This window comes from Chionomys nivalis, chromosome 19, assembly GCF_950005125.1.
Source record: "Chionomys nivalis chromosome 19, mChiNiv1.1, whole genome shotgun sequence".
NCBI lineage: Eukaryota > Metazoa > Chordata > Mammalia > Rodentia > Cricetidae > Chionomys > Chionomys nivalis.
This window is the reverse complement of record NC_080104.1, coordinates 35393183-35465271: the sequence shown is the minus strand read 5'-3', so window position 1 is coordinate 35465271 and position 72089 is coordinate 35393183. Positions and strand designations below refer to the sequence as shown.

General features: G+C 43.5%; 1 protein-coding gene across 1 annotated transcript; it reads right to left on the bottom strand.

Moving 5' to 3' along the window:
- Positions 1 to 29337: 29337 nt before the first annotated feature.
- Tmem182 (transmembrane protein 182) lies at positions 29338 to 67213 on the bottom strand. Its single transcript, XM_057751263.1, has 5 exons — positions 66927 to 67213; positions 66623 to 66722; positions 65069 to 65167; positions 41002 to 41139; positions 29338 to 31404 (listed from the first exon to the last, which is right to left on the bottom strand). The coding sequence occupies exons 1-5, from the start codon at positions 67056 to 67058 to the stop codon at positions 31184 to 31186; spliced, it is 690 nt and encodes a 229-aa protein (XP_057607246.1). The 5' UTR covers positions 67059 to 67213; the 3' UTR covers positions 29338 to 31183.
- Positions 67214 to 72089: the final 4876 nt, after the last annotated feature.

The following is a 72089-nucleotide window of genomic DNA, read 5'->3' as shown; positions in this document are numbered from 1 at the left end:
TGCACCCCAGCCTCCAGCTTCCTCCTGCAGTTGGCGAGTGCTGGAATCTCCGGTGTTTGAGCCTTACCTTCTAGTCCCTTAGTGAAAATCCCATTATCTCAAACAGCTGTGTGTCAAGGAAAGACATGAATTCTGTGCTACAACAAATGGATGTGATGTGTGTTTTCCTGAGTAGCCTTAGGCAAAAACCATTTTATCTCCCTTTCTTCATTTATAATACAAAGACTTTACTTCCTGCCGAAAGGGAAGGTCGTCTACTTCAGGGTGGGGAAAGTTTGAAGAAGGAGCAAATCTCCACAGAACAGAGTGAAATTTATAATTACAAAGCATATACACGTGTTTAATACAGGAAACATAAGCAACCAGAGCCCCCCACCAAAAAAAAAGTTGTGCAAAGGTGACATTCAAATATTAATTGAAATTGACCATTTTCAGATAAACAGATAAAGGGAACCAAAAAAAGGATGGTCACGTACGTACCTACCGCGTAAACCTTGAAATTGATTTCGGAAGCATCAGAGCTCACGACGAAAGAACTTCACTGTCTAATTAGGATGGCTTGGATCCAGAGTCTATATTTAGGATAAGCTGGAATGTACAGTGTAGAAACAAGAATCACCCAGCACAAGTCTAAATAAGGGAGAGGGGACCCAGTAGAAGAAACGCCACGGCTTTCCTCAGCAAACCAGGAAATAGCTGAACTTTTGTATTTCATCAAACACAAATTGAATAATTCCTAAAGTCTCTCTCCCTCTTCCTCTGAGGAATGTGTCTTGACTAACATTCTCTGAGTATTAACTTTCCAATTTGCCTTCATCAGTGTTTCACACAGCACCCCTCCATACCTGAGCTCTGCTGGAGTCTAGATGCATTTGGCACCCAACCCATAACACATCAGAAGACTCTGAGTAAGATTCCAAATGTATAGAAACATATTTTATACCATTAATATTTTGGCTTCTTTTTGTAAGTGGTTGGCAGAAGATCCATGGCACCATGTCATTAATTTCTTAAATATTCCTGTTTTCTTCTCATCATTGATGTATCATCAAATAAATTAGTTCAGACCCAAAATGTGACAGAGAGAAACATATGATTGATTTTTTTGAACGATTTTATACAACTTATCCTGGCTTTCCACCCCATAATTTTATAGAGGCACACGTGGCGACCTGTGCCCAGAACCATGATTTTCAGGTCTTGAACAAGAATCTTTTCCTTTTTGCTCTTTTTTTTCCTCTTCTCAGTGACCTGGCTCTGAACTGAAACACGCGTGTCAGGAAGTTCATTAAACACAGTTTAAACAATCTAAATAAATACTCTGAACTGTCCAGAAAACGAGGCACCAGCAATCGGTCCTTGTCAGAGAAGATGCAGCAATGGACAGCAACCGTACAGTCGGGAAGACACTTGGAGGACTCGGGGCTTCCACTTTGAAATTCATTCAAACGACAGCTACTTCCCTGGGTTGAAGGTCTAATCTTCAATTTCAAGGAATAAGATAAACCAAGGCCAATAGTTCTTAACCTAATTTTAACTAACATAAATGGAAGGTGCTAGACTTGGAGCTTATGGATTAATTCCTCAGTTTTTACCATAAGACAACTTCCTCGGCTGCACCCCACTGTTCTAATGTCAGGCCTCTCATTCCGTTTACAATCCAGGCTTCTAAAAGCCTCAAAGTCACATGTTTACGGATGTGAAGACCCAGTAGAATTGACTGAGTTCCTAGCTGCCTAACTGCTGTATAACACGGACATTGACCAAACCATTCAGTCTTGAACACACTGCCTAGCGCTTATTGTGTGCATTCCACAGACAAATAAACTGAAGTATGGCTTGGCGACTTGGTGCCAGAGCCCCCGTGCAGAGCTCCACTTCCTGTGTAAACAGGTTCCTGCACTGGCTCTCCATTGAGACCTTGTGGGGAAGGTGAAGCCAGCTGATTCAGGTGCTGTCCAATAGTCTTGGTGACTTGGGAGTACATTAAAAGCCAAGCTCATAGTTCATGGTTCTGTTTCGTGGGCACAGCAGGGCAGCAACACTGTGTCTTGCTGTTATTGTGACTGTCTATCAAACTATCTGCTCTCTGAACGCAAACTTGGTTGTTTTAGTTCAAACTGAAAATCCCAAGTCATACACACACACACACACATATACATATAAACAATATAACCAGTTCTCTAGTATATTTTAGCTAATTAGTCAGGAGGGTGGGTAGTTAATTCCTTCCACAAAGAAATCGAATTAGGCTGTTGGGAGAACGCCAGCCACGGGGACACTTCGTACTGGTCTATATACCTGAAAGAGTAGAGCAGAGGGAGCCCTTGGGAAGAACTCTGTACCCACCGGCTGACTGGAAGCCCGTCCTTCTGCCTATGCAGTAGCCCTGTGTTTGGCAGGAAAATGCTGAGAGCTCCAAGTCAAAGAAAGGCAAGGTCATTGCTAACAGAGACTCCAGAGAAGGAAATGTGCCTGGCACTGCCACCAGGTGGCCATTCCTGGAAGAAATTGCCCAAGAAAGCAGAAACCTCCTGTGGGGGGGAGGGGGGGAGTTACTAATAACTAATAATCATAATGTAATCGACTCTCAGATCTAGTATCAGTTCATTGCTAAATGACTAGAGGAGTTAATCAGCAAAACCTAGAATTTGAAAATTTCAGGAAAAAGTGTAGTCCATCGTTTTAGCAAATTAATGGTAAGAAGGGGGATGTGCTAGGAAGCAGGGGAAAGGGGAAATGCTTACTTCAAAAGACACTTAAGGTGTACGCCAGTAAAACACACCAAAGAGGTCTCATCTGTATCCTGTCTCCAGCAAGCAAACTGTCCAAATGGGAGTTTTCGAGGGGTCTGGGGAAATGGCTCGGTCAGTAAAGTGTTTACTGCACAAATACAACCTGAGCGCAGCAGAATCCATGTGAGAAAGCCGAGGTCTGGAACCCCGGTGTTGAGAAGGCGGGAGCAGGACAGTCCCGGAGGTCCCTGGCCAGATAGTCTAGCCTAGTTGGTGGCCTTCAGATTCCACAAGATACCTTATCTTCAAAAATCAAATGATGAAGGAAGACATCCAACATTGACCTTTGGTATGCACACATATATGCAGGTACACAATATGTACAGGTGTACAAATCAGAGTGCGCGCACACACACATACACACACACACATACACACATGCACACACCATATGAGCCAATCATTTGGGACAGCAAGTTGAGTCTGGACATCTGAAGATAATAGCAGAATGTTAATTTAGTTGATAGTGGTGCTGGAGTTCACCTTTAAGGGAACACTTAGACTTTTAGGGGGGCGCTATCCATTGATGGATAATCAAATACCAAATGTTTTAAAGTATTCCAGATGGAAAGAGCCCGGGAGACTCTCACTGTGAAAGCTGGAGGATGGGTCCATGTAGGTGGCATTTTCCTGTCCCGACCGCCTGCTCCCAAATAGTCACTTGGAATCTTAATATAAATTATACCTGCTCAGCCAATAGACCAGGCTTGTAACTAATTCTTTCAACTTAACCCATTTCTATTGATCTATGTGCTGCCCCAGGGCTTGTGTTTTACCTGCATCCCATTTTATGGGTCAGACTCATTCTCTGTCTGGCTGGTGACTCTTCTGACTCTGCTTTCCTTCTTCCCATCATTCTCAGCTTGGTTTCCCCACCTGACTTCCTACCCGGCTACTGACCTATCACCTTTTTATTAACCAATAAGAGTAAAATATATTCACAATGTGCAGAAGGACATTCCACAGCAGGTACATGGAAGAGACCCATTATATTGTTCCTTAGACTTGTATAGTTGAAGATATCTCTAATATACATTATAAAGTCTGATAACTTAAGGGGAAATTATTGTTGATTCCAAACTAAATATTATGACATATTACTATCTTTTCACCCAGCAAGTGGACATCTCCTGAGCGTCTCATATCACTACACATGCAGACACACATGTGCACCAGATTGGCGACCGCTACCCATGCTGCAGTTTGCAGTGTTTATCATTCCTCAAATCTTACAAAAGAGGTGGCTTTTAGAAAATAAATCACAGCTCCATTTTAAAAGACCGATAATATTATTATTCCATTTTGTCTTCGTTGGTTAAGGGCTTCTTCTTGGGACAGTAAGAAAATGAACATGGAGGTAGCATTGATCTGCAGCAATCAGAACGAATTGGGAAAGTGGTCTCAGAGGCAAAACAGCTAGACTTTCATAGTTTTGTTTTATAGGCATAAAAAGCAATGGGATCCTTTTTGGCTCATTCCAATATGCATATCATTGTGGTTTGCTTATATTTTTGCCATCACCCCTGCCTCCCTGCCCATTCTAACAATAATCTTTGTCACCCCTTCCAGATATGTCACCCCTTCTCACTTCCAGTCATTTGTACAGTTATAGATAAAAACATAGATGATACACAGATAGCAGTATCTAACCTTTCCATGTATGAGAAAGAACATGCAGTGTTTTTCTTTGTTAGTAGAAACATCTGCAACATGAGCTGAGCTGCATGTCTACCCTTCCCCCACACATACCGACCTTCCCACGGGGTCAAACCACAGATTCCTGAAGAAAGGCTGACCTCTCCACACCTCTGCCCAAGGTACCGTTTCTGCCAAACCACCCAGAGGCTGAGATGGTACTCTGGCCCTTTCTTTACAAAGCACCCCATCCTTTTCTTTTCCTTAAACGTTTTATTTTATTTAAAGTGTGGATGTGGAGGTGTGTCAGTGTGGGGCTGGGCGCAAGTAAGTGCAGGCTGCCAGGGAGTCCGGAAGCTGGTGTCAGGCCCTTGCTCCTGGAGTTACAGGCAGTTGTGAGACCTCCAGGGAGAAGGATGCTGTAAGGAGAGCAAGCACTCTGATTGGCTGTGCCATTCCTCTAGCCCAGAACCTCCCCTTGCACTAGTGCCATTAGTGCCCCTGCCTAAAACATGATGCACTTACCAATCTCTTTGCTTTCAGGTTAGAAACGCAGCCACCACTTGGTAAAATCCTAAGGTAGATTTGCAGCATTGCACGGACATTGACTTCACCCCCAATGATGTTATTCTTTGTTCTGGCTACACTGACTTAATTTATGTTGACCCCCTCTTTCAAGAAGACAGAAAAGAGGCATGTGAGTGAGTGAGTGAGATGTCTGTTTCTCTTTTTAAAAGGAAATCACTTCCTAGACTCATCTTAATATATTTTGCTCATATTGGGGCGGGGGGTATGAAAAACTCTGAAAGTCAAATTGGCCTTTTATATTTAAATTTCAATTACATGAATGCACTGATACCCATGATCACACCTTATTTATTGGCCCACCAGAAGCCAAAGCAGAAGTCCTTTCAAGAAATTGGGCAACCAGTTTCTGTTGATTTCCTGATTGCATTTTGTGAGGAGACTCTAACCAGTGTATGCACCTGTTGGTTTATAAATGTTACAGATTGGAAGGCGGGCAAAAGTCCAATCAGGAAAGGTAATAAAGATTTTTAACAGATTTTTTGTTAAAAAAAATATACTGTTTCATGAAAGTAGCTTCATAATTATCTCTAAAAATATTTCTTAATTTTTTTGTGGTTTATGACCTAAGAGGGAAACTGTCTTGAAAGTTTCATTGGCTTCTTGTTCTAAGCATGTGCCTAATCCACTATTAGCTCTGGTGAGGGGCTCTGCTCTACAGCCTGGGCGCAGATACCAGTTCAATCATTCCTAAGCTGGCAACCAGAAAAATTAATTCCATCTCTCAATTCCTCATTTTAAAACTGCCATAAATCATACCTGTGTCATGCAATTCTGTATCTTCAAAACAGAAACAGGGTGAGAGCATTGGCTAAGGCCAACCAGCAGGGGGCACCCATCCCCGTGCCTCATCATTGGCGTCCATGTCCACCCTCTTTCACCCCTGCAGATAGAACTCAATTCTACCTAGGCGTGAAAACTGCAGGGAGGATGCCTCTCTCCTACCTCATACCTGTGGGCACCTTCCTATCGAATCCTCTATACCTATTCCCTCTGCCAAGAAAACACCTTCCTCTGGAGTCACCTTGCCCATACTGTACATCTGCCATTCTTACCTCAGTTTTGCTGCCAATTACCTAGGAAGGCTTTTGACCCCCTAACTAATCCCCCTCTGAGAATATAAACTCTCTCTGAGGTCTCCTTCTAACTCCTGTGCCATTGGCGTCCCTTGGTGAGGGACCAGCAGGTGTTGTACTCTATGCCCCCCAGGTTCAAAAGGCCTGGGATGTCCCTTCTCTGCCTAATATCACAGAAGGGTGGGGACTGCCTGCCATCTGCTGTACTGCATGAACCTGGAACGCAGCAGGTCCAGAATAAACGTGTGTAACAGCAATCGACACGGTGTAGAGAGCAGACACGTTTCAACATCGGACCAGTGCAACAGGCTTCTCTCCCCAGACAGAGGTGGTGTCAGTGGCTATTGTCTGGGAGGTTTACCAAAGGTGCAAAGTGCTTCTTTATAAGCTAAAGGCAACTGGAGTAGAAGCCCAGAGAGAGATGGAAAGGCGAGAGATCTCGATGCTCAGCCTACTAACTCTATGACGGGTCTGCAGTACTTTCAACTGCCCTCACGTGTTCAATTTCTACCCCTTACGCAGGAAATAACTTAGGAGCTGCAATTGGCCCTCTTAAGATTGAGAGTCAGAGAACTGAAGGTCGAGATGACATCATTAGTGAAAAATGGGCAAACTTGACAAGTCTGGGATCTGTTCTAGCCACCCGTATCTCCACCATGAAAGGCCTCCACCTGCATGTGTGCCTACAGTTGATGGTGCAGCCAGCCAAAGGGAGGGAAAAGAGGGCAAGGCCCTTCCCTAACCTACAGTGTAAGCGTTTACTCTTCTGTATCAGTTCTTTCAGCCTGTGTAACTGGTCCACCTGGGAAGAAGTGCTCAGTAGATAATTGTGGATGGACCAAGTTAGGTCTGCAACCTGACAGGATGCTGAGCTGGATCCGAAAGGTGATGGTATGGTCTGTGCCATTACTTCAGGATGGCTGGCTAGAGAGAGCACTTACATGACTCTTTCTATTCCTCTCATAAGGGGGCTTGAAGGACTAAAAGCTACGGGGCTTTATATCCGTCAGCTGTGCTTTCAGTAAGGGCTGGGAGAAACCCCGTAGATGTTACACCTGTCTTCTCAGTGTGCACTAGTATAACGTAGTGGTTCCTCAGTACTAGCAAATCAGTTCTAGCACGCCACCTCTGGCTCCCAGGGACTGGGGGGGGGGGGTGGACATTGTCTGGACATTGACAGTAGAAGGACAGCACGCATCAAAGTCATTTGTCCCACACGTAAGCTTCCTCCCAACCCTTGGCTCCAGCCATTGCTATTTTCCAAAGGGGCTGAGAAAATATAAGGCAGAGTGGCTTTGGGGGTCTTAGAGAGGAAGGAAAGGCAGGACGTATACAGCAGAATCACAAATAATGTATATTAAGGCAAAGACAAGGCCTGTTTACCTTAGTCTGGCTACTGCAAGTTAATGTGGGAGAGGGTGGGCCCTACTCTCCATTATTGCCCCGGTTTGATCACCAAAGCTATTCTCTGCCTGAGCTGTGAGGAGAGGCAACAGCAGAAGGCAGACAGCTACAAGGAAGGGAACACATTTGGCCCAAAGCTCTGGCCTAGGGTGACCATCCCATCCCCAGCTATGAGGGATTGGCAGGTAAATTGGGCTTCCTGCCTGGATGCAATTAGCTATCGGCAGCCTCCAGGACTCCATATGCAAAGATGGCCATAATGCAACCTTAGTTCCTTTCGCAAAGACATTTCTTTTTTTAAAAATCTCATGTGGGGATAGAAATATCTGAGACAAGGTGGCCTTAGCTGACCACTGGGTCACCATGGCAGCTCCTGGTCACAGACCACTATCCATTAATCACCCTGACAGGAGCAGTTACAAAGCATACATTGTGCACAGGGAGCACTGAACTTCCTTGCTGTAAGAGAACTGGTCAGAGGAAGGGTAATTGGAAGCATTTTGTATGTTGGAGGGTGTGGACTATACTCCACTTCCCAGCTCCCTCCCCCTAGAAATACAAAGAAATCTACATTTCAGACCCTCACTTCATAAACACGTGTGAGACCTGGTGAGGGACCAAAACCCTTAAAGGAAAAGCATTCAAGAGGAAACGGAGTCCACAAATATTCAAGCAATGAGCAATTATGAGAAAAAACATTTAAAAACAAATGCAAACCTTAGCGTCTGCTTCTAAGTGGCTTGTAACCAACGAGGCAGATGCACTGTGTACAAGCGTGAGAATAAGCAGGGCTATCGGACCATATTCGGGAAATGCTGGGTGTCTGGTTGGTCCTCAGTGGTGGGATGAGGGCTCAGGAGAATGAGACTTCATAGAAGGCTAAAGGGGAGGCTGGGATATGAGGCCTTTAAGGACCTTGGATAGCAAAGAACAAATTCCACGTAACAAAGAGTGAACTCTATTGAGAGAGTCACTTGACTTTTTAAAACAAGAAATTACGACAGAATTGTGAAAGATACATGAATTTGGGAGACCAGAGCTATGCTGTGCACGGGCTAAATCTTCACCCACCCGTGTATCAGATTCTGCTGTTATCTGCTAACAAGAGAGAATGACTCATGGTTTCAAGGCTTAAAAGGTGACCTGGGACTATTTTCTGGTGGTGGTGGGGTATCCTATGTACACTGCGCTTGAGATGAGGGACCCTGTGGGCATGTCTGCGAGCCTCATCTAGGAGAACTCAGAAGCACATACTCAGAACACTCATCTGAGTTGTTGCTTATAACTTCTTGTGCAAGCATCTCTGCATCAGACTCTGCATTCTTTGCCCGACACCCTGTATCAAGAGTTGTACCTCAGGGGCCATGTTAGAGCCCATGCTACATCAGGAGAGTCCAAGGAGGAAGGACAAGTCTGTGCCAGGGCAACTCTCAATAGGTAACTATTGTACAGGGGGTTATGCCATGGACCACACAACTGTCATAAGTAAGATGCATGCTGCCATTGCCATCACAGTTCCTAGAACTGAATGACTTCACCTTGCTGTGAACAAAGCCCACTGTCCAGGAAGCAGGAAACACAGGATGCGTAGTATCGAGATTACATCAATACTTTAAGGAGAGTCCTATCAGGAAAGGCTACTTCAGATTGAAGGAAAATTTGCTCTGAAGTCAGAGATACAGGCAACAATGTTTCCTAGCAGAATCCGGAGTGTGTGTCAAAGCTGCACCTGCTCCTGTGAGGCCACGGATTGTAGTGGAGCCTGGAATAGAAATTAGGGAAAAACTTTTCAGGACACTCAGGGTGTCTGACGTAGGACACATGACAATTAATCATGACAGGAACTGCAAGGGAACTGGGAACTGCAAGGCCAGGTCAGGGCGCTGTTTCATTATGGGATATGGTGATGAAGGAGACATTGAGGCAAGCCCAGCCTAGACTCAGAGAAAAGGGTTAGGACCATCAAAGGGAATGAAGAAAACAGGGCGACCTGGAAGATGATAGAAGGTACCTTTACTTAAGTCCCAGGTCCAGTGTGGCAAAAATAGCACTGGTGTTATCAACCACGTGGTACACATGACAGTCCTGGATGAAATAAAAATATTAAGATCCCGATGAAGGGGAAACAGTAATTCAAAGATATGCCTAAGTTCAGAACTCACTAACCGCACGGGCTTCTCCCATGAACATTACTGCATTTAACCTTCCCAATTATCCTGTCATGGAACTCAGTCTTGAAGCACAGAATTATGCAAATTCTCCAGAGCAACATAGCCAGAGGGAAGGAAGGCAAAGCCAAAATCGGAGCCAATGCTTCTGGATTCCCCAATTCTTACCACAACATCTTCGGATTTCTCTTAGCTGAGAAATAATCCAACATAAATTTGAAAGAATCTTTTACATGGTCATTGCTGCCTTGAGATATGGATATCTTTTTGTTGTCTAGGAGGGTTTAGAGAGGATGATGGGGAGATTGCGGCTGGAGTATATTGTGTACCTGTGTCAAAGTGTCTTAAATCATATAACTGTATAACTGAGGGACCCCCAACAAGAAGTGTCTGATAGATAATTGTTTAACCAGTCCCTGGCTGATGTTTTAGAACTGAAAAACCAAAAATGGAAAGACATTTACCATTCAAATAAAATCCAGATGCAGTGTGCAAAAAGCATTGGGGCCCTGGAAGAAAGCTTTTGATCAGTTTACACTGTTTCGCTCTTTGGTTTTTGAGACAGGTTCTCATGTATCTTTGGGGTAACTGGAATTCACCATATAGCCCAGGCTGCCCTCCTGTAATCCAGGCTGAGCTCAAACTCACAGTCGCTAGGATTCTAGGCCTCCGACATGACACCCAACTGGGGGATGGGTTTTAAAATCTACATCTATTACTGCCACATGACCCCTGTGCAGTTTGGGTTCATACTCCTTTGTTTGGGGCCCAGCTCTCTAGAGCACCAGCCTTTCATCCCCATTTCAAAAGTTCCACAGTGCCACCTGCTGGACGAAGGCACAGCTCAGATCCAGGTCCCCACAGGAGCGCTCCTGTCGCTGCAGAGTAGGTAATATTCAAGTTGTGCAGCCGTCACCACCGTCTTTGCACACTGGACAGGCGATGCTGAGCCCTCACGGGATAAGCACCCAGACTCCGGGTCCTTAGGACCTAGGCTGGAGTTCTAGCCACATTGGCGGCAGGAAATCCTCAAAGGGAGGGCATCCTCAGAGAGTTAGGACTGCTCCAGCTCTGAGCAGTGAACTGTCTCTCCAGCACATCCTGACACCTTGTTTGTTTCTCCGTGGGCCTCCAGAATTCTCGACTTACTAGCAAAGTGAAACCGAGGAGTCCCCCCAGCATGACCGGGAAGGCGACGACTTCTGTACAAAGTGCCAACATGTTTGGTAGAAAACAGAGGCTTGCGGATTTCACGAGGCAGGGTATCCAGCAATTTGTGGCATGTATTTTTAGCTGTGAGGATTGAAGGGGAAACCACTGAAATAAAATGTGAAGACTAGTCAGTTTTGTAGCTCGTGCTGGTGCAATCTTGTTTCTGAGAAAGAGTCAGAACATGGAGCTGTCCACGGAATGTCTCTTAAGCCCCATTCCTCCATTTTTATCCCGCCCCCCCCCCTTTATTGCTGTTGTTGTAACATTGTTTCTGTTTGTTGCTTGTTTTTGTATTTATCATAGACTCTGATGTTGAGACAGCCTTATATTCAGGGCCTCTCCAAAACCTCTGACCTAAAAATCATTTACAGACTCAGAAACCCCTTACTTCCATGAGTTCCTGCCCTACTTACCCACATAAGGCTTTGGAGACCTAGAGAGACTTTACCAAGCCCGGATCTCTCCACGGGAGAGTCACATGGGAACAACTAGCCTCTAAGTTCCTCTCAAGATGTGTGGTAAAAGCTGAGGTTTTATTGCTGTTGGGGAAACAGACTCTAAAGGCCCTGTAAACACTGAGGCACACACTCTCCCCACGCCTTCCAAAGATACAAGTCTCTATTTCCTGCCACCTCTTCCTCACATGTCCTTTCCTGTTGACCAGACCTCAATCATCCTTAGAAATGGGCTCTAAAGTCCTTGGAATTTTTCCTGAATTTTCCAAAGGGAAGATTTCCTCATAGGTGCATCGCGCCCTCTTGTGGCAACTTTAAAAGTTGCAACCTGTGTTTCCCGGGTTTGGTTTGGTTTGGTTTGGTTTGGTTTGGTTTGGTTTGGTTCTTTTGAAGCTGTAGGTCAGAAGTATCCTTCTAATGACTCAATAGCCAGCTATCACTATGAATTGATGCCAATCTCAGCAGTGACTGCTTTTCCTCAAAACAAATCTTTGACTTGTTCCAGTTTACAACTCCCTAAGGATCTTTCTCTGGCCTGGCCACCTCTCTCTCCCCCTGCTTTGTTGCAAGAAAAGCTTGCTTCACCGTTGCAGTTTTGATTCCAGCTTCAGAAGTCCCCTGCTGAAAGTGAGACTTCCATGGGCAGTCCAGAGCCACACACATCTCTCTAAACAGGGATGTGAGTCAGTGAAGGCCTCTTCCTAGGACAGGGTAAGCTGGCTTACGACTAGAGCTGTTCTGGGCGACATTTGACTTTCCACGGTGTTTCAGCATTCACCCCCGAGGTCCTGTGATCTCTCATGTGGGTCGTGGTTGGACAACTATTTTCTTTTTCTTTTTTTTAAGTTTTGAGACAGGGTTTCTCTGTAGCTTTAGAGCCTGTCCTGGAACTAGCTCTTGTAGACCAGGCTGGCCTCGAACTCACAGAACAGAGATCTGCCTGGCTCTGCCTCCCGAGTGCTGGGATTAAAGGTGTGTGCCACCACCGCCCAGCCGAAAAGAAGCATTTTGAACATTTATAACAGGTACTGAGGAGCAGTAAAAGCTTTATAGATTTTTAAAGCAGCTCAGTTTAATTATTCCACAATCCTTCTAATTGTGTCCCATACATAGACGCAACCATTGCTTGTCACTTAAAGTGGGAAAAGATAAAGTCATAGAAGCCTTCAGAGTTAGCAGCATATGAAGATGCTAAAGGCAAAGAGGACAGTCTGATCCAGATGGACTGTCCAGTAGCAGCAATTGCTATGTCTTCTCATCTTCCGTGCATTTAAGTCAACAACAGAAATCCCACGTATCTGTTAAAAAGCTTTTCCATCCTCCTCGGGATGCCAGTCAGACAGGGAAGTGGCATCCGCTGCTTGTGCCACGTAACACCCAAACTACCACGACAAAAAGAACCCCATTCGCCTCAAACTCGTGGTCAAACACAAGGGAGAAAAACAAATGACTGAAAAGTATTTGAGAATCTGTTTGTCACACCAAAGCTCCAGCCAGACTCCACCAAAGACTCCATGCCCTGTGGGGCACAATCAAAGGCTACAGGCTACCTATGTACACAGACACAGAAGTTCCTTTACACTTACACTTTCCTTTACACTTTACACTTTACGCCAGCGGTTCCTTAACCAACCCCAGCATCTCTCTCTCCCTCTGATTTTCCATTTATGATGTAAATTCCAAATGCATTGCCTTCTGCTTTCTTTTGCCAGTGACTCAGTTCAGTGGCAAAGTGTTTGCACCTGAACAGCGGTGTCTTCTTAATGCTTTCACCTGCATTCACGTTACCCACGCCATCCTGTCAGTCTCCGTGGAGCGTCAAAACTGTCTCTCTAAACCACACCTCTGATTTGATCCCTGCCTCACTGTCTGAATCTATTCTGCACTCGGGAAGGTTTAGCCCAATGAGCTACCCCACAAGGCCCACTAAAGCGAACCAGTCCAGAACACGGACGCCATCAAACTCCAGTGAAGATGGGAAACAGGACGGCCTCCCATCTCCTGCCGGTCCGAGTGTAAAGCGATACTGCCATTTTGCAAGACAATTTGAACAATTGCTACAAAAGTAAATGATGCGGGATGCCCTTCTGTATACGTGTTGCTTTTATTGGTTAATGAATAGAGCTGTTTTGGCCTATGGCTTAGCAGAATAAGGAAAACCTGACAGAGAGAGCAAGAGCGAGAGCAAGGGGGGGGGGGATGCAAAGTCAAATGAAATACCATGTAGCCACGTTACCAAAGGAGTAACACGCCACACTGGTGAGCCACAGCCTCGTGGCAATAAACAGGGTAATAGAAACGGGTTGATTTAACAGTTAGAGCTAGTCAGTTAGAAGCCTGAGACATCAATCAGACAATTGTAAGTGATATGGAGTCTCCGGATGATTATTCCATAAGCGGCTTTGGGAACAGGTGGGCGGAGAATCACTGCTCCAAGGGGACCAGAGGGACAGAGAGTGCTTCTAGCCACAATTAAACATAGTCTCAGAGTGTGATCCAGTAATTGCTGTATTTTGTTTATTCCCAGGAACTGGAAATGTATGTCGCCAAACACCTGACTAGGATGTCTGTAACAACTTGATTTGTGACTGCCAAATTTTATTAACGATCAAGGTGTCTTTCAAAAGGACACTGGATAGAAAGAACTTTGGATCATCCAGAAAATAGAATATTATTCATTGCTAGTAAAAAAAAAAAAAAAAAAAAAAAAAAAAAGGTTATTCTCAGACCATGAAAAGAGTAAGAAAGAACATTTGCCTAGAATATGTGAGCCCTTATTCTGACACCTACCACCACAAAACAGAACAATTTAGGCTAAGTAAAATAAGAATCTTAAAGGACAGATGCTGTACAGCATTCTGAAAAGAGAGATGATGGTGGTGGTGGTGGTAATAATGGTAATAATCTAGAACACCAAACCAGAGATCGCCCTGACATCTGGGCAGAATAACTGGGCAGAAAATAAGAGACTTGAGAGCAGCAAGACTATGCTGCATGGTGTTATCGTAACGCGATCGCGAACTTATTCAAAATAAACTACACAACCCACCGCAAAGCCGAGTGTTACTGTCCATTTGGACAATGATAATTGATGATTGTGCCAAGTGCATGGCCCTTGTGGTGGATGTGGGTCATGGGAGGGGTTATGTCTGTGCGGACAGAAAGAACAAGGGCAATTCCTATACCATCCGCCTTCTGCTCCATATTACCGTGAGCCTGCAACTGATGCACAGAAGAGTGTCCACCCCACACTCCAGACTGTCTTACCATCGCAAGCCCCACCCAGCCGCAGATGCTGCTGATCTACGCAGCCCACACTATATGCAGGATTAAGTTAGCATTTGCTAACTGCTTCTATTATCCTGGCCTCTGGGGCTAAGTTTACAGAGATGTCACAATTCTTACTAGTGTGTGAGGCATTTCCGTAAGGCTTTTTTCTCTGGCTTTTCTAGGTGATGTTACAATTACCGAGCATTTCCCAAGCCAACTTCCAACGCCACTTTGTGGGTTTGCTGATTGCGCTCATTACCCCGAGTTTCCAAAGAAGGGGACAAGTAGAATGGTCCTCATCTGAGAAACACTATTTGGGCATCAATAACACCTCGGGTGAAACAGGTGATGGGCAATTTTCATCTCTGCATTAAATTAGAAGTAGACCCCAGGAACATCTTATTCTAGAGAAAACAACCACCGAGCAGGAAGCTGGAGTGATTTGCTAAGGATCCCGGGCTTTTGTAACAACCTGGTAATAAATTCCGAGTTCAAGCCACCTGCTTGCATACTGGACCATTTTCTTCCACAAGAGCCCTAGCTTCTCTTGCTGGCACGAATTGACAGCCACAGACAAGCCAGTAAACTAAACATCTGGGCTCCTGCATCCCAGTGGCTCTGCACTCTTTGCCTTGGTGAGTCTTTGAACCTCCCTAAGCAATGGTTGTTTGTTTGGATTTGTTTATTTGTCCTTTTCTTTGTAGAGATTTATGTATTATTCTCCGTGTGTGAGTGTTTTGCCCACATGTATGTAACTGCAGCACCTGCAGGAAGCCAGGAGAGGACACAGGATCCATTAAACTGCAGTTACTGTCATGATCTTGCATGTGGAGGATGAGGATCAAATCCGGGTCCTCAGGAAAAGCACTATTTATCCTTAGCTGCAGAAGCATCTCTCCATCCACCCTAGGATTTCTTGTCTTAATTTTACACCATTTGCTAGTTGAGACCGAGTCTTTCTCTGTTGTCCAGGCTGGTCTCCATCTTCAGAGTTAAGTGACTCCCCTGTCTCATCCCTCATCCACCCAAAGAGTTGGATCCAGCCTGTTTTTCTCTTTTCTCCTTTCCTTTCTTCCTTTTCTTTTCTCCTTTCTTCTCTCTTCCTGGTTTTCTTTCTGCTCTTTTCTTTTCCTTTCCTTTCCCTTTCCTTCCCTTCCTTTCCCTTCCTTCCTTCCTTCCTTCCTTTCTCTTTCTTTCTTTCTTTCTTTCTTTCTTTCTTTCTTTCTTTCTTTCTTTCTTATTTTTTCCCACTTATAGAGATCATAGTATCTCTAACTCAACCACCTCCCAAGATCCATTTGTGCCCACTCAAATGAGAAAGTGCAACTGGGGTGGGCAAGAGACTAGGGGTGCTAGTAGTATTGCTACATCTCAGTTATATAGCGTCTGTACTCCCACGTTCTAGTTCTAAACTAAAAAACGGACAATGAGGACTACTGAGAACTGAAGAACAATGGCAATGGGTTCTTGATCCTATTACACGTAATGGCTTTGTGGGAACCCAGGTAGTTTGGATGCTCACCTTAATAGACCTGGATGGAGGTGGGTGGTCCTTGGACCTCCCACAGGGCAGAGAAACCTGCTTGCTCTTTGGGCTGAGGAGGGAGGAAGACTTGATTGGGGGAGGGGGGAGGAATGGGAGGTGGTGGCGGGGAAGAGCCAGAAATCTTTAATAATTAAATAAATTAATTAATAAAAAAAAAGCAGTCAAATTCTCACATGGCAACTTAACATCTATTTCTTTCCTTCCATAGACTACGGACATGAAACTCATTGGTGGGTCATTTTCCCCCTTTAGTTGGTGTCAAGATAAAACAGGCTTGGGAAATAATCTGCTGAGTCATATTATACCCAAACATACATGGAGACCTATTCTACGTGTCTTGATAAAGCAGGAAATGGAAAATGCAAGCCCAATTAATAATTCAAAGCACTGGGTCTTTGCTTAGTGATCATGTCTGCCAATCAATTTATATGCCCACTAACCTACTAACAGGAGGTCCCTTCTCTGGATCTGGCCCTTTCACAGTCATCTGTAGATCCGCGTCGTCAAGGTTGGCAGATAATATATTTTCACTGGGAGCCCTCTGACGTGATTCCCTGAGATGTTTATGTTACCTCTACTGAAGCCCTTCCCTACGTCCATAGCTCCAACCCACCAAAGCATCAGAAAGCATCAAGCAGAAACAAGATATGATTGACAACCACTTGACCAGTACTCTCTAAAACTGTCAAGGTCGCAAAAGCCAAAGGAAGATGGGTGAATTGCCACAGATTAGAGGAGACTAAGGAGACACCGCGACTTAGTTCACTGCGGGATCCTGAATCTGATCTTGTACAGGATGGGGGAAACGAGACTGGGGAGAGCAGGATGAGAGTGCCGTCACACAGCATCAAAAAGTTCGTTCCGCTCCAAGGAGTCTCTCTTACCTTAGCAAGGTGGACCCAGGTTTCACGCGCTGCGAACTCTGGGGAGAGCATGCCAAGTTGTCTGGACCCCTTCCCCTCCCCCACCTTACCACAACTCCATATTTAGAAACTTTGAAAACACATGATGCTTGATCCGATTCTCTATTCTCCCACACAACTGATACAGGAAGTGACTAGAGCAGGATTGGTTATGGTAGGCAGTGAAGGCAGGTTAGTGAACGCTAACGTCGCTGTCTCAATATCTGGAGGTTCAAAAATAACACAGTTGTGCTTCCAACAAGACGCATATCTGAGAACGCTTTCTATCCGACTGTGGGGGAATGACTGGGAATCTGATGAGCCCCCACGAGCAGCCCTCTTCTCCTTCCCCCTTCCCCAACCCTCCATTTGCCTAAAAGGGGGAGCGCCCCCTCGAAGTCCTCACATGCTCCCCACATTCTGTGTGAAAAACACTGCTCCAGCACCCACTCTTTGCTTCCCACATTGTTCCCATGAAGTGTGCTGTTAGGAGCTCAGAATAATAAAGATTGCTGTCATAATTAAGCTCTGGGATGGATTTCAAAGACTCGCAGACATTAGAGATGAGAAAGCCCAGCAGGTCATCCAAGCTTGTCTCCCTGCCAGTGCAGGAGGCTGTGTGCAATTTGTCGGATCTGTTATCAGTCTATAAAAAATTTTAAACTATTCAAAAAATTACCACATTGTATAAATTATAATAAAAAGTTTACCTTCTTCCTGAGCCATTCTTGGAGGAGGGGGGGGGTCACTGAATAGCTTTCTAAAAACAATTACTGTCCTATTTAGACTAGATTTTCCAAGGTGAAAATGTGGTTATTTTCCTTTCAATGTGACAGCCTGGGCTTATTGTTATGCAAGAGCTGCCTCCCTGCATCTGATGGTTTAAAGTTTAACACTGACCCCAGCTGTCCCTCAAATGATATCATAAACACGGCTTGCAATGCTTCCAGCTTCTTCTGGCTTTTTCATAAAGGGCTGGACTTGAACACAGTTGATATGGTACTGCCTTCGGCTTCGGCATCCTAGATGCTGAACCACTACCTCCTCTTCCTCCTTCTACTCTTCCTCCCCCTCCTCTTCCTTCTTCTTCTCCTCCTCCTCCTCTTCCTTCTCCATCTCCTCCTCCCCTCCTCTTTCCTTCTTTCATTTCTCTAATGAAGTGTCATCTTCCAAGGGCCTCCCCACAATGACAGGACACTTTTGTCATCTCACTTTGTTCAGCTGGATGGGACCTTCCTCAAGCAGAATTGTCAGATCACTTCCATGTCCATTTCTATGTGTGATTTCAACAGAATAGGCCAAAGAAACCAAAATCGAGAGTCTTTTCAGGGTATAGACCTTGGGAGAACCCTGAGCGAGTCTTTGAGATTGACAGTTCTTTCTGACCTTGTGCCTCATTTCTGGCCTAAGTTTGGTTTGTGGGCAACGTGGGAACAGAGCTGAAGGCACAGGCAAAAACGCATTGAAATGTGTGACAGCTTCATCAGCCCAGATGTCCCTCTGTTGCCGTCACGAGGGACAGGACTATGATGACAGGAAATGTATCAAAGCACCTCAGCCATTTTCGTTACTGTGGCTTATGTATGCCTGTTTAGGGTGATGCACACTGAACCCAAGTCTGTGTACTCTACCCATGAGCCTCGCCTCATCCCTAGTACCTCTCAGCTCTGTCTAGAGCATCTTTTTGGCATACACAACTAACCTTTATAGCGTACTTCGGAAAACATAGGACCAGTCCTATGGAAAAGCAGCATTGTGACAAGGACTAGCCCCAGCTCTTCTTGGCTGAACGCATCATGTTGGAAATTGACCATGTTGGAAACTTCTGTGACCCAGAAGGTACCATGAAGAACTGGGCACCCTCCATTGTTCTTTATGCAGCTGCATGAAAACCATGCGTGGGAGCCGGGCGGTGGTGGCGCACGCCTTTAATCCGAGCACTCGGGAGGCAGAGGCAGGTGGATCTCTGTGAGTTCGAGACCAGTCTGGTCTACAAGAGCTAGTTCCAGGACAGGCTCCAAAACCACAGAGAAACCCTGTCTCGAAAAACCAAAAAAAAAAAAAAAAAAACCATGCGTGGGTTGAACGAATCCTGTCTCTATATGGAAATTTCATCAACTGGATGAAGCCCAGCATGTGCTTTCCCCAAAGCCCCTGTGTTGTTAGCAAAGCTTACTTCCTAAGTTAGCTCACAAATCCAACATGGGCTCTGGTGCCGTGGCCTTGACCACAGCCATATAGGAATGCTTAATACCCATATACAGAAAACTACCCCTGTGGTTTTGCACACTTCTGAATGCTAAGGTGTGACTCCATTGAGTAAAAATGGCCCCACAGAATGAAATGTTTGTCCCAAATTGATTGGTCATTAAGTCTGGGGATTATGGTATTGAAAGTAATAGGTAAAGGTTTAGGTGAAACTAGCGACATGGATAAGGCATCTCCGGGACCATGACGAAGAATGAGAGAATGATTGAAGGCAAATCTGCCTCAAGACAGATAAGCCTTTAGTTAGAACAGAGCGAATCCCGAGTTTCTGGCTCACCTTGGTGATACACGGCAGCACTCCGAGCATCGGTGCTTACCTTCAGAATCTCTGCTCCTGAAGTTAACGGCCTCGGAGCTTCATCCCTCTCTGTTCTCATCTGACTCTAGGAGCTGTCAAGAAGGGAGGTACCCTACATGCGGTTGTATGGGGACAAATGTCGCGAATTAAAATTGGAGTCCCACAAAAAGACAAGAGAGAGGAAGTGACCAAGCTGCCGCTGCTGCCTGGAACCTGGAAGTGGGTCTCATAAAGACACCCACAGAAATCAGGACAGCCCCCTGGTGTTCACAGGCCTCTTCTGCGCTCTTGGTGGGTGGCTTGCTGACCCCTATGTTCTAAGGTCTGCCTGTCCAGGCACGTCCTGCATCTTTTTCTGCTTCTACCGTGGCTACTGTGGGTGTATCTTTCAGGATTCTGTAGTTATCTCTACCACCTTTGGATACGTCCCCAGTTTATACCAGTGCCAGGGAAGGAGATGAAGAAGGGACGCTGCCAAGAGACGGAAAGAATTTGCCTGTGTGGCTCATCTTTATTCTCATTGTCCTTGGTCAGGAACCCTGGCGCAATTAGTGTACTGGTGGGAGGAGGTGGAGGGCAAGGAGGGATGCGTGTTCCTCAGGAAATATATCTACTAGCTCTGTGATGTTATCAGTACATTTCCCCAAGAAAGACATTTGAACCAAGTTCTGTGAGGAAATCCGAACTACTCCATCGGCCCTCCAGAAAGAGCAATGAGGACTGCCTACTCAGAGCCCCAGCTGCTCCTCACCTCTGCTTTCTCCTTGTGAGCGGGACAGGGGGTAGGGCTTGGGTGATTTGCTTGCCAGGGCCCTTAAAAGGACAGGTCAGCCAAGAGCAATGGCAAGAGCCTGTGTGGTTTGGGGGCCTCCGGGACGTCTCTAAGTTAGTGCATGCCTGGCACAGATTTTGTTGGGCCCAGGAGGGTTGTACAAAGATGGGGACAGACCACCAAAGTCTACTAAACTAGAAGCAAGCTTTATTCCAGAAACCAGATTCCAGGAAAAAATAATAAAAAATAAATAAATAAAAAATCTCCATGGGCACAAAAAGCTTACCAGCTAGCTGAGACCACAGAGATGGATTTTGTAAGGCTGTGTCAAAGGCTGGTTTCTGAACCCACCTTTTCATAGTAGGGGCACCAAGCACTAGGTCTGAACAAAGAAGCTTTTACAATCTCGAGGTAAAACTCAGATACAGATCACCTTACTTTACAATTAACATTAATAGAGTTTTTCAGTTAAGCTAGTGTTTGTACTTAATCTATTGTATCCTTGGTACTTCCAGGTAGTGTTGACTGAAGCCCTGTGCTCTCCCCTTTGATGCTGCCAGATTCACATAGCAGGGAAAATGCATAACCCAGAGATCATATATCTGTCTCCTTAATGTTAACTCATCCCTGGTCAAGGATGGCCGGGGGTGTTAGGCTCTCATTTTGCAGAGAGATGCTTCGGCCTTGCAACAGAGCTATGGGTTGTAAAGCGGAGTAACCCACTGTTAATGGTTAATCCTTAAGCTGCTGAGAAAGATGCTGACAGTCTGCTCTCATTCTCCTAGGCTTCCAACTTTGTATTTCTTTATTTCTATATTCTTATTTCTGGAATCTACAGTTTTATATTTTTATTCTTGAACCCTTCAGTTTTCATTTACTAACCCAAGTCCTCTGGGGGTCAAACTATTGAGTAATGTGAGGGACTTCTGCGCAAACTCCTCTTGAAAAGATGATTAAATTTTAAATTAGTTTACTAATGACTGTGGTTTCGTGAGGCTTCTTGGTGTGTTCTCAGTTTTGGTGAACCCTTACCTTTGACCTCTCTCCCTCCCCCACCTCCTTTCCCATTCTAGCTAAGACCATTAGCCCTCCCTATTCTAAATTTATCACGTGTTCTGTCCCTTCTCATTTTATTTTTTGCTTATAATGCAAGATCATAGGTTTCTAAGCTGTTTCTTGTGGCCCAAGACCAAGACAGCTAATAAAACCAACAAGGGGTTGGGGGAGCTTCCCAGATTCCACTCCTAGTCAAGGAGTTGCTGGTGATGGAAGGCTGATGAAAGAGTGAAAGTCACTTTCCTTTAGGAATGTGACAAATGGGAGGCTGTCCAAGTCCCAAAGAATGACTCCTGTGCCCATGTGCATAAGAACAACACGGATTAGATTCAGTGTTTCAAAAACAAAGACTTTTGTAGCCCAGGCTAGCCTGGAAATCACTGTGTAGATAAAGATGACCCGGATCTCCTGAACCTCTGAACAGCTGGGCTTACAGGTAAGTGCCCTCCTGTCTTTCTTAGGCAATCTGTGGCATCCCACCATAATGTGTGATAATGAAGGTGAGGTTTAAATCCATTCTTTCTTTACTCAACACTCGCTTCTACTTTCCAATCTCCCATCTGCTTCTTAAGCAGGGGCAATTGTGGTTTCAAGAAATAATCTTCCAACATCAATGAGTCCATCGGCCCTTGGGAAGAAATGGGGGACAGGGAGAAATGCAAAGCTTGGCTTTGAGGAAGCACAGAAACTCAGCCTAAAGGTTTGGGAAGCTGAGGAAACTTTTGAAGTCATTTGAGAATGCCATGTCTCCTCTTGGCAGGTCATTACATTCTATGTAGCATTTCTTCTCCTTTGCCGTGATTTGTAAATTCTTAAACAAATGCAGAGGGAGGAAAAGCTAATGCTCCTGATCATACATCAGAATGGCAGCCGACAGACAGACTTCTGTGGTGTGAACAAGGTGCTCTTCCCAAAAGAAGTCCTGCATAAAGAAAGAAGGGGATCACAGAGACTGTGCCTTTAATTTCAGAGACCAGGACCCAGTGTGATGCTTTCTGTTGAGATCAGCCATGTGCCGGCTTGCAACACAGGTAACTGGCACAGCCACAGTAACCTGCACTATGCTTTAAATAACTGCCAAACAGCCCATGTCATGTCTGGTGACCGACTATGAGTGGCAAATAAAGGAAAAGCTTCAAAGTGAAGGCACATAACAGGGGGCGAGGGCTGCTGATGGATAGTAGAGTTACTTGTCATTATCTCTGTGTTTCCCCTTTATTCAAGTGGATTCCCCCATTTTTAATAGCTGTGATCCCATTTGGAATTCTGTCTCACAAGTCTATCCAAATACATATCTTGGGTGATTTCTCTTCTTTTGAGGTCTATTTCTACAGGGCAGGTATCATATGATTATAGTCACCCAGTCATGGAGTTTAGTGGGTCCTCCTCTGTTTCCCAGACAATCTGAGTCCAGGAGAGGCCATGTCATACACAGATGTTCCCACAATAATGGTGGGAATGAGGGACAGAGGATGGTTTTGAACAAAAGATGTAGCTGAAAAATAAGAACTAGATCTGCCGTTACAGAAACATGGTCATTTAAAGCAACGACAATAAATGATACCCCTTATGAAACACTTACGTGGTGCCAGGCACTGGTCCAGGTACCTGTAGGGAATCACTGGCCAGCTCCATGCATGGATAGACTGGAGCATGGAGAGGCCGATCACCTGTTCATCATCAAGTGTGATGATGAAAGCAAAGCACAGAATGATGATCCCTTTGTGGGACCTTTGTCAGAGGTTGCCTGACTCTGGTGCCCACGGCTGTCCTAATCCTCAGCACGCAGATCTTTATTCTACTGGCGACACCTCACTGGAGCTTTGAGTTGCGTTGCTTGGAAGACTGCGGGGCAGCTCAGTGCCTTGCTTGAGCATGGGCTGTCCCTGGGCCGTCCCAACGGAAAAGCCATTCTTCTCTTGATGCCAGTGCTTCCAGCGACTATTGCTACAGGCAAGGCATGCCTTCTAAGTAGTTGGCTTTCTATATCGTCTCAGAGTAGTAGATGTGGTTCAGATGGCTTTAGATTCCCTCCTGTCTCATATTAATGATTCATTTGGTCATTGGTCATGCCGCACAGATGGACTGAGATGGCTCGCTACCCTGTACCATCCCGTGTTTCACATCACAATGCTGAATCACCATGAGTCAGGGATTTAAGAGGAACTCACTTCTCTGCAACTTTGCTTTTTATTCATGCAACTAATCTAATATAACCCCAAGAAGCCTTTATTTCACTTAGAAATGTTCAAAACCGTCTACTTTCACAATTACAGAGAACACATAGAAAAAGCATGTCGCTGCAAACACCCAGAAACTTACCACCTATCCTTCCCTCCCCTTATCCCATGTGGCTTTGAGAAGTTACACACCTCCTTTTCTGTTTCCTCTCTCCAAGAAAAGTGCCAAAGTCATCAACGTCACAACCACCACACACTGCTCAAAATCCAATTGATTGTTGTTTTTAACCATGTTTTAACTTTCATTCTGTAGAGATTTAGAAAGCACTTTTATGTTTCCTGTGGGGTTTCACTAGCCCATGCCTGTCTAACTCACAGTCTCCTCGGGCATGGCCCCTTGTTTCCTTTCTTTGTCATGCACAGGTGCAGCAGCAATGTGACTGAAAACATGCTCTCCAAGGACAAGGCTAAACTCAGGGCAGCCAGCATGTGCTCAAGAGTATGGCTTGGCCATGGTTGGAAAGCGTAAGCACTATTTGAAATATATTGAATGACACAAAATGTTAAAGCTAGAGTATCGAGTAAAAAGTAGAACTGGGACTGGAGATCTGGCTCAGCAGGTAAGATCACTGGCTGTTCTTCCAGAAGACCCAGGCGCTATTCCTAGCACCCAAAATGTGTCTCACAATCAACTGCAACTCCAGTCCCAGGGTATATGATGCCTTCTTTTGGTCTCCATAGTTACCAGGCAAACATGTGGTACACAGACAGATACGTGAGGAAGATACCTATACATGAAAAAAAATACATAATACATACAACACACACACGCAAAACACACAAACATGGCTGGAGAGATGACTCAGAGGTTAAGAGCTCTGGCTGCTCTTCCAGAGGTCCTGAGTTCAATTCTAAGCAACCACATGGTGGCTCACAGCCATCTATAATGAGATCTGGTGCTCTCTTCTGGCCTGCAGGCATACACACAGGCAGAACACTGTAAATATAATAAAATAAATGAAGCTTTAAAAAACTTCAAATATTTTTTAAAAAAAACACACATAAACATAACACACATAACATAAAAGCATGCACAAAATACTTAACACACACATTAAATACATACACACACACACAAGTCTACAAAACTTACTCTGCAAAACCTCCTGGTTGCCTATTAGAACTGCTCCTGGCTCCTAGTGGCAGAGGACGGTGTCATTTGTCACTGCTTTCGTGTTCCTTTTCACTGAATATCTATGAATATGTATTACTTTTGTAAAGCAAAACAGCTTGGAGAATTAAAAGATTTGATTAACATTTTTCTCCTATGTCCTATTGTGTGGATTAGGCAGTCACCTTGGAAACTATATTTGAGAGAGCTTTAGATATTAAAATATGGGCATTAAAGTCGAATGTTTCATGATGAAAACAACACCGTAATAAAGCAATCGAGCAAACACATTCACTCAGGGTATCCAGCTACCTGTGGACTGGGAAGTGTTAGAAACTGTAACTGCTGGAGACTGTAACATGACAGAGTACAGCCTGCAGTGGCCATATGGGCAGTCACAAAGAAAACAGAAAAGCAGCCTTCCCCCTGTACTGCCTCCTAGGATAGATGAAGTGAAGGGCTAGACTTAGAGGTGTCTCGTGCATGTGTGAGGCCCTGGTTCACCCCAGCATGGCTCTGAATGAGTAAGCCATGGATTAAGATATATCAGAAGTTCTGCGAATCCAACTTAAGCCCATATTTAAAATCCTCCTTCATATTCTTTTACCTTATCACCCCCTTTAAATAAGCTATGTTTTCTCTTATGTCTCGGGTATTTTCCTAGATCACAAATGGGCCACGTGCATATACAGGCTCTCCCTAGTGCTCGCGGTACTGGAGCCAGTCTTCCAATCGCTCTCTTGCTTTTCTTTTCATTTTTCCTTTTCATAGTGAGACAGGATCTCTCCAGGTGACCCAGACTGACTTCGACCTCCCACCCCAGCTCCAAGGGATTTATTTACAGGTATGTCTTCGGATTGTCCTCAGTAGGAAGCTGAGACCTCTCATAACACCAGTGGGAGCCACTGGGATCTGTCTAGACATGAGTGAAACTCCAAACTTCAGAAGTAAAGTCACAAATTTCTTCTTAAACACTTCTAGAGAAAAGTGAGTCAGGGAGCATTTAACTTCCTAAGGAAGATGGAATGTTTTAGGCACAGCAGTATTTGAATACTGAGTCTTCTGTGACACTTTCTACTTACTTTTCTATAGCCCTTGTATGAATCCTATATACTTGGGTGCTGGGGAACCTTGGCTGGACCAGGTTGGGCATGGTCTTGGGTACCAAAAAGGTATGCACTGGGCTTGCTCTCTCTCTCCTTTCTCCCTCCCTCCCTCCCTCCCTCCCTCCCTCCCTCCCTCCCTCCCTCCCTCCTTCCTTCCCTCTCTCTCTCCCCTCTTGTCTTGATTCAGTTTCCGTTACCTATTTGTGCAGAGGACTGTGATCTGTGAGTCCCCCCTAAATAAAGAATCCCTTACTATACTCAACTCTGCATTAATGTGGGATTACTTTATTCACATTCTCCCACATCTGCCGACCAACGTGGGTACTGCCCGTAGCTACCCGGACTGGCACATCGCTTCCCACTGCTGCCTCCCATCTGCAGCGCTGCTGCAACCTCTCCAGCCACCAGAGATTTTTTCCCACCACAATCCCTGCACTGTCATGTCCGCAGGCTGTGCACAGGCCCTATTCGTGGTTCATGACTCACGGCAAACTTTGGGTTTTTTGATATTCTGGCCACCAAAAAACTTTGTCTCTCTGTGTGTACGCTCTCCCACACTTGGGTTTATCCAAATCCACACATATGTATCCATATACATAAAACCATACATACACACCCAAATATGAATAGGTTGCAGATATATGTATATGTGTGTGTATATATATATTCACATGCATACAAATTAACCCAACTTTATACTTAATCCTTTCTAAGATATTTACAAATACTTTTCCTTTAGATAAACTTTCCTAGTCTTTTTGTAAAGTGAGACACAGTATCAATATTTTTTATTGTCCCTCTATAGATCACACTAACATACACGGCAAGAAAAATGATTCTTTGTATGTTATTCTTTTTAAGATGCTCAGTTTAAATACCTATGTGTTTAGGAAGTTTTAATGGCAAGACAACCTGAAGCATTGACGGAGTGTTTCAACATTTGCAGCCTCGGTTGAGAATTAATGGAAAAAGAAATTCAAAGAGAGGGAGAAAGAAAGGAAGGGAAGGAAGGGGAGAGAGGGAGGAAGGGAGGAGCTGTCAGGTAAGGAGAGACTGTCACATGCTCACTGATTTAAGTCACAATAACTCCTGGATGCAGGGATGCAGAAGAGTAATATGGCCTCTACTGTGTCCGCTCTTCTCTTATCCTAGTGAGTCGCCCTCCGTCATGAGCAGCATAATGCTGGGATCAATGCAGGCTGACGCATTCCACCTGCCTCTCTCTGGAGCCAGTTTGGTCTGTTTGTCACATGGGTGAAGCAGGAGACCCATCATCTTCCCATTTAACCAGAAGACACAGCCATTCTAACCAGTGACTTATAAAGACACTTCCTAAATACATCATAAAACTGTAGTTAAATTGTACATAACTCAATTTTTCTATATAAAAACTAAATTATAGAATTTACAGAAATAGATGGAAGTAGTAAATCTATTAGGGTCTATGCACAGGTGTAATGTTTCTCAAAATTCATTCCCCCAAAAGCCTTCTGAAACATTCAAGATTAGAACTTGAGTCCCAGGCACAGTTTTATCACCTTCCGTCAAGCCATACAAAATGCAGGTGGTCAGACAACGAGTTCACCTAACCCAGCTGGCTTAGCAGAGCCGCAGGAGAGAGAAATGAGAAACTTCACAGCCACAGCTGCTTGGCCAAGTGTTCCTCTGTGTTTTCAGAATTTCTCCAATATTTGCCACCACGCATGGCCCAAAGGGAAATTAATGCTGAAGAAGGAACCAGAGCTCCGGCTTTGTCAACCAGTTCAGTAACTCCGAATCCCTTTCTGCAGTTTCTAGAGATTGAACAGGATTTGGAGCACTCTGGGCAAGACCTCTAGCACTAAGCTATATCCCAGCCCTCCTTTTCCTTGTTATCTAAAGCAGGATATTGCTATGGTGCCCAGACTGGTGGTGTAAGCAGGCCTTGAACACTGAGATCCACCTGCCTCTGCTATGAAAAGCTGGGATGACAGAGGGTAACATTGCTCTTGTCTGTGGATACCCTTGACTACAAGTTTTCCTCTCTATCCCCTTTTCCCTGCCAACTGGTTCAAAGGAGTCATTGCTTAGTGTACTTGTGCATTATAAAATGGAAGACATAAACCATTTCTCTGCCATCCCTGATTTTGAACATGGAAGACAGCATCTTCCCAAGGTCTTTCAGGAATTGCCCTCCACATTTGACCATCTGTGAAGCATCTCCACAGATTTCATTCCTCCCAACAGTTAAGGAGAATTCAGTTTTCTATCCAGCTCTGTTAGTGAGCCTCCTATTCCCACTGGGGCCCATCAAAAGCAAACTGGGGGGTGACTTTGCTCTTTACTATGCCTCCCAACACTACTGGTGATTTCCCACGATTCCCCTCACCTGCAGGCTCAGGTTCAGCTATCGACCAGCCATCTGAGTTTGCCTCTGGCTTTCTAAGTTCCTTTACAAGCCGAGTTTGGTAACTTTTGTGAAAATACAAACCAAAGAATGACTAGTGGGATATCATCATCAGTTGAGTGATGCTAACAAGGTGGCATCTGGAGATGATGGCATCACTGTAAACCTGCAAAGCCAGCCCAGCTCCCACACACTGACTGCACCCATCCCTATCGTCACAACATCTCTGCCTGTGTCTGAGTCTCTCTGCCTCCCCTCTTCTCTCTGTCTCTGTCTCTTTGTCTCTCCCTGCCCACTCCCTCCCCCACTCCCCCCCACACACCTTTGCATTTTAATGGCAATTAGCAATGGCGCTATTTTCTCTACTGTATTCTTTCACACGTGAATTTAACCTTCAAATTCAGCACAGTATTTACAGATTCATGGGGGAAAATGACCACGGAGAGCACACCAGATAGTGCATGATTTTAGACACCGTTACCGAAGCAGAACACCACCCTTCAGTTGCACAGGTGGCTTTAATTCACGTGTGATGTGCCACTGGTTGACCTCAGCTCACTGAGAAGGTCCAACAAACAGAGCCATCATAGCTGTTAGAATCTGCAACCCATTCCTCACTGCCTTCCTGACTCTTATCACCCAAGTCACTGAAGAGGCATCTGATTTGTTAAATGGAAAAGCCAGTACAAAATCAACACTCTTCAGAAATTTTAACCTTTCCCTTGACTGCTTCCAAAATGAGCTAGTGTACCCCAAACAGAAACAGACACAGCATGGACAATCTGAATACAGTGCCCCCAGGAAGCAGGAAGCTGTTACACTCATTTCCATATCAACCCAGCAAACACCACTCACCCGCATCCCATCCACTTCTTACACAGTTGAAAATGGTACTCCGCATCAGGGCGAGTGTCACAATACAGCTCAGAAAGACTTCTGCCGGGTGGGTCTGTAGGAATTGTCAGACCCATCAGCTCTTTGGCCAATTGCCTTATGATAAACACACAGTAGCCACATAAGTGAATTAGGAAAGAAGGGCAACCATCTGAAGTTTATAAATATTCAAACTTTTACTAGAAACAGCTTGCATGTGAAATTTAAATGGCATACAGTCCGGAAAAAGGTTCCCTTCCAAAGTTCTACAAAAAAGAATTGTATGTTCAGATGACACAAAACGAACCAGATACATCTAAGCATCGTCTGGAAAACATAATCCCATGCCATGGCTTAATATCACGGGGAATATGCATAACAGAACTCAGAATTATTTTTCTGATAACCGAGCCAAAGAAAGCAAGGGAGTAAATGGAGCGATATCAAAAGGGAACAGAAGATGACAAAGGAAAGTAGCACAGAAATGCACGGATGCCCTTGAAGTGACTTGCAAGACAAGCTAGACCCCTGGAGCTTCTATTTCAGGCAAGTCTGGTCACTAAACGCCCTCGTGGGTAAACAGATACCTCAAGCTCCCGCTACTCCTCCAGCTCTCCCTCTGTGTATAAAGCCGGCTGAGAAGGATGAGGCGGCATCACTACTGTACCTACAACAGGCCAGAAGAGCTAACCCCTCCTTCTAGAGCACCGGGGTCATCCCCCTGCCTCAGTGTTGTGTTTTCTTCTTGCTACAATTGCAGAAGGCATCACTGGGTCCCCAGCAAATTTCAGGTGCTGTGTATTTCTCTGTTCATCACTAACACCAAACCCCTCCTTGATGGAAACTTCCAGAATGCAAGTTCCAGCCGAAGGAAGTCACTCGGATGGGCTTGATTTCAATCAACAACCCTGGCAAATGAACCTCTTTGATATGCAAAATGTCTGTGCTAGTGAATAATAAAGAATCATATTTCCCCACAAAACCCTTCTCTTGCAGGAGGTTAGGGGAATCTGGGTCTGCGAGTGTTAATGCGTACGCTGCAAAGGAGAAATGGAGGGGCAATATGGGAACCAAATGATCAGAAGAACTGGATCCCGTAAAATGTCGGGGAAAGTTAATATGCCATGGTCTTCATAAAGTCAGGCTATTATAATCCTCACAAGGAAGTATCTGGAAGCTTTATGACTGGGGAATATTAAGAGCACGTCCTCTCAATAAATTTAAACGTGCTGAACATCTTAGCAATTTAAGTTTTAAATGGGAATTTTAAAATATCAAATAGAATGATGTGCTCAGAGGAGGCACGTGGCTTTTACAGATTTCAAACCATATTACAGTCCAGGGTTAGCCCCCTGTAACTTCCACACTTCCAATCTGCACTGGATACACTCTGCCCCGTGGATCTGCTGCTTTCTAACAGTGTAAGGTTTCTATAGGCATGCATAATTAAGAAAGAAAACTCAGATGACGCAGCTGGTGATAAACTTGAATAAGTACATTTGGTACCACAGTTGTGGCCCATTTGAACTCAGGCTCCAATAGCAAGAACAACAGCTAGCTATTTTTAGATAATGAATCATTTGCTCACAGAAGTCAGTGGATGAGTATGTGTCTGCTCCCGGGCATGTAGGTGGAGAAGAAACAGAAGCAGTCATCTGACATTTGTGTTCCAGTATTAATTATTTTCCTTATTAAAAAATAAAGCAGCAGAAGTGAATGCCAAGGAGACGGTCAAGCTAAGCTTGGCTTGCTGTGGATGATCGCATTTGTACCCCGCCCTTACTCCACACTCTACAACGGGCCCACCCCCTAACTGCTCCCCAGGGAACTAATTCCTCACCAGCACAGACAGCTGTGGGCTCTGGAGAAGTCCAAGGACTTCCTCATGAGGGGAAATCACAAGAAAAATGATTCATCAAGAAATAACAACTCTCCGTGTACATCAACTGACTTTATGCTGATTTCCATCACCGGCACAGAAGGGGAACGGGAGGTACTGTGCTCTGAACGCCGGAGTGGCTCAGCTTAGTGATGCAGCTGAATGTGCCGCCCGACAACTAGAAACAGTAACCCGGCTAGCAGAGAAAAGAGGATGCCGGCCGGGGCCAGGAAAAACGACCAGCCGTACAGAACCGAGGGCGTGAACTCCCAGCAGTCTTTCATTTTCATGGCTTTGTAACTTTCCATGTCAGCCACCGCCTGGACCCAGATGACAAACAGCACCACGACCAGGGAGAACAGGACACCTGAGGAAGAGAGAAGACCATTCAACTTCCTGGAGGGACTGCCCCCGCAAACTGCCCTAAAGTATTCGCTTGTTTAAGGGTGAACACCTCAACTCTGAGCTGAATCAGACATCGTCTGTGCCACTCCGTATGAGCTGAAGCAGCAGCTCTCAATGGGTCCCAACCCCTTTGGGGGGCATCAGACAACCCTTTCACAGGGTTGCCTAAGACCATTGGAAAGCACAGATATTTACATTATGATTTATTTCAGTAACAAAATTACAGTTATGAAGTAGCAAGAACAATCATTTTATGGCTGTGGGTCAGCACAGCATGAGGAACTGTATAAAAGCGCCACAGTGTCAGGAAGGTTGAGAACCACTGAGCTAAAGAGACACACTGCTGACCTTCACATTTTAAAGTATTCTGTGGAGTACTGTATTAGCATAAGAGACAACAGCCATGGTTGATATGTGTTTATTAAGTGCTTACTGTTTGCCAGGTACTGTGAGTCTGTGGACATTTGTATTTGACATTTAGACACTTTATAAAGAATATAAAACTTTGAAGCAAGCACTGTAACCCATTATTACTTATTTCAATGCATGCAGTGGGTCAGTGGGAATAGTACCATCAGCCCCAGGGCACTAAGTGTACGGACACAACTAATGGTCTTCAGCCCAGGCTTTTCAACTTCTTGCTACACCAGGGAAACCCAGCTAACTCTATAGAGATGCAACCAACTATCAGTCAGTAATGACTGCATCAGAGAAACTGCAGAGATGTAGTTGGTAAGCAAATTCTTGACAAGGCTTTACCTGAGATGCTGACAACAGTATGGCTGTACCATGTGTTATGCAGTGATTCTGCCTTCAAATACATTTCTACAGCAAATGTGTGCACAGTATTCTCTGTTAGTATAAGGGTTTGGGTATTTGCATAATATCCTTTGCCTACTGAAAACAGTACAAATCTCCATGTAATTTTTGATATGGTTTTGATCTTCCTTCTATCATGTTTTCAGATATTCTTATTAAAAATGATAGTGCTTTTGTGAAAAAAAAAACAAGTCACCCTATATGTATCTTCTTAAAAGCCATTATTAGATTGTGAATGTTAAAAAGTGCATTGTGGGAAACAATGTAGATGATTAGTAACAAGAAATAACTTATACTTAAACAACGCTATTATTTGAAGAGAAAATGCATCATGAAACATTAAAAAATTACTCATTTATTTCATTCCTTATTCTGTTCATTAATTGATGATACAGACTACTTAATTTACATGAAATCAGTTTATGCTTCTATCTTACCCATGGGACAAAACACTCAGTGCTCTGTACTCATTGAATTACAAATGGTAAGTGGGGATGGGAGATAAGGGGTGAGCCATATGAAAGGTATTCACACCATACCATGATGAGTTAACTGCTAATGCAGTACAAGTTAGCCGCAAGAACCTATACAAGGTCTGTGGCCAAGAAGGGAGTCAGATAGCCGCTACATAGAACTAGACTAATCAAACAAACAGATCGTCGATTCTAATTGGAGCTATATGAAAAGAATAGAAAGCAAGGATGGTTCCTGTCATGTTGGAGTGAAACTGAAAGCAGTCATCAACAGGTAGGTGACAGAAGTGAGAAGTGCAGATGAGACAATGACTGTTCCCACAGGCTCAGACCTTCCTCAGAATGCCCACTATAGAGGAGCAGAGGGTAAACATTGCTAAGGAAACCTGCCTAATGCCATGCTGTTCAAAATGATCAAAGTTAACATCGTCATGGCCAGCTACGTCAAGGTGATGGGGGAGGGACCACTGAATGGACTTGGTGCTGCACCAAAATGCAGAACCTGTTCCAGCCATGAAGGTGCAACAAATGCAGATCTAACACCATTCCAAAAACCCACAGGCCTGTGCTCCTCAAAAATTCCGGGGCCCTGAAAGTCGAAGAAGAGCTAGCTCTGGTTTGATGGAGACTTGTGTGACCTAAGTAAATAGATTCATGGTCCGGGGTCAGATCCCTTGTTCTGAAAGAAATGAATGGGACAGCTACAAAAATGATAGTGGAGGGAAGTGGGTGAAAGAACTCGCAATTGCTGTGTAACATTGAAGATGTCAACCAAAGAAATATGAAATGCCTTGAAAGGGAAAATGGGGCAAACCTGTGGCCATGTTGCTGGGAGAATGTGGATGGAGAGGGAGGAAGCAGCGTGTGGATCCATCAGAGAAGATGTCCACCCCTTTGGTAGGGCACTGTGGCTCTGTAGAAGCAATCACTCAGTGACCCGGTAGATGCTGAGAGGAATGTCGCCACGGGACAACACTACTTACATGAACCCTCTATCTGTTTACAGTCTAGGGTTTATTTATAGAACATGAACGCCAACAGGCTTAAGTAACAGAAAAGCCACATTTCAAACCCACTAACCACGCTGGCTTTAGTGGAATAGAAACCAAAGCTAAGATCTAGGCAGTCATTTGTTTTTTAAAATAAAATGATTATTAAATTAAATGTGGTTGTATATTGCAAAAGCCCAAATTTGTTTACAATTAATTTTCATGATACCTGTTTTCTAAGTTTCAAAATCAATTAATAGCTCCCAATAGGAAAAAAAAAATCAAAGAATGGTCTCAAAGGCCATTAGTATTTATGGTCCTGCTGAACAATGGCTACGGAACTGAGCGACCTGAAAGATTAACGGAATCCCTCATAGATAGCATAAACAAGTGTCATTTAAACCTACACATTTTAAATGGATCCTCTCACAAGGTTATTGGTGTCTCGCTGTGGCTTCATGTAGACTTTAGAAGGCGAGTGGAACCCATCTAGAAGGATCTCATAGTCCCCTCATATCAGTATGTTAAGTTTAACATTAGCATACTAAATATTATCATCTTAAGATGCCAGAATATTGAGAAGCCTGTTGTCATATGATGTAACAAGTGATGTCTCAGGTACATGGAAAATGTCAGTGTCTAAGGCATCTATGCATTTCCACAACAGGGACTCGTGCAAGCTGACCCATCTCACAGTTAGTTCTACTGCAAAGTCCAACGCATCTATTTTATACTCTGTATGTTAGAAGAAAAGGAAAGGGGAAATTTGCTAAACAGTCATACTTCTCATTATATTCTAATGCACTTTCAAAGTAATTTCGTGAATATTACATTCATTAAAACTAAGGTTGTCTTTCTGGGCAAACAAGCTAAATGTCCTTTAAAATATGTTAGATTGTGTTTTGTAATGATTGGTTGTTTCATCTTTATACTAATAGACTACTGTTTTCTTTTAGAATTAAATGATGTTCTTTTTATGCATCCTCTATCAGACGTTTAAGGCAACTAGTGCATTTTGTGCAGCTCTCCTGAGCTTCCTCCATTCGTTTTCTTAGGCTTCTCCACTGCTGTTTCTGCCGTCTGTTGAGTCCGTCCTAATGGCTCTTGCATTTACAATCAATATACCATTCTGTCTGACGTTCGCCATTGCACACCCCACCCTACCGCTTTCCAAATACCTTAGCTGCCTCTTCCCTTTCCTTCTCTGGAGTCAGGACTTTATCCTACATACTACATACAGGGTTTCCCAAACACTTATGATAATTTTTGGCATTAAGCTAGTTCAAAACAATGAATGCCATTGAGAAACAGGAATTAACAGGGATTAACTCAGCTGCTGGTTTCTTGGTAGCTGCAGCCTTTTTTCCCTGCAGGCTTCTTCTGCTTCTTGACACCCACAGGCTTCTTTTCTTTCTGACTTTCTGCAGGCTTCTTGTCTGCAGTCCCCTTTTCTGATTTGGCTGCCAGTGCTGCTGCTGCCGCCGCTTGCCTCCAGTTTCTTCACCCGGAGTCTGTGATTCCTGGCCTGGTGGAGAACAGTGTTCCTGCGCACAGTCTTTGCATAAGGGTTTAGCTTCAAGATGATTCTCAGGTTCTTCAGTGGATTCTTCTTCAGGACTCTACGCTGAACCTTCTTGCGTGGTACTTGGAGGGCTCTTTGGATCTCTGGCCTTTTCAAGATTCTGCTAAAGTCTGTGTGCATCATCTTGTGCAGGGAAGGTTATGGTTACTCTTATGCCAAGTGCCATACAACTCACCTAACTTCCGGAAAGCACATTCCGTCCAAATGCAGATAATCTACGGACAATGAGGGTCTCACCTGAAAAGCCGAGTTTCATTCAACCCTAAGGGGGATTTTAATTCACAATCGCTGAGTTTCAGGATATGTTTGAAAGGCACGAGTCTGGATTCTGGCCACCCTGGCTCTCATCACCATCACTGGCTGGGAAGCTTTCCACCGCCGAGTAACCCTGAGCATGCGTCTCACTCCTCCACCTGTTACTTCACTGGTAAAGTGGCTATCATATGAGATCACAGATAAGATAGAGGTCATGGAGAATGAGATGAGGCCCAGAACCCAGCACTGTGCTGGGAACATGCTGTTCTTAAGAAGCATTAGCTATCATCACCATTAACATCATCACAGCCATCATCGTCATCCTCATCACCATCGGCATCATCATCAGGCTTGTCATGAGTTTCCGCTAATGGCTCAGGTTTGTCATGAGTTTCTGCTACTGGCTAGCGGATGTTGAATCTCGTGCTCTAGTATCAGAAAGTATCATGTGACCCTGCTGTTTCAGAACTGATCTGGAAGCCAAAGAATCCACTTCTGGTTCCTTCCAGCTCTGAGGCAGTATTTACCTCTAGTGTCTTTTCAGAACTGTCCAGCAGATGGCACCAGTCTCCCCAAAGCCTCCCCCTGGATTTTGGAAAACATAAATCACTGCAGACTAGGACTCAACCATCTGAAGGATGTTTTCCCGCTTCACATTTCCAGCTTTTTGAACCTCCCGCCCTCCCCAACAGCCCTCTCAGCAGAGGAAGGGAAATTTGTTGCATGCACAGGTTCTCCCGGGAGAACTTCACAAGAGGAAAAAGTGCAAGAAGTTCAAAAGTTAGTGAAGAAACAAACACAATATTCCTCAACCATTAACTGATGTTGTTTTTCAACAAAGGGACTGTTGAGGGGAAATCTGGAACGATACACGGTATCTGCGGAGAAATGAGATCTCTTACTGTCCAGAGTAGGCAGATGCAAGGGATACCCACGGTCTGGAAAGAAGAAGAAGGCATATGGAAGCAAGCCTAATTCCAGACACAACACACTATTTAAAGACCATCAAAAGCCTGGCTGTTTCACACATCTGCAGCCCCCTGAGATAAGTGATTCACTATAGAACGCAATGGTATGCGGCTTGAAACAAGTGGGGGTGCCTGAGCTGTAGTTCTCGGAACACTGCCACTTTTCTGAAGCTATGGGAGGCATTATTTCCACATGGAGTTCAAGGTTTTCCATCAAGGATCCTCCCAACTTAATAATGCACTGGCCTCTTAAGGGCTAGATGTGCCGGGACAGAAACTAAGCCATGACCTCGGCTGTCCCCAACGTGGACACAGACGAGCTGTGTTAGGCGGAGGTGCAGCCCCCTGAAGTACCACCTGTATCTCACCTCTTCTCATGGAAGCATCTGGAACATGGTTGTAACATTTAAAAATATTTTTGAAATAAAAATCTTTGCAAATTTCCACATATAGGATTGGGCGAGAATGACTGACTCTAGCTAACACACAGCTTTTGTGCAAAGGTCAGACCCAGGATAGCAGACAGGGCAATTTGAAAGAGAGCCTCCCCGCATGGCAATAGTATCCTCAGAAAGCATAGCTCAGCCCGGGCCCACATAACGGAACTGAAGGCACCATAAACACATCTCTCCACGGAGCGCGAAGGTGGCAAGGTCTTCATGGTCTCCTCAGAGCTCTGCTCTAGGAACATCCAAACTGTTGCTCTGCAGATGATCAACTAGAGGGTCACTTCTGCTCCAGGGCTGCACAGCAGGTACATGTCAGTACACACAGTTTCTCCCAAGCGCTCTTTCCACACCTGCCTCCAGCACAGCAGCATTCGGAGGGAAAATGGAGCCCCAGGCTTTAGAAACACTCCACTGCCCCATGAAAAGTGCAGCTTCTAGCTGGTAGGAAAGACGGTCTGAAAGTGAGTTTAGCAAAGCCACCACAGCCATGCCTTTGTTCCCAACTGTTCTGCTCACACAGAGTCCTCTGTGCTTGTCAGACATATGCACTTCTCAGAGCCAGGAACTTTCATAATATGGGCACTTGGGCAGCAGGTGCAGCTGGAGACTATGATCCTTGCCTGCCTGTCAGCTGTTCCTTCTTAATCCCTTCCTGCTCTGATGGGGGCCTCTCCACACACTTCTCTCCTGTTCTTTATAGGGAAGAGTATGGCCGGAACAAGGTGTGCACAGCATATCCTATGTGAATCTTATGTTCATTCTCAGCCAGAGGGGAAAAGAGCCTCTGAGATAAACACCGGCTTCTGCCTTGCACCCAGGAGAACGTCTCTGGGGTGAGGTTGCTGTGAATGCTCCTGTCACATGAAGAGATAAATCTGATCTCAGAGAGAGCTTGGGAAGCTCTCGCAATAACCTTGATCTGCTGGAGGAAAAAAGGCCAGAACCCTGCTGTCTTTCAAGCCAACCTTTGCTGACACTACATTTCTAGCATGATTCACATCCCAACACTTTCTCACGGCAATTCTTCCAGAGCAGGAGGGGCCACAGCAAGTCGTTTAAGACTAGGATTCTGGCTATTTGTCCCACATGGTGGAAGATTTGCATACTTCATGCCAGTTCACTCTGCACATGCCCCTGGTGAGCAATACTAGCCCAGAAAATAGCTGTCCTGGAGCAAAAGAGCACTATGGGTCAGAATGGGGCAGAATAGGCGATCAGTGCACAAAGTAAGCTCTGCCTACATCTGCGTGCAGAAGCTGGATTCTCATAGCAGGCGCATCTCTTGCTTCCATCCGTTCAAATCGCCCAGTCATCTTTTGATTAACAAGATAGTGACAACCCAAGAGGCCAGCAGGAGTTGAAGCAAAACTTAGCTTCTTGCTACTCCACCAACTTTGTCTGCTTCTACCACCAACATGAAAACTCAGCCAGTCAGCCAAGGCACTACTCAGGACAAGGGAGCTTACTGTACAATGGCAAGAGAGCTCGCTTATTCTGACTATCTGGTGAAACAGCTTGTGGTTTTAACTTTAAATGTATTTGTTTTTATTTTGTATGAATGATATTTTTCCTGCCTGTATGTCTGTGTTACAGATGACTGTGAATAGCCATATGGGTGCTGGGAATCCAATCCAGGTCATTGGGAACAGCAGCTAGTGCTGTTAACCAGCTGAGCCACATCTTCAGTTCCTGCCTTCTAGTTATGATGGCTCACACCTCCTGCCATTGTTATGGGCTGTCCAGGTCTTGTCTTTCCATGTCTTGCTCGTGCATAGCAATAGCTGCTCTGGTTACATTATGCTAGCACTGGGGTTAGGACTACTCCTCTCTGTAATGTTCTCCATGTAACTAAATGTTTAGATTTCCATGCCTGCTCATTCTAATCCCTCCTGTTTCCCTCCATGTTGATATGCAGAGAGAGGAAGACACTCGTCTTCTCTTCATCAGAGACCATCAGTTTTCTAAGGGTTTCTCAAGTATCTGCATCACTGAGGCATAGATTCAGGGCTACAGCAACCTGGCCGAACTACAGAGTTTGTTTGGAGCTGCACCACCTCAGGAAAAACATCTCCTGGCCTGCCCAGGGGATGATCTGCCCAGGGTGAGGCTCCACCTGCTCTCTGAGCCCCGCCCTGACTTGGCACAATGTAGAGCATACCACGGACCAACCCTTTGCTCCCACTGACAGCTGCAACTTGAGTGTCCCTCTGCCAAGCACAAATGCCCCACAGGGGCTTCTGCTGATGACAAAGACCCTTTGTATGTGCCCATACCGCAGAACTGCCATTTGGAATTCGTCTGTGACCTTCCCTAAGATTCATCTGCCCAAATAAATAAAGTGCTCAGTCCTGTTTGTGGCATTGGAAAACTGGCCACTGTGCACTGTTCCTAAGTGCTTGGCAGAGTACAACAGCAGAGCAGAGCAATCAGGAGAGACTCAGGGAAGCGATGGTCAGACCAGCCCTAGAAAGAACGGGAATCTGGAAGCCTCGGTCAATAGACTGAAACTTCTTCAGATCTATTACGGATCTATTGCCATAAACACCTACTTCAGTAGCTTCCAGGATAGGCATGTTACCAGCTTGAAGGAAGATGGTATTTCATTTTTAAAATATCCTCCAAAAAGCATGTGATGCCCTTTACATAAAACACCCCAAATAGGCAAATACATAGAAACAGGTAGGAGGTTAGTAATTTCCTGTAGAGGGGAGAAAGAGGGACAATGGGTTCCTTTGCAATATGATTAAAATATTCTGAAATCACATGATCCTGATGTTTGTGCAAGTCCATGATTGTACTAAAAACTCCACTGAATTGCACAATTAAAATGGTACAATGAGCGGTATGTGGGTTATACCTTAGTAAAATGGGGAAAGACTAAATGGGCATGAGCTCTAGCAGGTGCATCCAACTCAAGGAAGGCATCAGAACAGAACCAGTTGAACAGGCTGCTCCTCCGAGTGATGCTGCATTAGGAGAGGAGCCTTATGTGATCATTATCTTGATTAGGAAGAGTCAAGCACTGTGTTGTAGAAAAAGGGTATTGCTAACTGGTCAGTGGTTGAAACTGGAAAGACAGCACTGTGTGCTGTCATGCAATGGTCCTAAAGACAGCAAAGTGTCCACCAGTACTTTTCCTGTAACCTTCACTATGGTCTCGCCTAGAAACACTCCACTCTCAGGATGCCACAGGAGAGCACAGCACGGTGAGTTTGATAAGTCATGCTCACGTCTGTCTGTCCCATTGTGTTTGTGGTGGCTGTTTTGTTTATTTTGGGTTTTGGTTTTTGTTAGCTTGATATAAGCTAGTTACCTGAGAAAAGGAAACCAGAATTTGTAAGATTCCTCCATAAGACTGGCCTATATGTGAGTCTGTGGGGCATTTTCTCAACTAGTGTTTGGTAGGGGAGGGCCCTGCCCGGCGTGAATGGTGATAACTCTTCTGGTGGTCCTGGGTTCTACAAGCAAAGAGGCTGCGCAAACAGGAGCAAGGCAGTCAGTCAGCAGCTCTTGTCCGCAGTCTCCACTTCAGTTCCTGCCCTGACTTCCTGCCCTGACCTCCTTCAGTGACGGACTTGCATGTGCAAGTGTAAATGAAACAATCTTCTTTCCTTCCCAGGTTGAGTTTAGTCATGGTGTTTCGTCACAGCAATGAGAAACTTAACTAAGACACCACCACCCTCTAGAAATTTGCCATTGTCAATATCAGCCTTCCATTTGTATGTTATGGAATGGGTATAGAAGATACATTACAACGAAAAATTGTAGACTATATCCCTTACAGCAAGGCAATTCATTACCTTTGGTGCTTACATTTGTCTACCAGGGATTCAATAGGCAAAGGCTGCCAGCTCATGGAAATGGGAAGGCTACAGAAAGTGGCCGGCACATAGTGAAGAATTATGGTATCTGAACATCACTGTATTACCATTAATAAAAGTCTGAACTCTGGACCTATGTCTGTAACTGACGGTGGGAATCCAGGGCACGTGGCTAGAACTCGGGCTTTGGGTGCGGCACCTACCTGCGGCAATGTAGGAGCCTCCTCCAGCTTTATAGAGAAAGTGACTGGCAAAGGGGGCTGCACAGATGATGAGAAAGCTCGCAGTCAAGGCGGCCACTACCCCCAGAAGCAGCAGGACTGCCCAGAAGCCGCGGTAAACTGGAAACCAAAAACAAAGGAAGAGAAGGTTAGCCCTCAGTGGAGCAGGCTGTCCCGCAGGGGAGTTTGTTCTTCACGAGTCTAGTATCAAACCGGTATTGCTGGGCAGAGTCTCACACGGGGGACCAGGGTGACCTTGAACAGGAATCCTCAGCAGGAAACCAGGCTCTGCCATGCCCCTCTTGACACATGTCAGTAATGCGTCTTGTTCAGCATTTGTACGGCGCGGATTCTAAATGTGCCACGGGAACTCATTTCTCTGGCCTCGTTTTCCATTTAGGAAGTAGGAATACTTAAGGCTCTGCCCGGTGTGATGTCAGATCAGCGATTCACACCAGCCATCCAAGGGCCACACAAAAGGGCCGCACACAACCCTGTGATGCATAAACACTGCCTCACCTCACTAAGGTGGTATTTGTACAGTGATGAGCCTCTGATAACCCTAACCAAAAACACAAAACAAACCAAAACCTGACTTCTATTTAGACTGTGGCTCTCATGGAAACTATTCTTATGATAAAAAAAGTTACACCATTAAGAAAAATTGTATCAGAAAAAAAGAAACTTCATAGCAATCAGACTTGTATGGAATGCGGCTCTTAGTAAATATTTGTATTACAGGGAGAAAGTGTCAATGTCAAGTTGTGTAGGAGTCTTTTACTCAAGGACAGGCAGGGCTGAGGTACCACATGCAGCCAGTGATTAATGGCCTGTGGGTCTGGTGATTTACAGTAATCAAATGAAAAGGCATCCTAATGATCATTTTTGAGCTGGATAATTACCAATCTATTAAACAAATCCATCATTTCCCTAAGGCAAAAATGCTAAAACGAGTTCTCTTCAGTGCAAATGGGGGTGATCTCAGGGAGACATATTAGTCAAATTACAATTTTCTTAAGGAAAACATAGAATCTTTATTGGGAAATAAAATGCATGTTTCTCAACCCTGCCTGCAAGGAATAAGAATGTCAATCAAGTGGAATCTTAAGAAACAAAGGGCAGGATAACAGAAAGCTGAAAAGAGAGGCCATCACAGTTTGGTGGGAGGAAAGGCTGCTGTTGGTTGGGAGTGGCTAAGTTCTCATTGCAGGGCTGAAAATGTTAGCTTTCCTCTGCCTTTTCAATGCTGACCACTTGGCCATAGCTTTCAGGCCTGCTGTGATATATATCTTGTAACTGGAGTCAGGATGTTGGCAAAATGTTCAGTAGTCAAGAAACAAAATTCTCCCCTTCACTCTAGAAGATCTGCATTAAAACCCATCAGTCCTGATTGAACCTAATCATGCTCTCTCTAATGTTCCTATTCGTATCTATATATTCCCTTTTGTGTGGCATCTTTAGCTTTCATTTGAAGAGCACTCTGCTGTGATTCAGAGAGCAAAAGAGTCACCACCTCATTAGAGACCGTCTAGTTTGTTAACAAGACCGTAGGTTACTCATAATGTCTCCCTGCTGTTCATAACACATAACAGAAAGAGCATCAGCCTCTGCACCCTCAAATCTCAACAAACCCCAAGCTATCCACTCTTTGTAGAACTAGAGACAGATTCCAAACTGTCATAAGTAAGAATCATAAGAAAATATTTATTAAGAATTTGTTAGGAAGGAATCATAAAAATTAACCCAAAGAACAGGGCAGTGAAGGTCACTAAACATGGATAATCGATTCTGCATAGTAGTATGTGTTTATGTGGGAGTATATACATGCGTGTCTGTGTGTGTGCATGAGTATCTGGGTATGTGTGCTTGTGAGTGTGCATGAACTTATGGGTGTATCTGTGCAGATATGTAAGTTACCACAGCCGGGAATATAACAGCACAATTAGCATAAATTCTGAATTCCTATGTAAAGAGAAAAACAAAATTCCAGTTATTTATTTTCCACTACGAATATAATAAAAAGGCACTAACACCTCATTAACGTAAATGATGGTTGGCAAAATCAGCCCCAAGCTTTAATTGTGAGTTGTTTTAGAGTAAATTCTATTCCAAGCATTGACACCCATCAGAAACCCAAAAGAATGGCCCCGAGGTGGCTGATAACCAGAAACCACCTGATTTAGCAATTGCGTGCTAAAGGCTGCCTACAACAAAGTAAGACCCAATCCTTTCATTCACAAGTTCATGAAACCTGGGGAAGCAGACTCATGTAATACAGTGATAAGTGCTTCCACGGAGGTAGGCTTTACTGTATACCACAGTGTCATTTCAAAGCTGGGAAACAGCAAGAGAAAACACACCAGGTTTGGCTTTAATGTTTGCCTTGCTGTTTCAGGAAGTATCATTTGGGGGCCAGGGCTCATTCTAACTGGAGGAGGGGAGAATTCCAAAGGAGTTGTAGGAGGGATCATCTCGCACAGATGCCGTTCTGGTAGAATAAGAAAACGAGGGAGCAGGAAGGGTGGTAAAACGTTTATGACACTCCAAAGACTTGGGCCTATATCTTTCCAGGGCTAGAGAGTCCCTAAAAGTCATTCATCAATTATCAAAGAAATTGGTACTGAAATACAAGCATCTTTGAACTAATAGGAAAAAAATGACAGAACAAGTTATTGTAACACTACAAGCGGGGGTTCATGAGGGGCTGCCCTGCAGCTGAACCATTGGAGTAGCAATGAATTAGACAGTGATATTACTGTGGTACTGGTAATGAGAAACCAGCAAGAAAAATGAACGTCCTCGCTATCTTTTACACATATTCACACACAGTTAATCCTGTCAGGTTACAAGTATCTTCTTGACATTTTATAATTTAGATAATTAAACTTCTTTCGTCCAAAGGACGGAGGGAGAAGTCAATCCAAATGACCACAATCTCAGCTCTGTAGTGTTTCGCTGCACACACCTATTCAGTTAGAAATTTTTTTTCTTTTTCTTTTTTTTTTTTTTGGTTTTTCGAGACAGGGTTTCTCTGTAGCTTTGGTGCCCGTCCCGGAACTAGCTCTTGTAGACCAGGCTGGCCTCGAACTCCAGAGATCCGCCTGCCTCTGCCTCCCGAGTGCTGGGATTAAAGGCGTGCGCCACCACCGCCCGGCCAGTTAGAAATATTTTATCTGTAGCTCACAGATATCCGGTACACACTCTTCAAACCTTGCCTTATTGCCTCAGAGAGACACAGGGCTAGTCCAGTGAAACCCGTTCCCCACAACTTCTGGAGCTTAAATGCTGCCACCAAAGTCAAAACAAATCCCATAGCTCCACCTCCCTCCAGCACAAACAAGAACTCAAAGATGTATTGCCGCAGCCTGAGGCAAGATGCTTGTCCTGTAGGCTAGTAATCCTGTCCTTGAACAGCTTGTCTTGGCTGGGACAAACGGAACTAAAAATACAGGAACATCTTGCCTTAAGGCAGGAGGACAGTCTGTACAACGTGTCCACATCTGTGGACTGACCCAGCTTAAGCCGCCTCTCTTCACTATCAATGGACTATCCCAGGACCAAAGATGCAGCGAGAAACCTGGTGAAATTATTCACTGCCCTGCTGTGAAGCTAGCCGAAATGCCAAAGAGTGAGCACGCTGGGCAGGAGGGGCAGGGCTGCCGCTTCATTCTGGCTCAGGGAAGATTGTGTTTCTTCCAGGAGGGTAGAGAGTATTCAGGTGTGAATACATTCATTCCTTTTATCCCACGAATGCCTCCTAAGGAGACTGAGGGTGGAAACGGAGCCTTCTCTGATGCTGTGACAGAGGGAATTGCAGTGCTGGAGACAGTAACAGCAGTAGCTACAATCATGGGAATGTCTGGTCCCCAACTTACAATGGTCCCACTTGAAATTTTCCTAATTTAACCAGGTGCTAAATCCTCTGCCATTGATATATACCAGAATCTGAACATATCCTTCCCTAGGCCAGTGCCATGGATTATCTCTAGTGACTGTATGAAGCCTGATCCAGCCAACTACAGTTCTCAATTTGGTCTGTCGTCACAGAGAGAAATCAACCAGTAACTACAGCAGGTCACATTTCTGAACTACGATGGTGAGCAGCCTAGTGTATCTCAAACACTTACAACATATGTTGGCCTCATTAGTACAGCTCCTTGTAAGTCAAGGAATGTCTGGGATACTACAGTACAGCATGGTAGCAGCAGCATCCAAAAAGCTGTCATCCAGGGCAGGGAAGAATGAGACAGTGTGTACAAAGTCCTGTGGTGTCCAGTACAAGAGACCACGTGAGTGCCCTGGACTTACCCTTCGGCTCAAAGGAGGGGCAGTGTTTTCATCAGGCTTCAAGGACTTTGCAAAGCTCTCTCTAGTCAACAGCCTCTCTCCTTGTGATGGACTGCATGTCTCTGTCTTTCCTGTCCCTTTCCCGTGTGCTGAAGAAGGACTAAGGTCTAAGCCCAGACCCAGGGAGAGATCATTGGAAGATAAGGGGCCTTTGGAAAGGAAATGGGTTTGGATGCGATCATAAGGTTAGGGTCTTCTAATGGAGTCAGTGGCTTTATAGATTGAGGAAAACATAGCTGGTCCCTCTCTGTCAAGCGAGGACAGTATAAGAAGACAGTCAACCATGAGAGCTCTCTCTGGAACCCAGCCACACCTCATCTTGACTCCCTCCCTCCACAACAGCAGCAACAAACAGTCCCCTGCTTCTTCAGCCACCAGGGCTGACTGAAGGCGCTACCTAACCCCTAGAACCTGACCACCAACCACCCTTCTCTCTTTGAAGAGACACAGCAAGTCACGCCCTGGTCTGTCCATAAAATCGATGAGTAGGCCAAGAAGGGAAGTAGACAGATTCAACAGATGGAATGCCCGTTCTCAGTCACAGACCTCATGACCTATGACTCAACTTCCCGGCCTCTCCTTGTCTGCTTCCTTCCTATATGTGTGACAATAGTGTTTCCTATCTTCTGGCGCTGTAACCTGAAGCAGAACACCTGACCCGAGGACTCACTAATGTTCTTGACATATGCCAGTCTCTAGAATGAATACTCTGCCCTCCAGTCTCTCTGTGAGGACACGCTCTCCCACCGCTAGACAGTGAACTCCTTCCAGAACCAACACTGGACCCTCTCATCTTTCTAACTCAAGCGGAAGCTTTGGCTTGACATGAAATAGATGCTCAATAAAATATGAATGAGTAAGTGATCATTAGCTCTTCAGCTCGTCTTCATTGCAGTCTCAAGATTAATGGGATATGCATTGCTCATGGAATAGAGTGAAGTTAATTAGTTCAAAGGGAAATAAATCTACTGTCTAGAACTCTGTCACAGTGACTGAATTTGCACTGGGCTGAAACAGAGTCATGTAGAGGAATAGCTGAGGGGTCAAGAGAACAGATGCTAACACCTGGGGTCTTTAAAGCCATGGCTTCTGTCTCCACATTTCCTTGTCTCCACACACAGCAGTGTGTCACTATAAATCCAGGGCATGGAGCTTTCTAGGACCTCCTGCCATGATTCCTGCCCCACTCTGAATGCCTACGGCAGGCCAAGTCTTCCACTTATCTGACTGATCTCCTTTTCATTCAACAAACAAAAAATATCGGATTGACATTTAAGAAGACCCCGTGGCCTTAACAGCAATCCATGAAGGGAATGTTTATAAAACTACTTTACTCCACATTTTTTAAACACAAAATGGTAATCTCCTTGCCCCGGACTGTTGAGCAGATCCTAGGAAGTCACCAGCAGAGGATCAGTATGGAGGACTCTATTCTAAGAGTCCTGGGATCTTGGCATCCTGATTTTCCTCCTCCAGATGACTTGATTCTGCAAATCTCTAACATCCTGAAAATCACATCTTTTCAGGCAACGTCGAGGCCCTCCATTAAGGAACGCTATTATAAATAATTTTCTTCTTGGTATCTGACTCAAAGGTGTTTCTACCATACAACCAAAGAGAAAATACTTTAAGAATTACACGGTGTTAAAATGCTTTGCTGTTTTCTTCTATGTGTGTCATAAGATACACAATAAAAGAAGTGATCAGCATCTCAATAGAATCCCATTTTTGCAGTCACCAAATTGAAATTCTATCGTATGTCAGCTGCTGTGGCAGGTAATCAATTACTGGCATTGCACTGTATCATTGAAAATGCAGAAAATGTAGAGAAATGCTCAACAAGATGGCAGTCGGTGACCAGCTGTGCCAAGGTTAAGGGTGACAGGTTGCTGGTACATCACACAGACTATAGCAAGGGGGCCAGGCCCCATCTTAACACATTGCTCAAGGCTTCTTGGGGAAAGTGGGTTTGAGGGGAGGAGAGGGAAGGAACGGCCAGGAAGAAAGGCAGTCCTGAGACAGCACAAACAAGGGAAATGGGATTGGAGGGGAGAATACAGCAGTACCTGCCAGTGGCTTGGTAGAAAAGTGCAGGACACTGGCAAGCTTGAAGCCAAGGAAGGGACTCAGTGGGGATAATTAATGATGCTCATGATATCATATATTAATTTTTATAAGTAACAGTTTTGTCTCAAGTTTTATAATTTTCCTTCAAGAAAAGATTTTTTAAAAAAAAAATAAATAAAAATCATGAATTAACTCTCTAAATCCTATCTACAGATCCTCTTAAATGCACTGTTGTTAAAACCATCAAGGAAACAGTTTGGTTTTACATCAGAAAAATAAATAAGAAAAAGGCAAAACCTCACATACTCTTTGCCTTTTATAGAACTTTATTCCCTTGGAGGTTAAGAATTTTGAGATGGGCACCAAAACCTGACGGTACTTCACAGAAATGAGATTGTCTCATGGAGAAAGTGAGATGAGCCAAAGGCATTCCCAAGGAACCAAAGCTGAAGAGGAAGGACCACAGAGTTTTCAGAAGTAAAAGCACAAGCGGGCCAGGCACTGGCTGCTGAGGTGGCCTTCTGCCAGCACCTGTGGCATGCGTCCACCAGCTGATGTCCCTGAAAGAGGCTGGTCACTGCAGAAACAGGAGCGGGTGGGTTTGGCTGTGAGCCATGTGTGCAAGGAGCAGATCTTAGGAAAGGTGACGGAAGACAAGTGGCCCCTAGAACAAACACGACAGTTGGGACATCTGGGACACCCGTGTCTACTCTGTGGCCAACTTTCTTACAGTGTGTACACACGGTGAACGGCTCTGGGGTCTGTCATCCTAATATATAGGGTTCTGGTAAGTCGCTCATTTTAAAGGAAAGGGACTAAGAGAGAGCAGCACCTGCCACTGTGGGGGACTCTGTGATATTTCCCTGTCTGTTAAATGTGTGCAGCCACCAAGGAGCAAAGCCATTTACTAGAATTTTCATTGCTCCGAGCTCTTACAACAAGAAGAAATCATAGATCTGGCCATGTACTTGGCTAAAGTTTATTCATATAGAGTAGCCCTGTATTTAGGTCCCATCAACATTTGTAATTCGGTGTCTATTATGCAGGCTCAGCCAACTTTTGTTCCCGGCTATGGGATGCTTCTCCAAGCACTGGAATTGTCTAAAAACCATTTACTTCTCCTCCCCTGGAATTCACCTTGATCCCCCATTCTCTCGTCCTTTGCAGAGAAAGCATATGGAAATTTCTAAATCATGCCGGGCTTGTGGGGAATTGCCCATTTTGCTCGCTCCCTTTTATCCATGTGCTCAATATTTACATCTTTTCTTCCACTTAATCTTTGGTCAGCCCATATCAGCAAACCTTCAAGGGGCCAAAGAAAGGCTTCGCTGTGACCCCTGCAGTGAACGTGCAGATTCATACTTGCCCCACTAAGTAAGAGGCATGCTCCTGAACTTCAAAGTCAGCACTTAAGAACCTCAATCAGAAGAACCTGCCAGGGATCTATCTGCCCACTTTGCGGTGTGGAGCCCAAGGGATGCAATGGAAATACACAGTGGTAGCTTTGGCTCACTCTCCTCTTTCTCACTGGCTGTCCTGACGCTACTTGTCATGCGCTCTTTAGAAGTCAGTCTCCCTGGTCTCCTGTTTCTTCTCATAAAGAGGTTGAAGCAGCACCCTCAGCGGTCACCTCCAGCTCTTTTCTATTGAGTCCCAGAAAGTTCACTGTCAACACACCCCTTTGTAAAGATCTGTATGCACAGAATCCCCAAATCTCTACTGGAAAGAAGCAGCTGTCTCCAACTGCCCATTTGTACTGAGGAAACCACTGCAAAGATCCAGCCCAGGGCTCCCCAAGCTTCTCCCCGCACTTTTGCAGGGGAGCTTGCCTAATGCACTCAGCTGCTGCAAAAGGACACAGTTTTGGAAGGCTTCCTTCCCTAGCTGCTGGACATCAGGAGCTGTTAGAGCAAATACCCTCTGATGGAGGAACAACTGTTGCTGCTCTGGAAACAAATTAACAAGCTGATTTCCAAAAATATCCCACAGGCCATGAACTAAAAGCACTAAAGCAAAAGACTGGATGCAGACATAGCCTTTGCCATGGACGGACAGGAGGCAAGAACTTGAAAAATACTTGAAAACCCACTCTAGATAAGGCAAGGCCATTATTAAAGACATGTTTTTATATCTCAGCTTCACTTTCCTCTCAGCGCCCCCAAACTAACTGTGAAGACAGAGAGACACTGACTCACTACCCCAAAACTAAGAGGGAAAACTTGAGACCTTCTTGAATCTTCTAAATGAATGAGCATGTTTTGTTTGAAAGTCTACATCAGTATGAGGAACACACCAATGGTCTTCCTTACAATGTTATAGAAAACTGAAGTTTCCTATTTTTTAAGCCACACCCACAACGAAGTTTCTAAAGACACCTCAGACTGTGGAGAGTTAGAATACTACAGATGGGTAGCCAAATCTTCCATGGACTTTCCATAGTAGCCATATATTGCCTGCCTCTGTATCTAATCTAACACTCTCTCTACTATTATGTAAAAACCATTTTTAATATATACATTTAGCAGATCATTAGTTTTCACCAATCCAAAAGTTAACAATGTCACTATTATTATCTGAAACCTGAATTCTTCTATAACCTTATTATCCAATGTCTTGTTGATCTATTTGATAAGTGCCTTGATTTATTACTTTCTTTAGTTCTATAAATGTGCATGCAATCCCCATCTAGGGTATAACACAGTGTCCAGAACAACCTGAATCTATGTTCTTCAGCCACTTTCATTCATTCTTGGAACAAAGTTACCTATTACCTAATCTTTTGGGAAGTAGAACTTGTTTGTGTTGGTATTGACTATGAAGCAAGTAATGGGAATGGAAGAAGTTAATAATTTAGTAACATTATTGGATGGAAAAATTTAATCCTTATTTCTTTGGTTTCCAAATGGCTGTTTCAAATGCTACCTTGAGGCAATCAAGCCTCGTAGGCAACACATAGAGGCACAGCAGGTGAGCCGGCATGAGCGTTGCATGGAATGTTAGCTTCATGCTTTTTCCTTGCTCCCGCTGATCTATAGAATTATAATCAGAAAGGAAACAGAGATCTTTAATTCCAGCACTCAGGAGACAGAGGCAGACAGATCTTTGGGAGTTTGAGGCCAGCTTGGTCTACAGAGTTAGTTCCAGGACAGACAGGACTCCATAAAGAAACCATGTCTTGAAAAACAAATTATTAAAAAAAAAAGAAAATTTTAAATTTAAAAACTAAAAACTTGTGACGATTTTATACATTGTAAGCGTTAACAGACTTCTATAAGCATATCAAATAAAGAAGAGCTTAAGTAACTGACTACTAAAAAAGTCAGATGATGTCACTTTGACATTTTTTGCTTTTGGCATTTTTGCATTTTCTGATTATTGTTAATTTCATAGGGTCAAGCTCACAATGTCAGCCCTAGAATTCCAGCAGTGCTCATGTTTATTATGTTTTGTAAACTACTATAAGGACTGCGAGGCTTGAAGGCTTCTCTTTATAAAAAGCACTAACTCTCCACTGGAGCCCAGTGACCCGCGATGGGCAGCCATGTCTTTCTGCCTTTGCTTTGTGTCTGTCTCCTTTGCCCCCTTAGATTCTGAGGCAGAGTCCTGTGCACCTAGGTATACAGGTGTGCCAGCCACCTAAGGAATGTGCATTAAGGATGCTAATCCTCTACCTTCAAGGCTCATAAGAATAAGTTATTTCCAAAACTTGATGGTTCATTATAATCAACAATTTGAATTACCAGTTTTCTGATGTCCTGATCCAGATCATGGACAGTATGCAGAGCCTCCCGTGATTGCCCTGAACCTGAAGGGCAGGCATCGCCATCCTGCCTGGCTGGCTGGTTCTTTTCTTTGAGTCATTCTGTCCTACAGTCACATGAATTGATAGATACATATCCTGTGACAAATCAAACCTCCTCACCAGGTAGCTGCGACTTTCTTACTGAAGACAAGCCACTCTCTGCCCCACCCTGGCATCACAATCAGGCAGACTGTTGCCTAACCAAGATGACCAAGATGAACCTCCCAACATCACCCTAGGACTTGGTTAGTCCTTCAGAAAGATGGACTTCGTCGTGACTTTGCTGCTTTTCTCCTACACTGAGAAGAAACTACTTTTCTGTCTTCATCATCTTCTCAATTGGCCTTTGGGGACTCGGTGGCTGTTGGTGGCTCATTAGAACCGCCAGAACTGGGTCTCTGGGCTAAGAGTCCAGTTAGATTAGTGGGCCTGACTAAGAGAAATACAAAACATAAGACATTTCACTTAATAGCCTTTACTGTTGCCCACAAGATGCTAAGCTCCACGATGCCCACTGTCAGTTCCCTGGGCTGGTCCCTGCTCCTCACGCTGATTTCATCAAGGAACATCTTGGGGTTGTTCCTGCACTGACCTGTCCCTCTGTCCTCATTCTGCAAAGAGCTTCCTCTTATTTTGAAGCTTTAAAGCTACATCCATACAATGTTGCTAAATAGGCATTTCTTGCCTTCAACCCCAGACTCCAATCCCAAAGCTGACATAACACTCATTTAGCATGCTCAAATGCTTGCAAAGCCTGCCCAGCCTTCCTCATCTCCAGCACTTGTATCTCCATCTTCCTAGTTGCTAAGGACAAAAAAGAGTTATCATTCAGTGTCCTTTCTGTCACACCCCACATCTAATCCGTCGGTAAATCCTGCCAGCTGTCTCCGTACAATATAACCAACTAGAGAGACCTGGCTCCAGGAAGATGAGTAAACACACTTGTTTCATTCTTTCTGCCAAGCACAACTAAACAGCCTGGATATCACACGTAAAATGAGTGTTAGAAAGACACGTAATGTTAGACACCAGAAAGCAAGCAAGCTAGGGACCTTTGGACTCAAGGAACAGCAGAGTGATGGGTCGCCAGGGCTTTCTCATTGCCCTGTGTGTCCAAGAACTGGAATTAAGAAGAAGCACAGATAGGTAAAAACTGAAAAGACTAGACAATCAATTGTGTATCTCATCCAAAACAGGCCTATGACTCTGGCCAAATGCTAGAGGAAAAGCAGAGAAGCTCAAGAGCACTTCCACCAAACAACATGGGAGAGAGGTTATCTTAGCTCATCCACTCAGCGTCCGAGAAGTCTGGACATTTATACCCTCCAAGTGGCAGGGAGACCACCCCCTGCACGATAACAGTGGAGAGCATGTGGGGTGCCAGGACTTCTCACCATCAGAAACAGACATGAAGCCGAACCTTTCCTCCCAGGATTTGATAGGAGGCTCCTGGAGAGGCAAAGCATTTACCATCCTGCTCCCTTTTCCCAAGCCCTACCCTTGTGTGTGAAGGCTATGGATGGCATTGTACTGTGGGTTAATCCGGCCAGGACAGCATCAGAGGAAGCAAATGTGAGCCCAGACCCTCACTATCTGTCATCGGAACAAGGCACATACACATACAGCTGTCACAGGTTATGGATGGAGAAGCTTAGAGCCACCTCCATGAGTAGTATCAAGAAAACCTGATTTAAGTTACAAGTTTAAACAGGTACATGATTATATAATGGCCTATTCACTAATTGATTCAGTTCCTACGTAAACATCTTTAGTAAAGCGACGATCAGGGAAATTGCGACATTAATGAAAAGCAGAGTCCTTAGACACCAAGGCCACGGTGCAGAGGCTTGTTATCTGATGAAGGCTTTGAAGCTGTTGTTATGGAAACACTTCAGGAACAAATTTGAAAATCCCCGAACCAAATAAAAACTGGAAGGTACAATGAGCATTTTTAAATGAAAACTGAGTTATCTCAAATAACTGAAACCAGAACAATTAATTAATGTGTTAAATATCAGGGTGAAGAAAGGAAAAGAAACACACTTTGAATGCAGTAACAGAAATCCTCTTATCTGCACAAGACTGGAGATAGACTTACAAAGATGATCAGAGAAAAAAAGAGCTGTAGAATTATGACAAAATATGAAGGATCTATGTCTTCTGTATCTTGAAGGTTAAATGAAATAAGACCAGGGTGAAAAAGGCATTCAAAGAAATGATTGCTGAAAGTTTCAAAGTCACCAGAAGATGTAAATGTATAGATCAAAGTAGCCAGGCTAAGCCCAAGGAGCATAAAGCCAAAGAGATTCACAGAGAAACTGTAACAGCAGCAGCAAATGTATCAAACTTCTGGCGCTTGGCAGGAGGCAAAGAAAAGCATATCCAAACGGTTAAGGAGGATAGCTCCTTACACAGACAGAAAAATGGCAGCACTGAATTTATCACAGGCGACAGGGCCTGGAGCACTGGGCATGTCCTTCAAACCCTGAAAGGTAAGAGCTGTGAACTTCAGACTTAACACCCAGAATGAGGAGAGCATTAGGCAATGAGAGAGACACTACAATACTATCAGATAACTAAAAATAGTAAAATCTGTCACCAGCAGAATTGCTTAAAAACACAAAGGGAATCTTCTAAATAAAAATAAAACAACAGTGCTCTACCAAAAAAAGACCAATCATAAAAATATGAACGAGTACAATACCTATTATTTCTCCTCTTGAGTTTTCTAAGTCACATTTGATGATAAATAATTTTTAAAGTAACTTATTGCCTGTGACTCTTAGTATATGTGAAACTTGAAAGACAACTGTCATTGCCATGGTAAAGGAATATAAAGATATATATAAATATAAAGTTTTCCACCACACACCTAAGCCAGTTTCACAATTGGCTATGACAACGTATTTCTTTTAGATATTGAGGAATGACCATTAAGGTATACAAACAGATCAATTGAAAGCCACTATGGGCCAAAACAAAGCTCAGTAGTTAGGAGTGCTTGCTGTTCCTCCTGAAAACCCACGTTTAGTTCCCAGCCCCTTTGTTGAGTTAGTCACAACCACCTGTAAATTTAGCTCCAAGGGATCCTACTTCCTTTTCCTTTCTCTGCAAGGGTGCAAACACATGTATATGTGGCATATTTACAATGCATACATATAAATAAAAAGAAAGTTTAATACTACTATAAATAAGTCTACAGTAAATGTCTGTGTTGGGGTTCTGGGATACACAGAGCACAAGGAGTTTACAGAACTGTAAAACAACTCTAGGTCACACCGTAATGACGGTGTGTGTGATAATACATTTGCTCAACCTTATAGAATACATAAACATAAAAAGTAAACCTTAGTGGAAGTTATAGGTTTTAATTACTAATGATGTATATATTATAACGAACGTGCTTTGCTATGGAATAAAGTAAAAGGAAATATTGTGTAGATGAAAAAAGAGAAATTCTGTACTTTCTACTTATTTTTCTATAAATATGAAACAACTCTACAGTATTCGTAACAAAGAGAGCTGAAACAATTGTTGACACACTGTCAAATAATCAGCCCCACAAAGCACCCAGACATCAGCTCAAAATATATTATGACTTAACTGCAAGCTTGAAAATATTCTACTATTAAAAGAAAACACGAAGTTCTTCAAGACCTAAAGACTAGGGAACAGCCCTTAAACATGATGCCAGAAGCATGGTCTTTGCAATTAAATCAATAAGATAAGCTTCATCAAAATCTATCACTTTTACAGATGTTCCTAAAAATCCCATTAAAACAATAGAAAAATATTTATAAAGGTCTATATAATAAATAATTCATATTTAAGACAATAAAAATAGTTCCAACATCCAATGGTAAAAGGCAAATAATCCAGCTGGAAATGGGGAAAAACACAGAGACAGCTTACTACTGAGGACTTGTGGGCAGTGTATTCCAGTATATGGAACACTGTGCACATGACAGTTAGGGACAGAAAAGATTCTGTGGCTACTAGAATGTTCAAAGTCAAAACTAGTGACAAAGTGTTGGTGGACATGTAGATACCCCGTTTCACCCCACACTGCTTCTGAGCTTGTGAAATGGTACAGCTGTACAGGCAAAGAGTTTGGTAGCTTCTGAGACACATGAACACTCACCAGCTGTGGTGTGCATCTGAGATCATGGCACTGGAGAGGCTGGGACAAAATAATATTGAGTTTGAGGCCAGCCTCGCTGGACAGTATTCTGAATCTCTATAGTCAAAACAAATTTATATATATATAAACTTTCACTTACTGTGTGGTCATTGTACTACTGGGTTAAAAGTGTTCATATGTGCAAAATAATACACATTCTTTTTAATCACCCAAACTCAAAATATCTCAAATGCCTTGAAGTTGGGTATTGAATAAACAAAGTACTTAGCAACCAAAAGTAGTGAACTATTGATGCATGCAATAACTGGAGGGATGTCAAGGGCATGAGCATTAAATAAACGCAGCAAGTGTAAGGTTCTATACTATATCACTCCCTTTACTAATATTGAACTGATAAAACACAGTGATATAGCACATTAGCATTAGGGAAAGCTAAGGGCTGGGATGGCGAAAGATAGAAGAGTGAAGGAGTTCAGGGTGAAGAAACTCATAAAGATTCCCTGATCCTGCCTGGGGATTGTGGGTGGTGATCACACCATGCACATCTACTTGTGTGATAAATGATATGGACACACCAAGTCTCCCTATCTATGTCAGTTTCCTGGACTGGACTTGCACTATTCCAGTAGAAGATGTTGATGAAGAAGGAAGTCAAGTTGAAAGAAAGAGGCAGCCTCTGTGTTATCCTCACGATCACCTGTGGGAGTGTAGAATCTGTAAAATGTGCACAGACATGTTTATCATAGAAAAAGACACAATGCTTAGAATCTGATCTAAAATAGTACTGTGCCCATTTGAATAAGAGAGGAGAGGCCTCCACAGGCTCATGTTGGAATACTTGGTCGGCAGTTGGTGGAACTGTGTGGGAAGGATTAAGAGGTATGGCCTTTGGAAGGAGGTGTGCCACTAGGGGTGAGCTTTGAGGTTTTCAAAAGACTAGGGGTCGGTCTGAGTTAAGTCTCTCTGCCTCCAACTTGGATATGAAGACATTAATTAGCTTTCGGTTGTTCCTGCTGCTACACTTTTGCTATGTCGGCATGGACTCTAACCCTCTGAAACCATAAGCCCCAAATTAAAAACTTGCTTTTATAAGTATCCTTCCTCATGGTATTTTTTATCACAGCAATAGAAAAGTAACTAGGACAAGAACAGTGGATTATTCCTAGAAAGGGAACAAATACAATGAATATTGAGCCTGGGTGATAGCAGTCTATATATACTCTTTCTTTGTAAATATCTGAATATGTCCTATAATAAAATAGTGGCATACACCTGTAATCCCAACACTCCACAGATGGAAGCAGGAAGATCAGGAGTTCAAGGTCATTTTCAGCTTCTTAGGGAGTTTGAGGCCAGCCTGAGCTACATTAATCTCTAAAAATAACATAATTAAACTCTAAAATATAATCAAGATGCTTCATCACAGACTGGTATTTTAAGTTACATAACTATCCAGACACATATAGGGTTTTGATGTTGTTGATGATAATGCTCTATTTGGCTTCGTTTTCTTCTTATGATACGTTCATTTAAAATAAGTATTTAATGTTTGTTAAATAATCAACATAGGACTCTACAAAATTAGACATATGTTCACATCTTAATATTCTGTCCCTAGTTTTCTGAAATATAGAAAACTTCCTAATTAGGGCCCTGACTTCAGTTGTTTTTCAACTGTTTACAGAACTGCAAAGCCCTTGTAAGTCAGATCTATGCTTCCACTCCTCCTTCTAAAGCCAGCATCCTCTCCATGCCCACTCTCCCTCTCCACCCAGCATTGGTCTCTCCATGATGCCCTCACTCACTCCCATCCGGCTGGCTCTATCTCGTTCTCTGTGCATTAGGCACACTGTGGCCTGGGTCCTGATTCTCCTTTCTGAAATGCATTTCTCTGGCTACAGGTCATTCATGGGCAGAGATTATTTTCTCAGAGGCTTTCTCCTGACTATACCTCCCCGCACTAGAATGATAAATATTTCTTTTGTTCTTGTTGCTTTGCTGCTAAAACCACCAGAACCTACACAAAAAAAATGTCGGCACAATATAACATGTGCTCAACAAACATTTGTTGAATGAATCTCAACCAATATTACCAGATAAAGAAGGCCAAATTTTAGCCATGACACATGGCATACTATTAAATGATGAAGCTACTAGCAGAATGGCAATTGTGACGACAAGAAAAATTTACTCTATCTGAAAACTCTACAAAATGCCTGATGTGGACACACACATGTGAGACACAGGACAGGAAACATTCCACTAGGGAGAAGCCACGATGAGTGCCTCTGGCCTGGCAGTGTCCTATTCCGGGAATTCCAAACGGGCAACGTCACAGGAAGAGCTGACATTTATTGGATAACGGTATGGCAACTGTTTTGCTAAGTACTTAAGCTGCCATCACTGTTCACTTTACTCACAGCTGCATGAAGTGGTTTCTATTTTTACGGCCGTTTGTAAAAGAAGCTGCTGTCTGTGCTCTTAGTTCGAGCATGGGGCCAGAGACTGGGCATTGGTTAGAAGCTGGGCCTAAACTCCAACAGAAGCTGGACAAATGCCAGTCCCTATGTGACACTCTCTCTGTACAGCCTACATCTAGTCCCCAAAGGAGGCAATTAGGCCTTGAGACATTTCAGCTGCCCAACAGAACCTATTGCAGCCGAGCCCTCCCTTTCCTGTTGCTTAGAAACTATCCACCCCAATCACTTCCACAACCATTTACATCCATCAGAGCTCTGTTCTGGATAATTCTACTTTGGTTTTTAGTTTCTAATTTAGCTTTGCCTTATAGATACATGTATGAGGGCAAGGATTTCAGGCTTATCCTGAAGCATTCAGAATAGTGCAAGGTATACTATAGACACTTAGTAATTTAAAAAAAAAATGTTCCAGTTAATACTTTGATACTGGCTTCAAAGAAAAGGCTTCAAACTGGGAGACAAAGCAATGATATTTAAAGACAAGAGGCCTAGGTGAGTTCCCTGTTCCCCTTGGGGCTGTATATTGTGATGAAGGAAGACAAAAGGGGAGTAGCCATTACCATGTGGTGGTGGGCTGGGGACTGCGTGCAACCAGGCAGCATGCAGATAGGATGTGCATAGGATTCAAACTTGGATCAAAATATTTAGGAAAAAGGCAATAATTTTAAGGGACTATGAATAAGAACAAAATTATAAATGTCCAGTGCAGACACAAAATACTCTAGTCATTCTTTCCAGACAACACAGCATAGAGAATACTGATAAAGCTGTCACATCCATTAGAACTATAAGTCACTAGGAAATCATTTAAAGAATATGGAATGATGTACTCATTTCTTTGGGGAAAAAAAAGATATGATTTTATATAAAGGACTTGAGTAGCCATGAATGTTGATGTTCATGGGGTTGGTCCTGGAACCAATGTTCCTACATTATTGAGGAACAAGTATGATGCCAAAACACTTATGCCTTGGGCTGGAAGTGTTAGGAACGAATGCCTAAGAGTCCCCAGTGATCTCGTCAGGGGACATTTTGTATGTGTGTGCCAACACCATCTCCATTGCCCAGGATGCTTGTCAATATCTAGAGACAATTTGTAATAGTCACAAGTGAGGGGGTCCCTACTGGAATCCACTAGGAAGCCATTATAGACCATTGAGCAAGGTGCCGGATAGTCCCCAGAGCAAAGAATCAGCCTGGCAACAGTGCAAAGATGCCAAGATTAAAAAACCCAGCTGTGCCGCTCATCTTGAGAAGGGGATTCCACTCGTGAGTGCCACAGCCATTTCTGCAGATACACATAGAGCCTGGAGTCTGTCCTCCCGAAAGAAAGCCAAGCTACACTGCTGTGACTCCAGTCTTATCTCCCGAAAGCAACCTCCCAGTCCAAGGAACTCATGAATAAACCACAGATAATACAAAATAGCTTCCTCTCAGAGAGTAATTTTTAACTACAACTTTGATGCTGGGCCATGGATGTGCAGAACTGATGCTATCTTCAAGGATGGGTAGTGGAGAAGCTCAGTGTGGTGGTGTGGGGGTGGTACTCACACCAGAACCACTGGGAGCCTATGTTTGGGGCAGGAGGCAGAGCTCACACTGAAAGATCACTGTTAATCAGGTACTGCAGAAACCTTGAAATATATGATGAATCTGTGATCATGGCTGTGTGGGGCCAGATGCTTTTATGCATAGTAGAAAATCAAGTTGACATTAATGTATTTCCAAATACTATGGACTTGGCCTTATTGGAGAAACCTGACTAGAAAGACTTTCTATTCTATGCAGTACAGATCTTTTTCTACTTAGCTAAGTCTGAAGTGTTTAAAATACTTATGTTTAGGAAATTAACCATAATTGACATCTATGAACATGCAGAAAATTAATAAAGAAACACTCCAGAAAGTTGACCTACAAGTTGAGGATGGGAGAGACATCCTGATGAGAGAGTTAGATCCCAAGGATTTGCCAGTGTGTCTCCTAAACACTTGAAGCATTTACCTTATTCATACCTTGAGTTCATTCCTGTGCTAGATCAAAGAGCCAAATGCCAGGATATTTATTTCTAAATACCATTCTGTTTCGTGCTGTACAGTAAAATGAGTTTATGTGTGTGTGTGTGTGGTTGCTTTTGTAAAGTCCCTCAGTCATCCTGTTCTTATGGTGGCTATTCCAAGTCGCAGTGTTAGCTAACTGCATGGCTCTCAACTTTCCCACTGCACATTCCTTACCAATCCCTGGAAGCTTCTGCATTCCCAGCACTCTGTGGCCCCACCCTCTTATGAGGGGCAAGGCTTCTTAACATCTCCCTTGGGAGGAGAAAAAGGAAGGGCAAGCATAGAGTGGGACTTGGCTCTCAGGTGGATTAGGAGGTGATAAAATGCACAGGAACTGGAAATGAGTTCCCCAGAGGGGGTGAGAAGGTCAATACCAGAAAAAGAGCCTCAAGTTCAGTCCCAGAATGGGCAACGAGCCAGCATGCACTGTAGAGCAGAGGTCTGGGCTTCCAGGGTGGAACCAGCAGGGCAGGCAGGTTGAGGGGAAGAAGGGCTCAGAAACAGCAGTCTTGATGGGCATCTACAGTGGAACCCTTGGTAGGAAGGGGCTGCTATGGTCACTAGAGCAACTGCATTATTACCTCCTGATCCAGTTCCTTCCCGTGCCTCTTGTTCCCCTTTCATTCTGCTTTCTTCATGAAGGATTATGCCTCCTTGCTCGCCCCACTTGCTGCCCCCTAGAACAAGGCACTACACTGACTGCAAATGTGTCTGCAATTCTGATGTCCCTTCATTTTGTGCTATTTATCCTTTTTGCTTCTTGCCCTATGTACAACTTACACATCCTGCCTGCGCTTATTTTCTGAAAACTTGCTCATAATATCATAACTCTCTCCAGGCCTTTCTCACCACTAACTGCTGTGCTAATCGATGCGTTTTAGGAACGGACTCGGTATTTCGAGCTACTTACTTCCAAACAGGTTCCACCATCAACTCAAATACATCTAATCTCAAACTGAGGACACCTCTTCCACTTCTAAACATGCCCCCTTTTCTCTGTCCTCATATTCTGTCCCTATCACAGTTCCTTAATTGAAGTCATTTGGTGTTCAGTACTCATGGGCAGGCACCTGGTCACACAACCTAACAGCAAAAACAAAGAAAATCTATTTCCATATTTTGATCCACCACTCAAAGACCTGGAACCATAATCTGAAGAATTACTAAAATGATGATAAACTTTACATACATGTAATTGTTTTTCATCTACGGGCAGCAGCAAATGCTTAAATTTTTGAGAAATCATTAGGTAAAAATGGGCTGGAGAGATGGCTCAGCAGTTAAGAGCACTGACTGTTATTGCAGAGGTCCTGTCTTAATTTGGTATGCCATGGTTTGTTGACTCCCATGGGAGGCCTTACCCTCTCTGAAAGGAGACAGAGGACTGGATGGGGGGTGGGTAGAAGGGAAATGGGGGGAGAGAACAGGAGGAGAAGAGGGAGGGGAAACTGTGGTTGATATGTAAAATAAAAAATAAATAGAAACCCTGTGGTATACAGATAGACAGACAGACACAGAGAGAGAGAGAATAAAAACAGGAGAAGGAGGGAAGGCAGGAAAGAAGGAAGGGACTAAAGGAGGGAGGGACAGAGAGAGATGAGACGGAAGAAGAGAAGGTGGGGGAGATGGGAAGGAAGGAGGGAGGAAAGGGAGCCCGTGTGTAGCCCTGTGGCAGTGTGTGAGCTTAGAATGTATACTGCTCCAGCAACAGCGAGAACGAAGAAAACCAAGTCTGTTATTCAGTTTTAATTTTTTTTTTACCTGAAAAGAAAGTGGTTTATTACTGAAAGTATTTGATCGATTCATCTATGATTGTACACACTAGGGATATGCTCTACCGCCGAGCCTAGCCAAGCCTCCAACTTCTAAATGTGAGTTTGATATAGAGTAATAATTCTCCACAAAATTATAAGCATTTCCCAGCTATGAAGCACTGATTTCTAGAGACATCAATATGAACAAAAATGAAACTAGAAAATAAAGCAGACTAGTCTGCTCTGTGCTACTGTGGAGCTAGAAGAAGCAGAGGGAAGTGATGACACCAAGCATAAAAACAAACACTTAGCTATGGGGAGGGGTGCCAGAGACTATGGGGACACCAATGTAGGGAAATAACAATACAATAAGAACTGAATCATCACCAGATGATACAAATAAGTGAACCAGGATGACTGTAAGCATGAAACAGCCAGAAAATCTAAACCTTGGCAGATCTCCAACAGACTATTAAATTCACGAGCCTGTTTCAAACACTGAGAATTAAGCCAACCTCACCAAGCTTGGACAATTTAATTGTTCTGTTACATATATTTGAGAATGAATGATTCTCAGACTATGTCTTTGAGAGCTAAAAAGTATTTAAAGGAAACACTGAACTAGATAGCCAAATGTATACCCAGGTTCAGGTCAGAGGAAGAAGAAGCAAGCACACATTCTTACTGCCGCTCATTTGATTCTCTTTTTGGTCCTCTGAGATGGGGACTGGCTATGTCATCCAGACTAGTCTCGAGTTCCTCTGCCTCCCAATTACAGAGGAGTGCTACCAAATGTGATCTCATGGCTCGTCACCCTAAGCAGCTGTGCTTACCCTTTCACTATGGTTCTATCTAACTGCAGCGAAACAGAAGTCAGAGACTTGGGTCTTGGTGCTAGTTCCGCCAACGACCAGCTGTGCGAGCATGTGCGGCTACCCTTTGCACACACAAGGCAACACTGACCAAGCGTTCTTACAAAAGCTCAGGTGAGTGAAAACTCATATTAACAATTTTCCTGGCCATGATGTTTGAAATTTTATAAACAATACCTCCAATTTACTGAAAATGACTGAAATACCTGGTAATTATGAAGCTACATAGAGCTACCTACAAAATAGCTTTGGGGTCTGGGGAAGACAAGTCTCATCAACTAGGAAACACAAAAGTCAGGTTGGCTGCTGTTCAGGAAATCTAGGCCATTCTCTTGTTCACCATTATGAGAAGAAATGAATGGATATCTTATTTTGTTCTAGAACATATTGTTGTTCAACTTAGCCATTCTTACTCAGTGTTCAATAAAATTGCTTAAAGTGGATACAGAGTTACATATGGATGCCAAGCAAGAGTTTGGTAATTTTTTTAAAAGTTGGATATAATTTTGTCACTGGATCCAAATTACTGGCACAATAATTACATGTGGTGCTACATAATAATTCTAAGCATAATTGCAGTGGGGTTTCCATGACATGCATTTACTCTCCATCTCCAGCCTAATTATTATGTACATATGACGATACTTTATCCTTCTATTCTCCAGTATCTCCTTAAAGTGCATAAGTTTTGAACAGATGGTGTCTGTAATGCCTCTCTCACTGAAGGATCTTAACCTGTTAATGATAATGATGATACTCATAATAATGTAATGACCATAAGTTCTGGAAATCCAACCTCATATTACCTCTTAGTTCATTTTATAAATCTAAAAACGGGGGTGAAGGGACAACTTTGTGACTTTCCTGTAGCCAAGTAACTCTCTGTACTCTTGCCTGTCACATTCATCTCTTCTGCTATCAGTGAGCATGTCTGCTTCCCACAGGTCACGGGAGCCTTGTGAGGTAAGAAGGAGATGTCTTCCCAACTTTTCAATTGGAAGAGAACACATATTCATTGTTCAAGGCCATGGTCTTTTAGACTGTGTGGACAAGCACAGACACAGGTAACTTCCTCTTCCTTCCTATATAGATTAGACACTTATTCCAAAAAGTGTCATGGGCTGCCACAAAGGCAAATGTCACTGCCTTTTATAAACACAAAATCATAATGTATGCATTTCTGACAGAAAGAAGAAAGCTGGATGAATCGGGAAGCCTGCAAAAGCCTCTGAAGATTCGGGACAGTTAATGCTGTGTGTCAGACTATGGTGTCTGAGCCAAATAAGAGTTTACATATCCTGCAAAGGACCACTTATTTAGATTCGACTGACACCTGGGATCAACTGACTCTGGTTTGAGTATAACAGATCACTCTCATAAGTGGATGGGCCTCATTCAATAATGTGAAAGTCTTAAGAACAAAGACAGGCTTTCTAAGAAAGAAAGACACAATATAACAGCTTGATGGGCGTGTCCATCCTGCCAGGTTCCTCAACAGACTTCAGACTTCCTGGGCCCTCAATTACCTGAGACAAATCCTTAATATCAATAGACAGACATGCAGGCAAGCAGACAGACAAATAAATAGATAAATGACAGCCATAGATATGTGGGTGGATATATATATATCCACATATATATATATATATATCCTCCATCAGCCCCAACTTCCTCAAGTTGTGAGCTGTAAATACTCAGAAAAGCAATATGCCCCTACCAACCATGCCCACATAACTTATTCTTGTCAGTCAATAAATGATACAGCATAGCAAGTATTTAAATAGCAGTTGAATATTTATTGGGTATGATAAAAAATCTAGACATGGCCTAAAGTATAAAGACTGAAGTGTCCACGTTATAAGCAAATTATACACCACACTATATGTGAGATTTTAATACCTTCGGAATTAGATTTCTATGAGAGTTTCTGGAACCAATTCACCAAGCATACAGGAAGAGATATATATGTAATTGGTTCTGCTCTATAGAACTCTGGTTAATATTATTTTATACAAAACATTACACAAATTAGGATTCCTTTTCAGAACAGTACATTTGACACTTTCAAGTACTGATACTTGGTACCCATCCTTCATTTAATTATCAAAACCAATGTTTTTAATATGATTTCCAGTTAATTCTGTTGATGGTCAAACATTCCCAACCGAATTAAGTCACTTTCTATGAACAAGGTAGTATAATCAGATTTCATGTGTAACAATTACAGAAGAAAATTTAAGTAGGATGTATACTACAATACTTATCTAGGAAGCAGCTCTTCCTGGTAAACATCACTGTCTTCCAGTTCAAAACCACATTTTAAATTATTTTCCTGAGTGAATTGAGTGAACCACAATAGCTCCAATTTTAGATCAAAGCTGGATTCTAATTAAATGTACAAATGGTGTGTTAAAATATTAATGCTTTATATTTAGCAAGTTAATATCAGATGAAGCATTATAATCACAGATGTCATATTATTTTTAATTGTTTGTAAAACTTTTGCAGCCAGGGGTCAGGGATACTTACTAATAGCAGAATCGTAGGAAGTAGAGTTGTGCTCACCCCTCATGAAGGGGTAAGGAGACAGGTACGCGTGTGTGCAGTTCTTGGATGGCGGCTGATTGGCTAGGGAGAAAGGCACAGGAATGCTGTCCATTACTGAAGATTCAGAGATGACTCATGCCTAATGAAACGGGAACCCAGGAACCAGGGACACAGAAGCAAAACAAAACTGCTACCTACTGACAAGCCCAGAGAGCTGCCAGGGATGCAAACTCTGCTGGAAAACATGGGGAACGTGGAAGGAGGGTTTTCAAAAACAACTAGAATTCAACGGGAGGAACACAAGTTCCCACAAGACCTAGACTACAGGCAAAGTGCTGCACCTGTTTTCACATATTCTTCCTACCAACACGATGCCTGGCACACAGGAGATATTAAAACATGGTTGTCTTAGAAATGTAGTAAAGTTAGGTTTGACCTTGACTAGTTCAGACGAACAGAGAATCTCCTCTACACCCCTAATGTTAGGGAAACGATACAAATGATGGAACATTAAAATTAAGAATTCAAACAAAATATCAGCATTTGAGGAAACCACAAGAATCACTTTTAAAGCCTATGAAAGCATCAATTTGTTCCATGGGTGTTTAGATTTCAAAATCTGAGTCTGTATTCTAACAGGGGTCAAGATGGCAGAATATCTAAGAAAGGTCTGAAGTCACCGGAGACCTAAACAATCTGGTGACAAGTTGCAGGACACAAAAAGAGCAAGGCTGGGGGTGGGAGGGGTTCAGGAGGATTCGAAAATACGACAATAATCTCAGCCTTTCCTACGCTGTAGGCTGACTTTAGGCTGACTAGTTCTTTCATTTAGAAGATAATAAAGAGGCTGCTAGTTATAGCCAATGAATTGTTTCTCCAAGATAAATACAGCAGAAGAAACACAGTTCAAGGAATGCACCATACTCTTCAAGTTACTGGACTTCAAAGCGGAACTTTACGTTTCCCTAGAAGAACGCGGACATAAAAGGAAGGCATTTCTTGATATTGCCTACAAACTTGGGTGAAGCCCAACTACAGCGGCTTTCATCTGCTACCACTGGTAATTAAGTTTCATTACAAAAAAAAAAATAGATTAAAAAAAACTTTTAAGCTATGAATATAAAATAATACCTCTATTTCTGGGCTTTTGTATTTGAAATTTCAGTTTATAGCCAAATGAGTTTCCAAAACACTGATTTGAAACATACCAATAATAGACACTTGAAAAGAAACTACCATGGACAAAATCTGCTTTTTTTTTTTTAATTAGAGGCAGTATATTTTAAATATGGGCAGAGAAACAGCAGGTACTCCTGTTTTATTATAAGTATTCAGACTCTTCCTTTTATGAGAGAAGAAAAATTATTGCTAGAGACATTTCTCCTGTTAAGGATTCTGTTCATGACCCTTTTGGTGGCATCGTCCTGAGACTGCACATTTAGGAATCCAATCCGCTTGAATGGGACAGGTACTAAATAAGAAGCTGCTTGTTTTTGTCTCAGATAAAGGGGGCAGAACAAGGCTGGCTGCACTTACTGTACCAGAACTTCCAGATGTTGGAGTTGTTCTCTTCCACGATGCCACTGAACCAGCACCTCCAGAAGAATCCTTCGTGGTGAAAAGTGATGTTCTCTATCTGCACAGAAAACAAGTGACCTGCAGTCAACTTTAAGAGCATAATCAAGTCTGCTATGCCTTAATACCTGTGATCTCCGATAATGATGACCACTAGATCCCTACAGAGCTCCCTATGAAGAAATAGATACCCCATCCCCCGACTACTCTTCAAGACGGTGCCCAAGGCTGCCCTCAACTGAGATATTTTGAAGAAGAAACGCACATTCTGTTCACCTGAACACCTGCCCACTTCAGTCGCGAGAAGCCAATAATCCGATCCAAAAGCGACCAAAAACAGCAAAACCCCCAAGGCTCCGAAGAGGGCCCCAAAGAAAATGGCAACATTTAGTCTCATTTTCCAATTGACTAGTTTCCTTTCAAATAAAAGAACAAATTGTAAACAGTCAACTTCTCAATAACAGCAAAGAAAGAATGCCACTCTTGAGTCGGGAAGACCTCGGGTCCTCGCTCGCGCTGTGGAGGCTTCTCATTTCCACCCTGTCCCTTTGCTCTCCCTGGAGGGGCTCCAACCCAGCAGCTGAGAATGGCTGGCTATTTTAAGATACTGATTGAGAAGCTTTCTTCTCCCGTGGGGATCAAAAAATAGCTGACCTTCCCCTGACTATAAAGAGACGAACCAGGCAGGAGCAGGCTGGGATTATCATCCTCGCTGTTGGGTAATCCATACAAGTGGAGAAAACAAGGAACCACAAGGAAGCCATTGGGTTCTGGCCTCTTCTTTAGTGTCTGAACAGGTCCCTCCTAGGCTAAAATGGGCACCACAACCTCGAGAAACTTGAGAGGCCCCTGAAAATGTTGATCACCACTCCCAGGAGCCACAAAGAGCTCTCAAAAACAATGGGATTTGTAATTAACGTCTTAATTACTTGTGGACATTCAGGGAAGGGGAAACCTAGGCTTGGTTTAGGTTCATAACTCATCCGTTCAAATGCCATCAAAAAGATCATTTATAGGCATGGCAGCAGAACTTCTGAAAGAATAAAAATTAATGATAATAAGCATCCTGTAGGGATGTAAAAACCTGTTCTTCAGTGACTAAAAGCAATATTTTCTAAATAAGTAGCCCAAAGCTGAATTAAAGTCTCACAAATGTATTGTTTTCTATATTTCTTTCTTTCGTCTACATCTTTAATATCTAATTTTCTCAAAATGTAAAACATTCCTGCTATTTATGCAGAATAGAAAGAACTCTTGTGTTTATTTGAGTCCTGGGTCCTTAATGTTTGTTTTGTTTTCATATCTAAATACACCAATGTCTCTAAAATGTGTGCTCTTTATGCTTCAGACTGTCAGTTTGGCTACTGTCTCATTGATTCTCAAGAAGACCAGGGTCCCTTCAATCCCTTAAGGAGATATCTAGGGACTTACAGCTTCCTTCAACTCTTCGCCCCTCCCTTCAACCCTGATGGAATTAGTAAGTGCAAAAAAATTTTTTTAAAGGATGGAAAGTCCTGCTTGGCTCCTCCTTACATGGAACTGGAGGTATCCAAAGGCCATGAACAGCAGGCTCAGCCCAGAATCCCTAATCAGAATGGTCAAACTTAACGGAAAGTTCATCTGAGCTGACCCTCCCCTAATGTTCAAATTATTTTTGGAAGACTTCAGCACCATTCAGCTGTACCCTGTCTTGCCTGTGTGTCATTCAGGAGTATTGGTAAAGGCTGAACAGCTAGCTCTTCCGTATATTCTGCTCCAAGCTGCCTCTTAGTGTTTGCAGAGACCAATTCCACTCTGTTCTCCGAGATCATCATGTACTGCAAGTTTAAAACCCTCTGTTATGGGACAGAACATCCGGATATTTTGTCATTATTTCTTTCACCCTTAAACCATAGTCTCTACACCAATCCCAAATTCAGTCTTGGTTTTTCTAAGCCAGTGACTTGTTCCTTTAAGCATCCTTAGATCATTATTGCTTCAAATATCTGCTTTGATTCTTTTCTACACTTTACACGCATCCAGTTGCTTGTTTTAGTGTTTTCCTCTGAAATTTTAATTAAATTGTCCTTGACTACTTCTCTGATTCAATTTTAAAATTCTTTTATTAATGGAACTAAGTTACTTGCAAGGAGACCTTGGTTTCCCCTGTCCTACCACGACCACATCATAAGCATTTTGAAGTACTCTTCACTGATTGTTATGATAAAACAACAACAAATAAACTCTTCAGGGGCAAACCCCTGGCTTTGGTTTTGTCTTGCTGCATCTCTAACACCAGGCATGAATCTGGAAAGGATCGCTCAGCAATTCCTTAACTGTCCATCTTGCCGATAGTGACTAGCCTTGACTTGAGCACTGCCATCTGCTGGTCATCAGTGAATATTGCATCCTATTGCTTGCTGTGATCAGTGGAGATTTTTACATTTGAACACAGTTCCAGCAAGGGTTCTAGCAGTCCATCCACTTCAGTAATTCATACTATTCTCCGTCGAATTGATGGTTATTCCAATAGTTCACCCAAAAGAAGTTACATCATGAAAGTATGTTTCACTTTTTTAAAAACGTTGCTGTTTGGCTGTGCAGCGAGTACTAGCATGGTTAGGATCAGGGCTTGGGCCCCGGCAGCACTAACAAGCTAGGCTTTGCCACCCATCCTCAATAGGCCTTTAGAGAAGTAACAGAAGCAGAAAGCAGTGGGGTGGTGAGTTATGCAATGTAGCACACTGGGAAGACGAACACATTCACCTTTCCAGTCCTGACAAGAGGTTTAAACTTAAATAGAAGGCAAGAAACATGCAGAGTTAAGTGGTCCTGGTTGGTCAGAGTGCGGCCAGCCCCTCTTCACTGTCTTAGATGCAGTCTCTCCTGCAAGGTGTCTGGCAATGTGTTTAAACGCTGTGAAATCCCTTTCTGGGAGACAAGCTCTTCTCTGGCTGGCACCGGTTTGCAGCCCTTTCCTCCTCTAAAGATGAGATTTCATAGGAAAATCCAATTTATTTTTTCCTCTTAATTTGTTCTTTAAGAATTCCGCAAAATGTAGAAGAAACTGTCGTAGCGCTGAAACATAGCAGCCATGCTATTTCAGGAGAAAAATAGTCACCAAGCTTACTCAAATATGAGCCCTACAAGCTACAAGCCCTACAAGACTGGCCTGACAGGATATGCCTGCAGATGGACGTTTCTTGTCCCACCAGCCAGCTCCCAAATTACAACACAGATTATTAATTATAAAAGCTCAGCTGATAACTTAGGTTTGTTTAATTTTTATTGCTTTTATTGAGGTATGTATTTTTCTCCATTCCCCCTCCCTTCCTTCCTCCCCTTCTACTCCCTGCCATGGTCCCCATGCTCCCAGTTTACTCAGGAGACTTCGTCTTTTTCTACTTCCCATGTAGATTAGATCCATGTAAGTCTTTCTTAGGGTCCTCTTTGTTGTCTAGGTTCTCTGGGGGTGTAAACTGTAGGCTGTTTTGTCTTTTTATGTCTAAAAGTCACTTATGAGTTACTGCATATTATATTTGTCTTTCTGGGTCTGGGTTACTTCAATCAATATGATGTTTTCTAGATCCATCCATTTGAGTCCAAATTTCAAGATGTCATTATTTTTTTCTGCTGTGTAGTACTCCATTGTGTAAGTGTACCACATTTTCTTTATCCATTCTTTAGTAGAGGGGTATTTAGGTTGTTTCCAGGTTCTGGCTATGACAAACAATGCCGCTATGAACACATCTGAGTACATGTCGTTGTGGCATGATTGATATACCCAACAGCAGTATTGCTGGGTTTTGAGGCAGATTGTTTCTAATTTTCTGAGAAATTATTGGGAGCTGTAAATCCCCAGATCCTGAATTTCTTGTAAACAACTTGTTATGCTTGCAGCTGCTCTGAGCACAAGATCCTCAGGAGTTCCTGATGGCAGGGGAGTGGTTTCTGGTGGGTTTGGCTGGGGCGTGGCTATCAGTCAAGGATCCCTATATAAGCTGCCCCTAGACACAATAAAGGGGGCATTCTTAGGGCATTCCTATTTCAAGGATGACTCATGTCTCTGTGTGTCTTTGTGTGTTTAAATCTCCAGGCCCTTGCCTGGCTCGCGAATGGTCCTGTAGTGGAGGCACCGCAGTACAGGTGTAGTACCTTAGTACACGTAGTAGTACGGATGCCGCAAGAAGTTGCCATACTTGTTTCTAAAGCAGCTGTACCCATTTGCACTCCCACCAGCAATTGAGGCGTGTTCCCTGTACCCCACATCCTCTTAAGCATAAGCTGTCATCAGTGTTTTTGATCTATGAATCATGCATGTGTTGTCTTCAGCCAGAGAGCCTTATCGTACAATTTCGTTATGGAGGGTAACTAAGAACACTGGCAATTTCCTGTAATACTGGAAGGTCTATGACTTCTCATTGGCTAATAACATCAATAGTGGCAACCCATTCCTGGCATTGGATTTTTTTATTTGTTAGCCTGTTGTGTGTAGTAAGGGAATTGTTGCCCTTTTATAGGGTAATTTTATTTAAACTCTTTCTATATTTATGTATATTTTAGGAAGTTTCTAGTCATAATGCCTTTTTTGAAAGATCTTTAGTGTTAGTTGTCCCTCTCTATTCCATCCTCTACTCTGCTCTCCTATCCCCTACCCAGTTTAACACCTCCAGCTCCATTATTCCCCTTTAACTATTTATATGCTATGCACTAGTTCCCCTTCCCTGCATACATACTTGTTCCCTCCCCACTGCCTCTTATTAATTTCCTTTCCCTCCCTCTCTCTCTCTTCCTTCCTTTCTTTCTTTTTAAAATATTGCACCATTTCCCCCCATTCCTCTTCTTCCCTCCAATGCATTCTATGATTCCCTATCACAATCCCTCTCAAATTCCTGGCTGCCACTTCTTGAATAACTGCTGAGTCTATCAGTGTTGACTGCACATACATGTACATGATTTTAATGATGACACTTCATGTTAGATAACCGACTATGGGGTTCTCATCTTGGGGAAGACCATTTCTCCTGCTCTCAGCATCCCTTAGTTGCCTGTAGTTCTTTGTCCAGGGCTGAGAACTCCCCATTCCATGTTAGCATGTCTGTTATGATTGTCGCTGTTCAGGAAGCCATATTTTTGAAGTATGATGAGGTGTCATAGGGCTTTCTTGTCAGTTCTAGGATACACAATCTCACATCAGATTCCCTGGTCCTCTGGCTCCTAAGTCTTCCCACACCCTTTCTTTAGTGACCCCTCAGCAGTAGTTGGGTTATAGATAGACTATTGGGTCAGTTGTTATCTGTATTTTAGTCAGACGTGGCTTTCTTTAATGATCTTTGTTGCAAAAAGAAGCTTCTTTGGCCAGGGTTGGGAGCTTCACTTATCTGTGAACTTAAGGGTCAGTATTTAGAATGCACACAGGAAATATGTTGGTAAAGTGGTGGCAGTAGAT

Excerpts from the sequence above, each read along its gene's own strand:
- Tmem182 (XM_057751263.1), bottom strand. The coding sequence starts at position 67,058 with ATGAGACTAAATGTTGCCATTTTCTTTGGGGCCCTCTTCGGAGCCTTG. Across the intron at positions 65,168-66,622 it reads CATCTGGAAGTTCTGGTACA|CCAATCAGCCGCCATCCAAG; the intron begins GTAAGTGCAGCC and ends CTTTCTCCCTAG. Across the intron at positions 41,140-65,068 it reads TTCCTACGATTCTGCTATTA|TTTACCGCGGCTTCTGGGCA; the intron begins GTAAGTATCCCT and ends TTTGGTTTCCAG.